General features: G+C 37.0%; 3 protein-coding genes across 3 annotated transcripts in view; 1 reads left to right on the top strand and 2 right to left on the bottom strand.

Moving 5' to 3' along the window:
• LOC148947295 (uncharacterized) overlaps window positions 1-2,448 on the top strand; it is a 7,404-nt gene extending 4,956 nt beyond the window's left edge. The window contains exon 2 of the mRNA XM_089096559.1: window positions 2,378-2,448. Within this exon, the coding sequence (XP_088952685.1) occupies window positions 2,378-2,448 (71 nt within the window). The remainder of the gene's footprint in view (window positions 1-2,377) is intronic.
• Window positions 2,449-5,327: 2,879 nt separating this feature from the next.
• On the bottom strand, window positions 5,328-14,913 carry LOC148947296 (uncharacterized). Its single transcript, XM_089097372.1, has 3 exons — window positions 14,103-14,913; window positions 11,781-11,949; window positions 5,328-6,347 (listed from the first exon to the last, which is right to left on the bottom strand). The coding sequence occupies exons 1-3, from the start codon at window positions 14,896-14,898 to the stop codon at window positions 6,023-6,025; spliced, it is 1,290 nt and encodes a 429-aa protein (XP_088953498.1). The 5' UTR covers window positions 14,899-14,913; the 3' UTR covers window positions 5,328-6,022.
• Window positions 14,914-15,205: 292 nt separating this feature from the next.
• Window positions 15,206-48,864, bottom strand: LOC148947297 (interferon-induced very large GTPase 1-like). Its single transcript, XM_089096560.1, has 2 exons — window positions 48,823-48,864; window positions 15,206-18,468 (listed from the first exon to the last, which is right to left on the bottom strand). The coding sequence occupies exon 2, from the start codon at window positions 18,413-18,415 to the stop codon at window positions 15,206-15,208; it is 3,210 nt and encodes a 1,069-aa protein (XP_088952686.1). The 5' UTR covers window positions 18,416-18,468; window positions 48,823-48,864.
• Window positions 48,865-72,089: the final 23,225 nt, after the last annotated feature.

Raw genomic sequence — 72,089 nt, forward strand, 5'->3', positions numbered from 1 at the left:
GAGTCATAGTTCAAACCTTACTTTGCTTCACTTATTGAAGAATTTGATCAAAGTTTTTTGCGCCATCGGGAGGCATGTTTCAAAATCGGAAGGCTTTTGCCAGCTAACAGCGAGTCATTAAAAATTAATGAATCTGTGAACGCTGTTGCTGTTTACGAGGGATTTCACGGGGGTAGACGTGCGCTCGAATGTGAGTTTGTCCTTTGGAAACAGAAGTGGCTCGGAATGTCTGAGAAACCATTAACTGTTGCTTCAACTCTTGCTTCTTGCAATGCAAAGTTTTTCCCATGCATTCAAAGACTTTTGACGATTTTTCAGACGTTACCAGTGACTACCGCTTCCACTGAGAGGAGCTTTAGCTGTCTTAAGTGATTAAAAACCTATCTTCGGAACTCAGCAGGCAAGGAGCGTCTGAACGGACTAGCTCACATGACCCTGAACCACGATATCCAGGTCGATGCTGACCAGGTTTTTGATCAATTTGCAGCCAAAAAAGACCGGCGGCCGTTACTGTGAGAGGATAGGTCGTCTTTCGTTTCTCGTTTCTCTAAGTGCAGTTGATTCTGTTTTTAAACTTTAATTGTGCTTCATCCTCTGTTAACAATGTTAATATCAATACATTTCTTGCTTTCATGGCTGCTATATAAGGTAGACTGAGGCCCCCATCCCTCCGAAACAAAATTCTGGGCAATTGTCTTTGATATAATATAAAATTTTATTTATTTGGTTTTCTAGAACAAAGGTTCTATAAGCGAATATAAGGAATAATACACTTCTTTTTTTTATATTTTCTAAATTCTGCTAATTCGTGGTAGTTCCAAAATATCTGCTCACCCAAACTTGAAACTCTCAGTGCTGCTAACTTTTTTTTTAATTCTGACTTTGGTGGCAAAATATTGTCATCCATTTTAAAACAAACAAAGTCTACAACTAGAAATGCTCATCACAAGTGTGTACTTTTTATTTCTTTTCCTAGCTAACAACCCCCCCATACCCCCCCCCCCCTGAAATATTGCACTATGATAGATAATTTTCTTGCTCACATGACTGCTATAAAAAGGTTGACTGACGCCCCCCCCCCCCGAAACAAAATCCTGGATACGCTACTGGGTTTTATGGGAGGGTCTTTTTATGAAGGAAGTTTTCATGGGGGAAGGGACATTGCTATGAAGGGGGCGAATGATTTCCCATCATTATTTAAAAAAAAACAGAAATTAAATATAAAAAAAACAAGTTTTTCAACTGAAAGTAAGGAGCAACATCAAAACTTACCGCATTAACTAAAAAACGATCAGAAATTAAATAAAAAAAACAATTTTTTAAACTGAAAGTAAGGAGCGACATTAAAACTTAAGACAGACAGAAATTATTCTGTATATGAAAGGGGCTGTCCCCTCGTCAACGCCTTGCTCTTTACGCTAAAGTTTGACTCTGTCTTACAACTTTATTTTTTAAAACAATAAAAAACTTTAGCGTAATGAGCAAGGCGTTGAGGAGGGGACAGCCCCTTTCATATACGGAATAATTTCTGTTCGTTTTAAGTTTTAATGTCGCTCCTTACTTTCAGTTTAAAAAACTTGTTTTTTTTTATTTAATACATAAAGAATCGGATCTTAATCCTGATTTCAAATATATAAGTTTCATCAAGTTTAGTCTTACCCATCAAAAGTTTTGGACCTGAAAAAATTTGCCTTATTTTCGATAAAAAGGGGAAACAAGGGGAAAAAATTTAATAAATATGTCTTTGAGGATGACTTAATTCCCCACAGTTCTCGGGGGACGGGCTGCAAGTTATTAAATTTGCCCATTGTTTACACATAGTATCGGTTATTGGGAAGTATACAGACTTTTTATGGAGTTAATTGCTCGGGTTGGGGAGGCGGGTGGAGGTAGGGGTAGGAGGAGGGACCCAGCGTGTGTGTTTCTTCTTTCTGAATTTTTGGTTCATAGGTCTTAGAGTAGAAAATATGTCCCAATAATTTACGAAGGACTGAATGCTAACTATGAAATTGGTCCATTGTTTATCCATCGAAGCGGTTCGTTGACAGTCTGAATATTCGGTCGGAAAGGCTTTGTTCTTGTGAGGGGGAGTGGGGAGAAAGAGGGGGTTACTTGAGAGAATTTTTCCATGGAGGATGTTTCCGTGGGGGAAGGGACATTTCTAAGAAGGGGGTGCCGAATTTTCCAGCATTATTTAAAAAACGATCAGAAATTAAATATTATATAGTATTATACAAAAATAAATTTTGTTTTATATACAAAAACAAAAATAAAATTTTGATTTTTTTTAGGATCAATATTTTGTGCTGGAGGCACATGTGCGCATATAAGGATTGAAGTCACAATATTTGGGGATTTACTCCATTTTCTTTTTTAGATCTAAAATTTTCTAATTTCGGTTTTGGATTTAATCTTCGTATATCTGTTGTGATAGTGGCTTTCGGATAGTTAGTGGGAAATTATGTGGGATTTATCTTCATAATTGGGGTCCAAGACGTATTTGTTGATGTAGTTCCTCTGTTATGACTTTGTATTTTCTTTGTTAAAGGTTGAATTTAGATATCTAACTAGATATCTTAGATATCTAACTAGATATCTAGATATCTAACTAAATATTTATAATATTTAGTTATATATAATATAATCTAACTAAATATGTATAGATATCTAATATAAATATTTAGATATCTAAATAGATATATCTAGTTAAATATCTAGAGTAAAATTGTTTTTTTTAGGGGGGGGATGAGAATTTATATTAATTAGCTTTAGTCATTTGTGATGGATTGAACTATAAGTGTCAAGATAAATTTTTTGTGTAAGGGTGTTATTCCTTACGCTAATATTAATTTTTTTTTTTTAACGTCTTAGGTGTAGTGTTAGAATTAAATTTGGGTCGTTGGGCTAATAATTTGGAATGTGGTGCTTCTATTCCATAAAGTGTGGTATTTATATACATGTTTTACTAATTCGAGTTTTCAAATTTGCTCAAAATAACAAAAGTAAAAACTTTATTTTTTTGGTTAAAAATTGAAATAATTCAGAATCGCCACTTCCTGAAGTACTGAACTGCTGTCTTTTTAAGTTCCCCTAATCTAAGTGGACTATAACTGTTATTTGTCTTTTAGTTAGTAAGTATTGTCCATCTAGCGTTATTTTTATTTATTTGTGCTTTTATTTTATGATATCGGATTTTATAAATAAATACAAAACATTCATATAGCTAATATTTCGATGTATTATAATAATTTATATTTTTTTAATCTTTCATCGTTTGTAATATCTATATTTGAATATAAATAAACACTATCTCAGAATTTGAGATGAAAGCTTAATGCTAACGCCAAGGTAACAGCCTTTATGACGACATGATAAGTTCAGATAGTAATTGTGTTTTCAATTAAAAACAAAAGTCGTGCGACGGGAAATCTAGTGGTTAAAGTAGGGTACAAAACTAAATTACAGTATAATTTCCTATTTATAAAATTTTATACATTCACACACAGGTAAAAGTATTATAATTTTTGATAGCTAACGCTGACATTTTTGTCAATTCGGGTTCACATGGGAACGCTTCTTCGTAATTTTGGAGCGTCATAAGTGTTAACACCATTGCTCATTAAAGTGGACTGCTTAATTTTTTCTTTTGTTGGTTTAATTGTTTGACCAAGTCACGTACTTTCGTTGTCCATGACATTGGTTAGTAAAATTTATGCCGTCTCAATAACCTTTTTCCTGAGAAGATCCTTCTCGAAGTCTTGTTTGTATTTTACTTTTAATTTTTTTGGTAGATTTTGTATATAAGCTTAAAAATTTTATTTTGTAAGATTCTATTCTTTTTTTTTGTTTTAGCTGTTTTGTCTCGTGTTTCAGTTAATGTTTAAGGGGTCAAAGTTTTGTATTGTATTGGGTTTGTAGATTTAATGTTTTTGTGTGTGAGGCTCGAGTTTATATTTGATGTTTTAAATACTGTGTGTGGGTTTATGGTTTCACATTAAGGTTCGTCTTTAATTTCTAGTATTTATGGTTTTTTTTTAACTTTTTTTCTTTTATTTTGGACGCCCCCCTCCCCCTCGACTAGATGGAAAGACAAAGCCGATGAATTCCTCACTCTAGCCCATATCCCAGTGAAAGAAACTACGAGCCTGGCAAGCGGTAGGTCAACCTGTAGGCGCTTGGTCTCATCATTCTCTATGTCAAACTCTCGGCAGGAGTCTCAACTCAAGTCTGTCTTCGGTAAAAGTGATCATTTGTTATATTCGTGTTTTATATAGTTAAAGTTTTTGTATTTATCTCTAAAGTTTTGCTGCACTGAAATGCAATGAACTCAGTTTTGTTTCAGAGTTCAGTGAGGTAACACCAAATTGAAATGGATATCATTCCTGTCTGGATTTATTTTGGTGAGATCATAATTAATTCCAAGTAAGTTGTTGACTTGAGTTAACTTTCAGAGGATTATAAAATGGAATCTACTTTGCTTTTAGTTTGACCTATATTTCGATATTTATTAATTCAGTATTTTTTCTTGAATTAGTATTGAGACTTTTTAAATTGTGTGGAGATTGCAATAGCCATGAAAAGCTCTGAAGAAACGCCTGAACTTGTATACTCTCCGGTTCTGAATTTTATTCAAAGCAATTTTCTAAGCGCAACTGAGGAGGATATTACCAAAAGACATGGTATGGAGTTTTTTGACGTGAATACAGTCAAAGAAGCTAAAAGTTTACTGTGGATAATAAGTGCACCTGAATCGGATTGCCCAGTGCGTCAGGGGAACAATGCACTTTCTAATCATTTTAGTGACATTGTTTCTCTGTAACAAACCTTCGAAACCAATTATGTAGATGGATAAGCCTGAATTTGTGCTATCAAGTGATTGCGAAATTTTTCTGTTATGTTGAAAAATTGAAACTGAAGGACTGCAGAAAGGTTTCATGGCGATAATTTGCACAGTGAACATAAGCCAAGTACTCATTTGGCGTTTTATAAAAGTAACAACAGACAAATCGCCAATTTAAAACCCATTTTTGATGGTCTGTTGATATGTTGCTTTTTTTATTTTGAATTGATGGTTTCCTTTTAGTTATGGCTCTAGACTGCAAAATTAAAACAGAGATTAAAAAACATTCTGTTGTAACATGACTAGCAAGTTTTAAAATTTTTAAAATTTTAAAATTTAAAAAGATCAAAAATTTTATTGGAGAAGATAATGGCCCGATAAAGTTAGTTTTGCTTAACAGGTCGTGGACCAGGGACAAAGCTCGATCCAGATAAAAATCTTGGGGGGAGGAGAATGTGACAAGGGTGCCAATAATCGACCAAATTGATAAGTTTATTTAAACCGGAGTTAAAAAGAGACAAAATATGGAATGAGGGCGCCAGAAATAATTTGGGGGGAAGGGACCGGCCCCCCCAGCCCTCCTGGATCTGCTAATGACCAGGGACAATACAAAGAACATGATGAAAACAATCTATTCAAGCTTTTGTCAAAGGAGTTTATCCATGTTTTGGGACACGCCTGACTAGGCATAAAAGAGTTTATAATTGTCTTTACAAAGAGAAGCAAACGAACAATTTGTGGTAAGGCTAGACCTTGATAATGCTCAACTTCAGTCCTTAAATACTATTGGAAAGTTTGCGCGCTTTCTACAACTAAATAATAATACTTAGCTAAAAGAAAATATAGAAATCATGACGAAAAGTAAAAAAAGTCAACATTCTAAAACTTGTTTAATCAATTACTGTTTACATTTTCCCAGCTTATACAGTAAATTACGCATACTATCAATTTTTTCTTACTTTTTCGAAAGGCACAAGAAAAAACAAAAACATGCAAGGTCAAGTTTACTTAACAGGGAATTTAAAAGTTTATACCTGACTTTTATCCCATGGTGTGGCTATACGATACTACACTGTTACTTACATAAACGGAACAGTTAATATTACTTCTAAAAATAGCCTTATAGATTCTATTCCATGGTTTTCACTATTTAACAGCGAATAGGCAGGACATAGATACAAATTAACAGGCTTTCTTGTTCCTTTTAATCCGATCTTTTTTATGGGAATGGCGTTTAAATTCCCTTTCCACCGCTTCCCATGTGATATCTTTCCACTCTGTTGGTATTTCTTTGAAATTGAAATCGCTTGCTTTGCTGACAAGTACCCACTTCCAAAATATGCCAGTCTCAGTAGCCGGATTAAGTGGTATGTTCCAATCAGGGTATATGGTTTTGTAATTTTTATACGGGACATACTCCCCTTGAGTGTCCTGGTTTTTGAATGAAGCCCCCTCTTCAGCATAAACAGGGCAAGAAGTAATCATTGAGTCATCGGATCCATCGTCACTAAAATAAAAAATGAAATAGTTTTAATGATAATATAAAGTCGTTACCAATAAAGACATCGGCGCAAATGCATCCTTTTGGAGATTGTCATTAAAGTCAGAAGTTGAATTTTTATTTTGTAGCCAAATATAGAGCCCACCCGATGAAATAATACCTTATTAGGTGAATATTTGGACCGTTTTCTTTCTTGATTCTAGTTGAAAACGCATTTTCTAGCTGGCAGCATTGTGTTTAAAATAAAATGATAGCTCCACATTTATGCACTGTTAAAAACGTGACATTTTTACTGTTTTTCGAAATTTGTCTAAAGTATCTACCTGAATTAAAAGTATTTGTTATGTTGATTCTCATGGTTAGTATTTACTTTCTTTTCTTACTATTATTATTATTAGTTGATGAGAGTTTGGTAATATTTTATTGTTTCTTTTTATCTCGTTGTATTTAGTTATTAATAGTTTGACAGTTAGTTATATATACCTACCCTGTCGCAAGTGCTTTTTGCACCTTTCTTGGGGCGGGCACTGGCAGTTTAGTTGAATATATTTTTTTGGTTGTAAATAAAAGTGAAATGAACTGAACTGACGGAAGATGAAAGACCTAAAATCTCTCTCCAGGCACGAAATAAGGGTGTGAATTGGCAGTCGAAATAACCCCTCTCATACAGCCCTAAAAACATTTGCATTCTTAGTGACCTCCCCTAAAAAAAAAAAAAAAAAAAAAAAAAAAAAAAAACTGCGAGTGACTGGCATCCTTACTCCTAATAAACCTATATAACAACAAGATAATCAAGCAAATTGAATTCTGGATGATATTAGTGAGTATCAAACCTATTCAGGCATACACCTCTTATCCACTGTAGAACTGTGAAAACTGATATTGAATTTAATCGGGATAGTTTTATAGGCTATTACAGATATTTTGCACTACGTACTTGAACTACTTTACGAACGTAAACTACAATACATGTATATCCTATTTAAATATTTAATATGTAGAGAGGACCCCGGTAAAAAAGATCCAGCCGGGCCTCGCACCTATTTAATACTCTCCTGAGGATGGTGCTAATGTTGGAGCCAATTTTTCCAAATCATGTGAAAATCACAGTGAAAACTGAAATTTCTTTTAAATAACTAGATTGACATTACCATCTAAGCCAGGAGCTTTCGATGGTTTTTCAAATCAAGTTCCAGATCCTCTGAAAATCAACGTGAAAACTAATATTTCTTTTTTTTAATAACTAGATTGACAAGTGAAAATCACAGCTAAAACTGAAAAAATTGTTTAGAGACACAGTTTTTATTCGTCTGAGGAAAGACTTTCCTTTCCTACACTTCCCCCTTGGAAAGAAGGACTTGTAGAAGTTTCCCCATACTAATTTTTATTCTTATAAAGAAAAAAGTTCGCCTTTTTATTTTTATTGATTCGCCTACAGTTTATTTTATCTGCTAATCGAGTCGTGAATTTACCGCACTAAAAACAGGTTTTTCCATAGGCATACCGTGATATGTATATCAGAATCGCGCATACGCGAAGGCAGAGTATGATTCTGGTCAGGGTTGCCACCCTGATCGGGAAGAATTTACTAAATCAGAGAGGAAAAATTTACTAGATGGCATCTGTTTTTACTAAATGCTCAAAAAAAATTTTTGCGCGTGCGGCTATGCCGCACGCGCACCATCAAGCATCTACATATATATATGTATATGTATATATATATATATATATATATATATATATATATATATATATATATATATATATATATATATATATAATAATAATAATAATAATAATAATAATAATAATAATAATATATATATATATATATATATATATATATATATATATATATATATATATATATATATATATATATATATATATATATATATATATATATATATATATATATATATATATATATATATATATATATATATATATATATATATATATATATATATATATATATATATATATATACAAAAAAGAGACAAAATTTGGAGATTCAGCCTAGCAGTGGCAAAAAATAAAAAAATATTGGATGGGCTCTGCCTTGAAAACATAAATAATAAGGGGGAAAAAGAGGTCAAAGACCCATGGGGAATAAAAGAAGATGGTTACAAAATAGAGATGGATGACCTACAACGGGTTGGGGAAAGTTGGGAAATATGGAACGTCGAGTCAGATTGGAAAGATTTGGGAAGGAATCTGATATTGATCGGATCAACTCAAAAGAGGGTTTGTTCCTTTGTGAGGGGGAGGAATCCCTTGGTGAAGATCCCCTGCGGGGAGTCGCGAAAGATAGCCCTTTTCCTCAATGCACAACTGGTGGACAAGTTGTGATCCCTTTACCGAGATTTTGCCTTTCTGATCTGGAGTCCTTGGGGATACTCTCTCCCAGTCACTTCATACTTCACCCAAACCTTTGTCCAGTAACACTGTTTATAGCTGTTATTCTTCATGGGAATGGACAATTATTTCCGGCAAATTGTATTCAGTGGGAGATGTACCCAAATTTCATTTTCAATTAGCATCAACGCATATTCTGCATTTGATTATCCCAGGGAGGGAACCCAGAAAAAAGGCGATTCTTGGTTCGCTCAGAATTCTACTTCATTCCCAGTACCCTTATCGTTGTCACAGGCCTGTGCATTTTCGGCCTTATATTATTTGAAATAATACCAAGGGGCAATTTACTTTTTGATTGAGATGTAGGGTTGTTTCCACAGATGGAAATTAAGAGGGTTATACAGCCAATTGTTCACGATGGCTGGCATTATCATATGTGCCAGAAACTGATTCTCTGCTTCTCTCAAATGTAAATTCGTGGAGAGCGAGAAAATTTTTTTGTTTTTGATTGTGCTACGCACAATGATTGTCTATGAATCTTGGAGAATTCAACTTTCAAACATTAATGCAGATGCTATACTATTTAAACCATGGTGGTCCTACAGTAGAGACGTGTCGAGGACGACCGTTCCAGTGCCAAGCGGTGGAAGTGGTAACACAGACACTGGTGGAAGAGAGAAGGCAAATGGATTTTGTGAAGTTAAAGTTAAGTGTTTATGATTGTAAGGGTGGACCAAGGTAGCGCGTGGGCGGTCATTTATCTTACGGGGGGAGGTGTTTGGGTTCCACCCCTGTTTCTTTTCCTTTAAGATAAATGACCTGTTTTCCTTTTTCTTAATTATATTTGCTTATAGTATAATTTCAAAAGACAGGTTTTAAATTTTCGTTACTAAGCGATAGTGGTTTTGCAATAGGTAAGCTTTGAACCAAGTTTTATTTTTGTACTTCCTGGTTTGGGAGTCATTGAAAGATAAATCTAAGAGTTAGAATTGGGTTTGAACGGGGATGTAGCTGATTGGCTGGGCCAAGCGGAGGTCCACCCATATGAACAGTTGTGTAAAGATTATTATTATTTGTTTTGAGTGGAGTCTATGTTTTCGGGAGTCTATGTTTGACCCCGTTTGGGAAGGAGTCTGCGTTTTGACCCCGTTTGGGGAAGGATATTTCTATTGTTATTTGTGACCCTTTTGGAAGAATACAAGTAAGATATTTTATACAAACTGTGTACTGTTTTCCGTAACCCAGGCAAGGTAGGAATAGAGCTACGAGGTACCGTCATTATTATATTGACAGGGAGGTTTGTTACCTCCAAGGAGAGAGTTAAGAGATTTTCTAGCCGTAACCCAAGGCGGATGTATTTGATATTAGAAAAAGGCCATTGGACCACTCGATCAAGTTATCATTCTCTGGGACAGGGTATAGTGTTAAGAGGTTAGTAACAAACCTAATATTTCTAGATCCGATGTGGTAGACACGGGAATGGCATAATAATTTGAGGCCGGGGCTATCCCCTTCAATAAGTGGTGACACCCGTATATTATCACGCCTGTGGCGTTGTGGCCTACCAGTACAACACTGGTGGCAAAACACCACAAACAGTGGTGCCAGCGGTAGCTAGCACTTAGAACATATATATATATATATATATATATATATATATATATATATATATATATATATATATATATATATATATATATATATATATATATATATATATATATATATATATATATATATATATATATATATATATATATATATATATATATATATATATATATATATATATATATATATATATATATATATATATATATATATATATATATATATATATATATATATATATATATATATATATATATATATATATATATATATATATATATATATATATATATATATATATATATATATATATATATGAGGTGGAAAAATAGAGAGGGTGAGGGTAGAGGTAATAGAATATATATATATATATATATATATATATATATATATATATATATATATAAAAAAAAAAAAAAAAAAAAAAAAAAAAAAAAAAAAAAGAGAGATATATATATATATATATATATATATATATATATATATATATATATATATATATATATATATATATATATATATAATGTTACATTTCTACTTACTTTTAATTTATCTCAGAAGGCTCCTTTTTTCTCAATAAAAATTTTTAAACTGAGGAGATTCTCCTAACCACCTTGAGTGGTTAGCTTTTGTTTTGATTCCAATAGATTCCTCATGATCCCAAATCCAAGTGTCATTATAGCTTAATTTTTAGTTGGTAAGATTTGATACACAGAAAGCTGATTCTGTTGACCTTTAGACGCCGGAAGTGAAGTGTCTGTTTATGAAAATAGGTGACTGCTTGTCTGTCTCTGAGACAGACAAGCAAAATTGTAAATTGTAAAACAGACAAGCAAAAATTGTAAATTGTAAAAGTTTTGTTTACTATAAATCCTGACTTGTTACTAGTTTTTACTAGATTTCGGGGAATTTACTAGATCCTCTAAATTTACTAGATTTTTTTTTTTTTACTAGATCTAGTAAAATCCTACTGACGGTTCCTTTCAGGAATTAATTTCAGAGAATTCCTTTGCAATAGTTTGCACGTCGTATCATATTAAGAGGGTGCATGGGCCCCCATAAGCTAAATTTTAGAGGGGGGCTTGCCTGGTCTAATCGATACTTCCAATGCCGTATAATAGAAATCTCAAAACAAAAATATAAAAATATAAGGCAGTATCATTCAGCCAGGGGGGCTGTAGCCCCCCTTTGCCCCCTCCCCCATATGAGCGGCCGTGAGGGGGGTAAAACAGACTGCTTTGAATGAATTTGGAATTAATACTTCTGCCCCATCAACATAATTAAGCAGGAGTAAAGTGTTCCTATTCTCGCTCTAACTAGTCACGAGAGAAAAAAGACCAAGTAACTTCGGCTTGATTTGGATAGCTTCAATGATATGTCCGGGTAAATCTCTAGGGCTAGTAAGACAAAAATTGATATTCAAATTAATCGGGTGCGTAGTCTACTCACACGCGATAGAAATAATCATACCCTTGTTTAAAAATAGCTTGTGGCCGATGAAAATCAGTGAAGTGCTCTTCATGTTGGCTGGAGCTTCTGCTGCAGGGTGCTCCACAAAATGGACAGACGTTGCCACAACCTATCAGGGATTTCATTAAGTATTCCACGGCACGGTCAATCCATTCTTTCTTTCCAACAACTAAAATAAGATTTTGTAAAAAAAAGAAGAAACCTAGAAAAAACCTAATAAACATGAAAAAGGGCAGCACAATCTTAAAAAATGGCAAAGAGTTAAAAAGGAAGAACTTAAAATGCCGTTGGAACTACTCCTGAAATAAGTCTCTTTAAATAATTGGCAGGTACGAAACTATCTTTGTAAATAGAAATCAAAAACCTAAAAGACGAAAGTTTGAAAACTGCGTTGAGAAATTTTTTTCGCATTTATTGTTAATTTCAAATATGTGACATTTTTCAAATTAAGAACTATACATCAAAAGTTATTATCAGACCAAGATTTGCATAATTCAAGATTATCTACTCTGCCTACTAGTCTTAGAGCCCAAACTGGCACGCAGAGGCGTATTCGGTTCTCAGCATATTAAATCAGTTAAAAATCAAACGAAACTAAAGACGACAACAAACAAAAAACAAACAGAAATTTCTCTTTGCATAAGAGTTGCTTTGACCCCCGCAACTTCCACCCTTTATGCAAAAAATGAAATAGGGCTCAAGCGAAAGTATTTTGAGTGTACAAAATAAACCCATTTGGTGATTACAAGTGGTTTATTTACCAAGGAGGAATGTCAAGGAGGATTCTGAATTAAATCAAAAGACACTAAGTACATAATTGTTGTCAAAATGGGATGTATACAATAACAGAGAAACAGCTAAGGGTGTTAAGTTAAACTTTTAGGCAAAGTCAAGGAAGGTGTTGAACTAAATCAAAACACACTAAGTGCATCCAAGCTATTAAAATGGATTATCTTTAATAAACCAGGATCGACTTAGTTATCAAATAGTTAGAGGTAACGAACTGTACGTAAGGAGCGACACAGCCCAATAGTAACCAAAACTCTAAAAAGGCTGGGTGTTGATACCAATAGGTAAATCAAAGAATCGGCTTACTATGCTGATTCCAAAACAGTCCTTACGGATGGTTTTAAGTTGGACGTGATAACATGCAGAATGATCATTTAGTGGAATGCAAAATATTAGTCACTGCTGCAAAAGATGGTAAGTCTATACCAAAGTTTGTTACTCTTTAGTCATGTCAAACCTCCACTATAGGTGATGTAGTATCCTCAACTTTCATATCTAAAGTTGAGGAAATGGCTAGGTTGGTTGATAATTTAGTGGAATGCATGAGCCAGAGCAGTAAAAATTAATTACAAGGAGTTATTTATATAAAAAATTACCCGTATTTTCTGGGGTAAATAATTCCACGCTCAGCAGCTCCTTCCAATAACGCTAATTTAGGAGGGGATATTCCGCTGTGTGAAAGGTTTACCCATTATACTACTGAGTTCACTGCTCTAGATGACACTTTGCAAAAGAACTATGAAGAGCAGCTTGAAAATTCTTTGACACAGAGATCGCCTACTTATTTTATAGTTTTCCTATCTGCCATTGAGGGTAGTGTTAAGCACCTAAAGTGAAAAGCTTATTGCGTGATAGATAAGGTTAGCACTATGCATTTGAAGAATGGAGGAATCCAGCTTAGACACCATTTTGCTCTTTTAATACAGATGATTTTCATACAGGGAGTTGTTTCATCATCTTTCTGCATTAGTGACTTGACACCTATTCCCAAGAAAGGAAAGTCGACTACTCGGTGTTCTTCGTTCCGCCCAATAACTGTGTTGACTACCTTCTGCAAGCTTTTCGAGCTGTTGTGTATTGACAAATTGAAGCATAAATGTTATGTGTTGCATCCAGTAAATTTGTATTACCCAATACTAAATCTAATTTCAACAAACGAAGCAGATTGCTCTAAAAAATGCACCTGTACTCATTAGAAAATTAATTTAGTCACCAATCTTCTGTCTTTTTGAATTAAATAGAATAAAAAACAAAAACAAGTTTCCTTTAAATTAAAACAACTAAATTAGATGTCAAAAACGCAATTATTTAAAGGACTATTGTTTTCCTTCCTATATTCTCAAATAGTATTGTGTCTTCTTTTTTGGTTAACTTTTAGACATAAATTTATTTGAAATACATATTACTTTTATGGGAGGGGGGGGGGGGTGCAAACCTCACTTTTGCTGGCTGTAGCTGTTATTTAAGAATCTTGATTAGAATTGTGTTTCATTTTGACATTGACCTTAGAATTAATTACCAGAAAAATTTTACCTGAAAATCGATCAGCCTGAACCCCTTCTAACTCTTCGACAAGAACTTGAGCAAATTCGTGCCCACTTTTCAATTTTGAAAATGGCTTCATTGTATCCATTCTTAGAATTATAACTTTCAATGAGAAATTAGAAATTTTGTCCAAGACTTCGGCAACCGAAATATCTGGTTTCGAATTCTTAAGGATATCTTCCATTACCAAATATATTGACTGATTCAGCATTACTGTCCTTTCGAAGATAGCATGACAAATTCTGTTTTGATTAGACCTCTGGCAAATACCACATGGACACGGACTGTTGAAGTATTCAGTCACTTTAGCACGAAACCAGTCAGCTAGAAGGTGTTTGTGATGATGAATGAGTTTTAAGTAAAGGGTAAAATCGCAAGTAGCACTTATGTCTCGCAGAAGAGCAATTTCGCAAGCTTTTCTAGTCTTAAATTCTGAATTTGCACTCTTGAACTGGGCAGCAAGAACACGATCGATACTGATTTCAATTGTTTCTGTAATTCCAGGAATATAGCAGTCCTCAATAAACCTGCCAGCCGCGGTTGAAGCTAAACTGCGACTGGCACAAAGGCCTAAAAAGAAATTCCTAAAATGATTCCTCCTTTGAGCTATCTTACGCACAGGGTCATTATTTTCCAAAAAAAATTCTTTTAATTTGTCTAATGACCTTACAAAAGCTCCAAATATATGCAGAGTAATCTTCGCACGGATTCTCATGTTGTTATTAAAACAGTGATACATAGGGTTGTCAAAAGAAGTATTCAAATCATGATGAAGCTGAACCATAACGCTATTCCAGTTTTCAAAATGTAGATCTTTTTTTCCAAGTGCTCTTTCTATGTCATTTTAAAACTGTTGATGAGATTGACAGCTTGTCGTCTGGTGGTTTCATAATGATCTACTGGAAGTGGTTGTCTAACGCCATAGAAAACTAACGCCCAATAAGACGATTTGTCATAAAAGGAAGAAATGTCAATCTGCTCACCCGCAAATTCTGCAAGAGAATCTTTATTTGTTAGTTCAGATTTCAAACACTTTCTATATCTTTTGCTATAGTTTTGCATGAGATATTCTCGCACTAACATCCTCAAAATTAGTTCCCTCCATCCTTTTGAACTGAATAGTATCCAATTTCGCTTAGTAGATGATTCCAAAGCTTATCAAACTCAAAATTTGCTTCAGTATTGTCTAAGCTTTTCCCTTGCAACTTAAACTGCTCAACAAGAGACGTAATTCTTTCTTGAAAAAGTATTTCCAAATCTAACTCCTTAGAAGCAGATTGGCGCTTACTCTTTTCCCTTTCAATAGAAACCTTCAGCGATTCTAATAATTTTGTTTTGATTTCTATTACACTATGAGAAATAAACGATTTCCCATCTTCGAAAAACAGCGTTTCAAAAATTGCGTTATCTTTGAGGAATTCTTCTAATTTCAGGATCATTCTATCCGGAATATCCTCAAACTTCTCTTCAAATCTTTTTTTGTAAACTTGTAATAAATGTTGTTCTGCGCTATTTGAAATTTCAATTTGGAAACCTTCCAGATTCTGCGTCAATTTTTCTCGAAACTCCCACTCGAGCTCAGAAAGAATGCCATCAAATTCGTCTCTTTTACAAGCTGTTGTTGAATCCTTGAGGCTCTGTAAAAAGCGTTCAGATAAGATGGCGCCCCAGGTTTGAAATACTTTCTCCCGAAATATTAATGGAGTTTGCCCGAGATTTTCGTTCAACAATAAAAGAATTGACTCCTTTACATTCATCACCCTTTTGGTATATTCTGGATTAATTGTCCCCATTAGTGGCGTACCATCATATAGACAAGGAAAATATACACAGCTCGTCTCTTCAGTATAACCCAAAATGTCTTTCAACAACTCCTTCAGTGTATTCTCGAAATTTGTTTTACTATTTGATAATATGTGATAACTCGACGGAGTATTTTGAAAAGTAAAAAGGTATTTTGTTTTGTGACACCTGATATTTTTCATTTGAAGAAAGGCACAAAGTATAATTTGAACAATATACTTAAAACCATCCACACTTTCATGTGCAATGTTAAGAATAACAACATCACTAATTACAACTACAAATTTAGCTAGATGTGAACCATTTTCGCTTTTTTCCCTCAATTCGTCACTTTCAGGATATTTTAAGCCTTCCGTGTCCAAAACAAGAATATGGTCTACCTTGAACTTTGTTGCAAATTCTTTGTGTAAAGTGATCAACTGCATCTCCACTCCTTTGGTCTGTCGGGTGGATGAAACTTTGAATTTACAACCAAACAGTGCATTGAGTAATGTTGATTTTCCACTATTTTGCTCGCCTAGAACGCTCACTACTCCGATCTTGTTTGATTTTCGCATCCGATTTTCTAAACCTTGCATTAAATCAGCAAAATATAAATCATTGATCCCTTGCGCGTCTCCATCAAATATTTCGACGGCTTGTCCAGAAAGAAGGATGTCCATCATCGTCGATTGTAAAGAATTTCTGATACCCACATTGGAAAATTTCAGCATCCCAGTTAACGTACATTTACCAGAAGGAGTATCATTTAGTACATATATTATGTATGAATACGCTTGTGTAAGCTCTCTCATAAGATGTTCAACACCAACGTGAATGCCAATTGCTGTATTTCTGGATTGCCTTTCTAGGTAGTGAGATAACCAAAATAAAAAGTACCTTCTTTCTTTATAATTCTGAACCAAATTATTAAAAAAGAGTATAAAAAAATTTGGTAGTATTAGGTTACCCTGTCTCATTCGGATTAATTTTTTGTTGTCTTCCAACAATTTATGGTAATTTTTAGCTGAAATTTCATCAGGTTTATCGATCATGCAAACCTGTTTCTTATGGACTTCATTGTATTCCTTCCACAGGCAACCGGAGAGAGGAAGACTGGTCAGCTCACTTTTTATTATTTCATCGGCTACCTTTTGTGCAGCCCTTTTAGCAGCTTGTAAGTGCTCATTAGAGTCTTCCAACAGAAATTCTTTCACATCTTTAGCTCCTTTTTCCCATTCTAAAAAGTTCTTCTTCGCCAAATTTTTATTTAAAATCAAGGCTCTTAGTTTTTGGACAACACGAAATTCTGTATATCTGACATATTCAAATCTGATTTCACTTGATAGCCTTGTAATCATTTCGTCTGCATTCACACTCTTATCTGAGATGAAAACAACTGTTGAGTGATGTTGAGCCAATAATAATGAGTTGCACTCAGATTCAGGAGTATTGTCACCAATAAATACAAACAAAATACTTGAATGTCTAGCCACGTATTGGGCTAGTTCCTCGTCTTTCTTTGCGTTCCCACGCATATTAACAATGGCTAGGGGTTCAAAATGCTCCCCATTTACAGGAAGCAGCCAGGAAAGCTCTAAGGAGCCGTCAGTAAATACTCTTGGAACGTCGTCATCCTCGCGACTTTGGAAAGGGTTAATCCCCTTTGGAAACAATTTATTTATTAGCTTCGATTTTGAGAATGTCAGATCCCCAATCCTAATAAACGAACAATAGACAAAATTCTCTGAATGAACATCTATTTCTTGGAAAAACTTGCCGTATGACAAGCCATCCTTCCAACGTTTTACGATGCTAACCAAAGACCAATTTAGTAAAACGTATTTCTTGGAAGGATCTTTAATACAAAATGGAACCGAATATTGTAAGTCTGCCATATCTGAGAATATTTCTTGTCTTAGAAAATCGTCAGCAATTAGGAGGAAACAATAAATCAAGTCCATAGAATTGTAGTTTAAATTTGATTTTTCATATCTGATTTCGTTCCTTGCATCTATGGATTTGTTCAGGAGCTTGTAAAAAAAATTAAAGACACTTTTAGCTGATCCCTTTACATCTGATATTTTGCATAAACTGAATAATTTTACTTTTTCAAGGGTTAGCTTCTGTCTCCAGTAAACTGACAATTGAAGCATTTCAAGGATATGTATGATTTCTTGCTCCGAAGGCCAAAGTCTGTGCGTACTTGTATAATTTATTTCACTTGCAGTTGAACTGATTAAAACCTCTTTGTCATTTGAGTGGAGTTTCAGTTTCAACCCACTTTCTTCCGTAGTACCTGTAGTTTTCTCGAGGATTTCATCTGTCTGGGCGGGCATGTTACTTACAAAGTCCATTTCACTTCTAGTTGAACTAAATAAGACATCTTTGTCATTTAAGAAGGGCTGCAATCGATTTTTTCCCGCAGCATCTGTTAGTTCCAACGTTTCATCTACCTGGGTGGGTATCTTATTCGCGTAGACTGCTCTGTCATCTGAATGGATCTCATTTTCTTGCATTGGGATAGGTCAGGTCACTCCGTCAAGATTTTTTAATTTGGAACCAAAAGGTCCTGCAAAAAAGAGTATGTGGTCAAAATGATAAAAGTGTAGAGAATGAAATTAATACAGTAAACAAGCAATCAAAGGGGAACTGTTACCCACTTCAACTCCATCTTTAACTAGTATATTTTTATTTTCACTTAACAAAAAGAAACATCAGTAAGGTGGTGCAAATCCAGATAACAGATTTTTAAGTAGCTAATAAACAATACTGTCGAAAATAATCTTTATTTTGAGTGTATACAAGCTATGGTAAAAGTAGACCATTGCAAATTGTAGTATTGTCTCTATTACTGCTACTACTACTGTAACTAACAACTCACTGCAGCACCGTACCACCTGAGCCCAACACAGCCAGCACACCCCTCCTCCATCATAATCTATTCAAATACTCCCTCTTTACACCCTCCCAGGAAGTTTCAATTTCTCTTAAATCAATCCTTACGACATCCTCTCACCCTATTCGGGGCGACCTGCTTTTTGTTTGGCCCTACACGGTAGGCCGAAAAGGATAATCTTTGGCAATCTATTTATAACAAAAATATAAAGCCTTTTTTGAAGATTAATTTTAAAAAACTTTTTCCACAAGATAAGTTTTCCAAAGAAAAGTAAAGAACTCCATTTAATTCAAAAATGAGGAAAAATAAAATCAAATAATCTACCAAGCATGAAACTACCACAAATCAGCATCGATAAATAAATGAAACCCAAAACGAGCAGAAACTAACATGAGTAAGGCTCAAAACCCCTATGCCTTCCCAAGGCCAGAATAAAATTTGCACTTTACTGAAAAAATATAAATGTTCTTACTTTTGGAACTTTAATAAATCAAATAATATTAACATTTTGATTACTAAATATCAGTATATGTATATTAAATTGACAATGCACATTCATTTGTATTTGTAAGTAACCCCCTACCCCTCCCCCCACTACCAGAAAAAATCCCCCCCAAAAAGGTCTGTATTCTTCCCATCAACCAATACTATATGTAAACATTGGCCAAAGTTCATAGCTTGTAGCCCTTCTCCCGGGGACTCTGGGGGATTAATCATCCTCAAAGACGTAGTTATTATATTTTTGCACCATTCTGAACAAACTGGCTATCTAAAAATTTTGATCAGGTGACTTTTGGAAAAAAATGAGCGAGGGAGGGGACCTAGTTGCCCTCCATTTTTTGTCACTTAAAAAGGGCACTAGAACTTTTAATTTTCATTCGAATGAGCCCTATCATGATATTCTAGGACCACTGGGTCGATACAATCACCCCTGAAAAAAAAAAAAAAAAAAAAAAAAAAAAAAAAAAAAAAACACGCATCCGTGATCTTTCTTCTGGCAAAAAAAATAAAAAATTCCACATTTTTGCAGGTAGGAGCTTGAAACATCTACTGTGGAATTCTTTGATACGCTGAATCTGATGGTGTGATTTTCATTAAGGTTTTATGACTTTTAGGAGTGTTTCCCCTTTTTCGAAAATAAGGCAAATTTTCTTAGGCACTTAATTTTTTATGGGTATGACTAAACTTGATGAAACATATATATTTAAAATCAACATAAAAGTTTCATTGTTGTGATGCATCTATTGGTATCAAAACTCCTTTTTTTAGAGTTTCGGTTACTATTGAGCCGGGTTGCTTCTTACTTACAGTTCGTTACCTCGAACTGTTTGATATTTGTTGTTATTTTGTATATAGTTTTTGTCAGGTATATGTTATTTAGTATTTGTTGTTATATAATATTAATAAAAAAAATGCTTTCCGAGAAAGAAGTATTTTCAAAGAAAAGAACTTACAGTTAAAGAATAAATGAAATCCAAAACGAAGAGAAATTAAATGAACAATCATAGCAAGTAAACACACAACAGGTGCAAATATAAATGAATAAATAAATCTTAGAATGAGTAAAACTTAAATTGAATAGGCAAATCAAGCTCAAAACGATTAAAAAGCTTACAAACAAGAGTTCGGCAACTGCCCCCTTACCTAAGTTTTAAATTCTAAAACCTACTGCGTCCTCTCTTGCCTTCCAATAAAAATGCTTGAGCTACGCTCCTGGGCTTTACTATAGGCAGCGCTATAGCGTTGTCTCTGATATACCAATTGCCTTTCGCAATTTGGAATTGAAAATCGTGTTGTTTGAAGAAAATTCGAATAAATAAACCCATTCATATTGGAGCCATTGTAATCAAACAGTTTGTGGTAACGAACTGTAAGTAAGGAGCGACCCGGCTCAATAGTAACCGAAACTCTAAAAAACGGAGATTTGATACCAATAGATTTGATACGAATAGATGCATCAGAAGAATCAGATTTTTATGCTGATTCTAAATATATAAATTTAATCAAGTTTAGTCTTACTCGTCAAAAGCTACGCGCCTGAGAAAATTTGCCTTATTGTCAAAAAAAGGGGGAAAAACCTGTGCCCACCATTTCCCGAAACACATCCAATCAAAATTTTGAGATTGTCATTTTGTTGAGCGTAGTTGATTTTCAGATAGAAATTATGTTTTTGAGGAGGACACTTCCCCACACCCTTCAGGGCAAGGGTTTTAAATTATACCCTGAGGGCATATAAGAACGATGTTGGCACAATGTATCATTTATTATTATTTTTTTCATTTAGAGCAGTGCACTTCGTATCGAAGAAGTTGTGGTTGAAACTTCGAAAGGGCTCATTCAATTGGACGTTGGAGGGGCTTGTGCCCTTTTTAATAGTCGAAAAAGGCAACTAACACCCTTTCCATGCCCACCATTTCCTGAAACACATCCAATCAAAATTTTGGGATAGCCATTTTGTTCAGCGTAGTTAATTTCAACATAGAAATTACGTTTTTGAGGAGGACACTCCCCCACAGCCCTCAGGGCAAGGGTTATAAGTTATGCCCTGGGGGCATATAAGGTTTTTATAGAAGGCTTTGTCGCAGAAACTTCAAAAAAGCCTCATTCGATAGAAAATTCAAAGGGCTAGTCCCCTTTTTAATAGTCGAAAATGATTGGAGGGCAACTAGACCCCCCCCCCCACGCACATTATTCCCCCAAACACATCCAATCAAAATTTTGAGATAGCCTTTTTGTTCAGCGTAGTTTATTTCAAGAGAGAAAATATGTTTTTGAGGAGGGAACTCCCCCACAACCCTCGGGGCAGGGGTTTTAAGTTATGCGCTGAGGGCATATAAGAATGATGTTGGCACAAATGTATCATTTATTATTTTTTTCCTTTAGAGCAGGGCACTTCGTATCGAAGAAGTTGTCGTAGAAACTGGAAATTGGAGTGGCTTGTGCCCTTTTTAATAGGCAAAAATGATCGGAAGGTAACTAACACCCCTTCCAAGTCCACCATTTCCCGAAACACATCCAATCAAAATTTTGAGATAGCCATTTTGTTCAACGTAGCTGATTTCCAGATTATAAGTTATGCCCTGGGGGCATATAAGTTTTTATTGAAATCTTTGTCGTAGAAACTTTCCCCAAACACATCCAATCAAAATTTATACATAGCCATTTTGTTCAGTGTTGTGGATTTCCAGAATAGAAATTGTGGATTTCCAGATAAAAAGGCTCATTCGATTGGAAATTCAAAGGCCTAGTGCCCTTTTTAATAGTCGAAAGTGCTTGGAGGGCTACTAACCCCCTTCTCGCGCCCACCTTTTCCCCAAACACATCTAATCAAAATTATGAGATAGTCATAGCCATTTCTTTCACGTACTTGAAAGTTCTGTAAACTAGGTCTTTGAGGATGACAACCCTCCCCCCACCACAGTATTCAGGGCAGGGATTGTAAGTTATGCCTGGGGGGCATATAAGGTTTTTATAAAAAGTTTTGTCGTAGAAACTTCAAGAAGGGCTGCTTCAATTGGAAATTGAAAGGGCTAGTGTCCTTTTTAATAGTCGAAAGTCATTGGAGGGCAACTAACATCCCTCCCACGCCCACCATTTTTCCAAATACTTTCAGTCAAAATTTTGAGATAGCCATTTTGCTCAACGCAGTTTAAAGGTCCAAAAATTATATCCTTGAGCTGGGTCTCCCCCAACAGTCTTTAGGGCAAGGGTTGTAAGTTATTCCCTGGGGATATATAAGGTTTTTATAGAAAGCGTTGTCGTAAAAACTTGAAAAAGGGCTCATTCGATTCAAAATTCAATTGGCTAGTGCCCTTATTAATAGTTGAAAGTAATTGGATGGTAACTAACACCCCTCTCACGCCCACCAATCCCCCAAACATTTTTGGGGGACTTCGTATCGAATTATTTTTTTCCATACCAGGGCACTTCCCATCGAAGGAGTTGTCATAGAAACTTCGGAAAAGACTCATTCAATTGAAAATTGGAATGGCTAGTGGCCTTTTTAATAGTCGAAAGTGATTGGAAGGCAACTAAGACCCCTTCCACGCCCATCATTTCACCAAACACATCCAATCAAAATTTTGAGATAGCCATTTTGTTCAGCGTAGTTGATTTCCAGATGGAAATTAGGTTTTTGAGGAGGAAACTCCCCCTACAGCCCTCAGGGCGAGGGTTGTAAGTTATGCCCTGGGGGCATATAAGGTTTTTATAGAAAATGTTGTCGTAGAAACTTCAAAATAGGCTCATTCGATTGGAAATTCAAAGGGCTAGTGCCCTTTTTGATAGTCGAAAGTGATTGGAGGGCAACTAACCCCCTTCTCACGCCCACATTTTCCCCAAACACATCCAATAAAGATTTTGGGATAGCCATTTTGTTCAAATGAAAGGTCTGAAAATCAGGCCTTTGAGGATGACACTCCCCCGAAGCCCTCGGGGTAAGGATTGTCCAACATCCAATCAAAACGTTTCTTTTTTAAAATTAAGGTTTTTTCTTATAGAAAGCGCTGTCGTAGAAAAATCGAAAAGGCTAGTACCCTTTTTAATAGTCGAAGGTTATTGGAGGGCAACTAACCCCCCTCTCATGCCCACCATTTCTCCAAACACATCCAATAAAAATTTTGAGATAGCTATTTTGTCTACGTAGTTGAAAGTTCAGGAAATTAGGTCTTTGAGGATGACAACCCCCCCACAGCCCTCAGGGCAAGGGTTGTATGTTATGCCCTGGGGGCATATAAGGTTTTTTATAGAAAGCGTTGTCGTAGAAACTTCAAAAACGGCTCATTCGATTGGTAATTGAAAGGGCTGCTGCCCTTTTTAATAGTCAAAAGTGATTGCAAGGCAACTAACACCTATTCCACGCCCACCATTTCCCCAAACACATCCAATCAAAATTTTGACCTAGCCATTCTGTTCAGCGTAGTTGATTTCCAGATAAAAGTTATGTTTTTATCAAGTGTAGAAACTTGAAAAAGGGCTCATTCATTTGGAAATTCAAAGGGCTAGTGCACTTTTTAATAGTCGGAAGTGATTAGAGGGCAACTAACCCCCCTCTCATGCTGATCTTTTCCCCAAACACATCCAACCAAAATTTTTAGATATCCATTTTGTTCAACTTAGTTCAAAATTTTAGATTTTAGGTCTCGATGATAACCTCCTCAGAGCCCTCAGGGAAAGGGTTGTAAGTTACGTCTTGGGGGCATATAAGGTTTTTATAGGTAGCGGTGTCTAGAAACTTCAAAAAGCGTTCATTTGATTGGAAATTAGAAGGGCTTATGCCCTTCTTAATAGTCGAAAGTGATTGGAGGATAACTAACACCCCTCTCAGGGCCACCATTCCCCCAAACACATCCAATCAAAAGGTTTTTTCATAAAAAACTAAGGTTTTTTCTTATAGAAAGCGCTGTCGTAGAAACTTCAAAAAGGGCTCATTTAGCAAGAAATTGAAAGAGCTAGTACCCCTTTTAAAAGTCGAAAGTGATAGGAGGGCAATTAACCCCCCTCTCACGCCCACCATTTCCCCAAACACATCCAATCAAAATTTTGAAATAGTCATTTTTTAAGGTAGTTGAAAGTTCTGGAAATTAGGTCTTTGAGGATGACAACATAAAGTTTTTTTTAGTTTTAAAAAATAAAGTTATGAGACAGAGTCAAACTTTAGCGTAAAGAGCGAGGCGTGGAGGAAGGGACAGCCCCTTTCATGTATATAATAATTTCTGTCCGTCTTAAGTTTTAATATTTCTCCTTACTTTCAAAAAACTTTTTTTTAAGTTAATTAATTAAAAAAAGTTAAACAAGGAGCTAGGAATACCTTCGACAACGCCCTAAATTTAGTAGAAAAGAGGAGGTGTTTATACGAGAAGTATTTGAGTGGTAGTTCATGTGAAAATAAGAGGACTGTAAGGAAATCAGAGAAATAATTAAAACGTGAATCAAGGATTTGTGAGGTGGATGATGTGAATAAAATTACTGAGGAATTAGACCTTCAGGATGGAGGGAAGTTGTAGAGGTTGCTACTTTCTGCTGAATGACTCGGTATAAGTAACTGTAAAGATTGTCAGTAGATTTTCCACCATAAAATATAGAAGGCGCAGTCTCTCCTGCTGCTTTAATCTCTTCTTTCGAAGCATCAATTCGAGAAAACGTTGAAGCATTTTCCCTAAATTGTTCGTTGTCTCTCAGACGTTTATGCAAAATTACTTTGCCAAGTCCATGGTGACGAGAAGTTGTGTCGAAGCCAAGAATTGCATGAGCAAAAGGAAGCAGTTTGCAGGTTTTAGTCCCAATCTTCTTAACAATGGCTTCAATGTCCCAAATTGCACCTGAAGTGGTAGGATTAGGCTGACTGTGCAGGTAGATCTTGTGGTGCTCAGGAATACAATGATAAATTAACAGAATCAACATATCGGTATCGTCAACGATAACTACAGTGTCCAACTTCTTCGAACAATCAACAGCTGTAGTAAAATAAGCAATTCAGCATAACCTTTAGCTTGGACGGTTTTCAGGACTTTGCTTGGTAAATAATCAGAAAGTACATTGACGAAACGAGCTTTATTCTTTTTGCACGAATAAAATTCTTCTTTTTTGGTGTTCAGTCTAATTTCTGGACTAAAAGTACTTCTCATCTAGTGACACGGTTTGCTTAAGATGAGTCACATATTTTGTTGAAGCAGCGATATAGTAGCCATTAAAGATAATAATGGCATCTGGATATTTGGCCGAAACGTAGTTCCAGTATCGGTCTAAGATCTCCCAATATGTTTCTTTCTTCGCCCTGGGGATCTTGTGAATCAAAGCACCCTGTCTATGACGTAGGTGCAATTCAGACTTTTTAAAGTATGTTTGAAAAGTTTGATAACTTTTGCTAGCTCTGGTTTATTTGGCATTCGGCACGTTCCAGAATCATCAAAAAGCGACGTAGGGTAGGAGCAAAGCTCATATTTAAATTTAGATTCGTCGTCCATATTTAGTATTTTGAATATAGTAAAAAGACGCTGAAACAGCAATGGAGGTCTAAACTGAGAATTTCTTCCCCATTTTTTGCTTTGCCGTTATAAGGAATGCCTGATCCTTCCGTCTGAAAGAATTATCCTTCAGAGATATCCCTACCATTCCGTCAAGAATCTTCTCCCCGACTTCCACTGCTGTGTCGGCGTTCACGTTTTCTGCATGTCGGAAACTTTGCAAATGAAGTTTCCATTGACCTATACGTTCAGCTCTGAGGAAATTTCGAAGAATGGCAACCATGTTCGTGTACTAGATCCAAAGTTTTCCTGTTTGAGTCTCGTGACTTGGCTCTGATTTAAGAGCCGACAGAGAAGATTTGAACTTCATGAGACTTGAAGACTGGGATATATGTTCAAGAGAAGCTTGTCCATCCATTACTCTCTTATATAGTTCTTTGATATCACAAAGCCCAACCATAGTCAATGCAAGTTCTGCATTCAATTTATGTTGTGTATCTGAATTCTCGTCTAAATGTTTCATTATTAGAATCGAGTGAAGTGCTGCGTCGATAATGGTATGTGCTCACAGTCCTCTAGAATTGGCCTTACCACTTAGAAGAGGAAGAACTGTATCGGAAGCGCACATCAATTCAAAGATATATTTAGTCTAGTTCCAACCATCAAAGATCCAATGTCACCAAAAAAACTCGTGAGGATTTGGAATCCTCCTAATCAAACTAGTCTAATTTTGTGACGCTACTTCTAGGTCCTTCTGCAGAAACAATCTTCATCGACTTCTACCACAACAGTTAGTCAAAGGTTACAACCAAAGTAAATTCGTACCATTCATCCTGATGGGCAATGAATGTCAGTGTAGAAAGGATTCAATCCTCATTGCATGAAAGAAGATCAATCATAGGAAGAAATAAAATTTTTTCTTTACCGGGATGGTCTCCAACCATAACTGATTGCATGGTTCAACTCTAACCTGGCCTAAGTTGATTGAGATGCCACGACGTAAGTCAAAGAGTATTTAAATTTGAAATATTATCTTCTTCGAATCCTGGACGAAGAAAATTATATTATATTGTCGAAACGACAGAATCATTTTACTTTCTATGAACGATTCAGATTCTTTCAGCTGCGTTTATCTCCTATGTGGCAAACTCCCACCTAGGGATTCTATTTAAGGTAACTTTTAGCAATGAGGTTACAGCAGCAATGATACCCAGGCCATGAAAGGTGTTTTTACAATCGAGAGTATATATTATTATTATTATTATTATTATTCATTTATTGCACGTTAAAAGGTAAAAAAGTACAATAGACGGAGTATACATATACGGAGTAATCACAGAAGTATAAAAAAGTGTAACACTGAAGTAACACTGAAGAAAAAAAAATTCATTACATATATTACATTAATACAAACAGACTATTGTAAACAAATTGGTTACCATGGATGATTAAACTTACTTTGAAAACGGGATAGAGATTTATTAATGCTAACATTAGGGTCAGCTAGCTTATACAAATGAATAATTTTACGGTTTCTTGTCCAAGGGGGGCAAATGTAAAAGATACTTAGCAAATCTGGAAAAAATGGATTGTAGTTGCTTTTTATCTGTTACTGTAAGGAATTTCCAGAAAGGAGCAATGTAAAGTAGATGCGGAAGGGCTGTGGCGTTGTAAATGGGTGCTAGAAGATAACAGTTGAGACATAGTTTGCTTTTTACGATTGCAGCGTAAGTAATGTTATTTTTACACTCAATGTGAGAAATCAGCAAACGACGTGTGTGACCTATAGATTTGCCAATTGGAAGGTCCTGGTATGTAATAAGGTCTGCGGGTTTAATAAGAGAACCATCCAGATTTAGAATAGAAGTAGAGGGATTTCGCCAATTGAAAAGGATAACTTCGGATTTCTCAGGATGAAAAGACAGCCCTATTTTTGAATATTCATCTTTGAAGATTTTGAAATTCTGCTCAATGCGCTGGATCTTACAGCTGAGATTCAAGATGTCATCAGCATAACAAATAAGAGACATATCGATTTTCCCAAGAATGCATGAAGGAAGACACTTTGCCTGAGCATCAAGGACACTATTATTGAACAGGTTTGGGGAGGTGATAGCTCCCTGTCTAGTTCCTTTCTTAACGAGGATGGGGTACTGAGGAATCACAAGCATATTCGAGCCATTCGAAGAGTTTGGCCTCACACGAGAATTGATGCAATTATATTGGGATTGATGAAGAGTCGATTGCAGGGGGAAACGGGATGGGAGTTTTAAGCGCACTCTTAGATTCCTATATAAAACCCTGAGAACAGGGACAACTGATGGGTTTACGCCTTGCCTTTCCATATGAAGAAGCATGGGCGAATGAATTAAGGGATCAAACGCACGTTTAATGTCATGTTCGGCGAAGATAATACTTTCTCCCAAAGATTCGGCGTCGGGGAGGGCAGTAAAAACTGCTGTAAGAGCATGAAAACTGTCAAGATTAGCTTGAAAACCGAACTGATATGGGGGAACGTAACATTTCTGTCTTAACTTATCAAGAAAAAAAAAGCTCGAAAAGTTTGTATATCGTAGTAGAGATGGTGACGGGACGGAAAGAGAAACATTGCAGATCAGATTTTCCTTTTTTGGGAATCAGAGTCAGATCACCAATGCAAAACGAGGAAGGAACAATACCTGTGACGAATATTACTTGCACGAGAAGGCTGAGGTAACGCACCAATAGATAACTTTCATTAATGATGTATAGAGTGCTCACTTTATCTATCCCACAAGACACTTTCTTTTTAGGTTGGGATGTGGCTTGTATGACAGCGTCACAAGTAACAACAAAATCAAGGTCAGGAGATTCATCAATAAAGTTGCAGAGCTCCTCACAAAATTGTGACTCTAAAACAAGATCAGACTCAGAAAATTCATTTGAAAAATGGGATATCCACTCGGACAAAGGAATGTCATTCGGGTCTGGCAAATTGGAGGAGATAGTACGAGATAATAGCTTCTACAATAGATCAGGTGAATTCCTGACCTTCGGAACAAAGTGTCTGCATTTTATATCGATGAAGGGCAAGTTCCTTAGCAAAACATTTTTGACACTTTTCTCAGTTCATTGACTATTCCTTGACATAGACAATCTCTCCATAATTTGTACCAAAATTTAGCACGGTCACAAGCTTCAGACAGAGCTAGATTTCCTGACCACCCGGGAACTTGGGTACCAACACGTATTTTTTTAAGAGGAAGTGCTCTTTTTTCAGCAGACAAAAGTGCACGGCAGATTTCTGCGGAGTCGATATTAAGAGTTAATCTAACCTCATTATGTCTTTATTGGAAGACTTTTGCAGAAGATGAAATGGAACCTGCATCTTGTTTAGGATGCTATCTGAACTTTCGATGAACTGAGATGTGTCAATTTTATTCCAGTCACGACAAGTATACCACAAGTATACAACATGGTCGAGGTTAGATGTGCAAGAGAAACAATGAATGTAAGTAAACTGGGCAGATTTAAGTTGAACTTTAAAATCATCACCAAATATGCCTAATAGTAAAGAAGCACGGATAGAAGCTGAAGACAAACTGCTATTTAAATCACAATTAAAATCACCTACGATCAAACAGGGGATTTTCAGTTTAAGGACATCATGAAGACAAGAGCTAAGTTTACTAACTGCTAATGCGAAATATCTCTCCGAATCTTCATCTTTGTAATATGTGGGTAAAAAAACATTTATTATTACGCACTCACCTAGTCGAACAGCTAAAAAACTATCACTAGGAAAGAAAGCACTAGAATTAAGATTCGATGCTTCATAAGTAGCAATACCACCAGAAGCACTTTACTGCCTTTAGAAGCACTACGTTTAGCTCGAACCGAAAAAGTTTTGAAGGTGCCACTAATGTGAAGTAAACCAAGGCTGTGGCTGGTCAGGAAATGTTCCTGCAAACACAGATTATCATGATTATTAAGTATATTTTCAAGAATAGGTCTCTTTTTTATAAGACCACCATTAATGTTCCAAGAGAGAAAACGAATATCCATTTATCTACTTAGCTGCCCGTTTATCGGTTTGAGCGTTGCAAGGGCATTTGACACTGAAACAGGTGAGATTAGACTCTTAACATGTAATGCAAAACACGTCCCGAGCACATGGATTATCCCTGGTGGAAGAGTTCTCCGTGGAACCACAGCAAGAGCAGAGTTCTGCGTTCTTACAATCTTCAGCAAAATGTCCTTGTTGGTGGCATCTGAAACACCGTATGAATATGAAATTCTGGGCAATAAACTCCTCATAACACACCTTCACAGAATTTTTCAGAAAGGAATGGAGATCATTCCGTTGTTCAAAATAAATCTTGTAGACACGTGACTTGCCACACTGCAAAGCTTTGACACACTTTGGAATAATTTTCTCTATATCTTTTTCATTCATTTCTGTCGGTACGCCTTTTATTACACCCATGAAGGCGGGAGATTTAACAGAGGCTAAAAGGTCAGGTTGGAACTTTTTCATCTGGTCAGCAACTGAGGAGGCAGCGGGTTTACTTTTTACGACAATTTTCTATTCTGATGCAGAACGTTTCACCTCTGAAATATCATTTGCAGCTTCCGGACATATTTTATCAATAAAATCTTTCCTTAATAGTGGAGATGAAAGATTGGACGGGCAATTTTTTAACGCAACAGCATAGGTAGGAGGATTGGATTGGTCCTTGGTGCAAGACAACTGAGCTGAAGAGGTCCAGGCAGAGGTTACCTGCACTGCGAGATGTTGCTTATTTAGCTCAGACAAATTGTCAATTTTAAGGGAAAGTTCATTCATACGACAGGTTAACATTGCAACGATCGCATTACCAATTGTTGGAATTTCACACGGTGAGCATATCCCAAATTTCGGGATCTTACGTTTTTCTTTCGATGCCGTAAATAACCACTTACAAATGTCAAGGACATTTTCATCGTCTTTTTGGCATCTAATTAAACGTGCTCCAATTTCTAGCACCTGGTGTAAAACCTCCTTTGCCTTTAGAATGGTTTCATGACTGAAAAAGCTTGTCGACTTAGCAATTATTGTCTCTACTTTGATCCCATCGATCATGGATCGAGAAATAAAATTCAATATTTAAAATAATATCCGAGTCGTCCATTATTTCATAATTGCACTTACGGTAATAATATTCAATAGAGAAAAATCCACTCCAAATCAACGTTAAAACTTAAAACTAACAGAAAACTTAAAACAAACAAAAATTATTGTGTATATGAGGGCTACCCCCTCCTCAAAACCTCACTCTTTATACTAAAGCTGGCCTTTAAGTTACAGTTCTTTAAAAACGGCTGCTGAAACATAAGGGCCGTTGAACTGAAATAAGATTTTTTTAAACAGTGTAGTCGGTAACAACCCACTCGGTAGCAGCTGAATGAAAAGCAGGCTAAATCTTAAAAAGAACCCTGGAACTTCCGATTTCTAATTGAATGAACTCCCTCCAAAGTTTATGCGACCCTCCTTCCCATAAAAACCTTACATCTTAACAACGGGCAACTTCCATGACTTAAAGTCGTCACCCTGGAGGCTGAAAGGGAGGGGGTGGGGTTGTCAAGTCCAAAGGCATGGTTATCTGACCTTTAAAACTATTTGGAACAAAATGACTATCTCAAAATCTTTATCAGACACATTTTGACTGCATCTCAATTATACTTTTCCTGCGTTTAGGGGAAAAACGGTGTGGGGTTGGCTTGTTCGTCCTCCAATCACTTTTGACGCCTAAAAAGATCATTAGAACTTTTAGTTTGAAATCAAATGAGCCCCCTCTGAAGTTCATTCAACCACCCCTTCCATACGTAGTTCTTCTGGAAAAATAAATAAATAAATAGTAATACTTGATTTGATACTATAGGCAACGCTATAAGCATTGCCTCTGACTCAAACATGTGAGTAGAACATTCAATTTCTCTTCTAATGAACATACGAAATTATCAAAGCGGAATATGGGGGGGGGGGGTATTCTGGGGAGAACAGGACTGGCAGAATCGATAGACGATTGACCAGATTAAATTATGTGACATGTTTTTTTGTTTTTTTTTTATTGGCGTTTTCTTCATTCTAACAATACTAAATGGGCTAGCTCACTTTAAGTATTTAGCACTTAACAGAGAACTCTTAGGTTTAATTTCAGAAAGTCATGCCACCCTTCATAGAAATATCTTTTAAATGCTTGGCTTTTTAAGATTCAATTAGAAGTTTCATTACCTAAAATGCTTTTTGGAATGGGAGAAGGGTAGAAGTCAATTTATGCCAAGGAATGTCAATTTGAAACAAAGAAAAACAACAAAATACAGAAAATGTGTGCATGTATCCAAGGATTATGTCCAGGGCCGGACTTAAAGCACTGACGCTGCTAGGCCCAAGCAATTTTGCCACTCCATTTTGGCGTGATTTTCGGGGAAATCCCCGAAAATTTGGAGATTGTGGAACCACTGAACAGAATGGTTCTAGGCATTTACCCCCACCCCCCTGGTGATTACCTAACCCCGGAAAATACCCCCCCCCCACCTGTGGAAAATAAGGATTTCCAAATTTGAGAATTTTATCTGAGTTTTATTTTTTTTTAATTTCCGTAGGGGGAGGAATTTTGGTACTTGTGTATTATGCACCACTCACTCAAGTTTATGCTATTTAAAATTCGATAACACACCGGTTTTTTCTTAGTTTCTTCGTTAGTTTAGAAATGAATTTGGGCTATATATTTGCACGTTAGGGGGGGGGGGTAAAGTACAGCGGGTCTGCATGCAACATGTGTTTGGTACAATTTACTACATATTAGATAGATGGATGGATAAGTGTATTTTAAAGCCAAATATACGGTTATGAACACAGTAAAATAACATAAATGAAAGGCACAAATAACATAAACTTTGATGAGCGATCATCATAAAACCCTTAAATAAAACACTACATTAACCTAATAATAGTACTTGATACTTGGAAAAACGGTCATTGAAAAAAAAATTAACACTTAGAAAAAATACTTAAATGAAACATTACATTTACTTTATGCTGGGATGTTAGCACTTGTCTATAATCCGGTAAGCGCGCAATAAAAGACAGCATTGAAATCTCAAACATGCTATTTATAAGCAAAGCGTCTCTCACTCGGGAAGTATATTTAAACTTTAGTTTTTTGGGGTTTAGGGGGACTAAAAGGTAGCCTACCTAGGTTAGGTTACGTATTTAATAAATGCTATGCTCCTCCCCCCCTAATGTGCAAATAAATAGTCCAAATTTGTTTCTGAACTATTATATTTTTATCCTATTTTGTTTTATTTCATTAGAATTAACGAAACTTCACTTTTTGCGCTCTTACCGGATTCTAGGCAAGTAAAGGGATTTTTGTTTTTATTTTTATTTTAGTTAACAAAATTTCCAGATACCTCGCTATTCTTCTGTTATTTTTAGCGGCCATATACCTATAAATAGTTGTTTTCTGACTTCAAACCGTCCAAATACTTTACCCTCCCCCCCCCCTCTTATGTGCAAATATATAGCCCAATGTATTTATTTCCCATATATCCTGTCACTTGCCTTGTCTCGCGCTCAGCTGAAAACAGTTAACGAAGAAACCGGTTTGTTCTCGGGTTTAACACAGCGTAAACTTGAGTAAGTGGCCCATAATACACAAGCACCAAAACTTCTTCCCCCTACGGAAATTAAAAAAATAACATTCAAATAAAATTCTCAAATTTGGAAAGCCTTATTTTCCACGAAGGGAGGGGGTATTTAAATGGAGGGTTTTCCGCGGGCGGGGTTATTATCCCGAGGGATATTTTCTGGGGGGGGGGGGGTATTTTCTCCGAGGGTGCCAAAAGTAATGAAAGAGAGAGGTGATACTGAACTTTCAGCAGCCATTCCATTCTTGGGAGACATCTGACAGTTTATAAGCAGCCACGGAATTCCTGTGTTGCTTTAAAATCACTTTTCTGTGAATAGTGTTAATAGGCAGCGCAGATATGGAGTACACCTGGCACTTTGGCAATAAATCACATCAGTCAAGTTTTTATCAAACAGTTCGTGGTAACGAACTGTAAGTAAGGAGCGACCCGGCTCAATGGTAACCGCAACTCTTAAAAACGGAATTTTGGTACCAGTAGATACATCAAAAGAATCAGATTTTAATTCTGATTTCAAATATATAATTTTTATCAAGTTTAATTTTACCCATCAAAAGTTACGCACCTGAGAAAATTTGGCTGATTTTCGTAAAAAAGGGGAAAGATCCCCTAAAAGTTATAGAACCTTAATGAAATTCCCACCATCATATTCCCACATCACAGTTCTCATTCAGCATTCGCCAGTGAAGGTCACATATATTTTGTAAAGGATTAAATCTTACGCAATCACCTGAATCAATTACCTGAGATTAGATTTTTTTTGACTGGATTGGATTTGGCATTTGAAGAAAGATTTAGAACACTTGCACTGTTGGAAACCGGGGGGCCGTACTTGTTTACGAAATAGCCCCCCCTTGTGAGTAAGTTTTTGTGTTACGTCTATTGATAGTTATGATGGGAGATCAGAACATTGCCCAGACTCTAGGGGAAATAAAAAAAGCAGTTTCAAATATTCCACAACTCACGAAAAGCATTCAAAATGCACAATCAATTTTGGCAGGGATAGAATCTAAGTTACAGGACTTTGCCATAAATCAAGTAAAGACATCCCAAGAAATCGCAGAAATTAAGAGTGAATTAAAGGAGTCACGTAAGAGAAATTTTAGATTGGAAAAGGAACTAAAACAAACCAATCTTATGTTCTATGGGATGCCGCATCCAAATAATCCGAACTCTAAACTAAGTGAGGACATTATAGTATGTATTAACAATTCTGTGCCCAACCTTTCACTATCAAATAATGAAATACGAGATGCTCTTCGACTGAGAGGACCCTCGAACCCCCGCCCTATCCTTGTTAAATTCACGACCAAAATGACTCGTGATGCTGTCCTACGTAATGCTAAACTGTTTAAAAGAAATGGAATTTCAATCACCCCAGACTATACACCAGAGGAACGGGAGGCCCGAAAAGCATTAAGACCCCTGATAACCCAAGCTATAAGTGAAAACAGAGCATTGAAATTGCGTGGTACAAAAATATACATAGACAACCAGATTTTTTCTTATGATTTTGATAAAAAAAAGGTCGTGGAGGCTGCAAAATCGGCAAATGGTCAGCAACCGACCGGAGTTGATAGTTCAAAAAGGGATTCTATTCCTCGTCGGGCCTACATACGATCCCCATCAAGTGATAGTGACTCTTGTTCGGACATAGAAAGTAGTAACGCTAACGATAGTGATGCAACTGTCTACGAAAGGCCAATGACTACCGCGGATCCCACCAAACCAAGCGGAAGCGGGATAAACGAAGGGTCAGTAAAAGGGAAAAGAACTTTAGATTCCATTATAAGCCCCAATGATGACCACAAACAAGTGAAAAGAAATGTAAGAACAAACAGTGGCTCAAAAATGGACAAAAAAACGAAAAACCAGTGTTCACAGATGCCTCACTAAGAGACACCATTCGTGTTAATTGAATAGGATACAAGCCATATACAAAAACTGTCCTTAGTCACATGGAATATACAAGGTTTAAGAAACAAGAGAGAGTTGTGTTTAAATAATTCATTTTTGACAGCAATGGTGACGTGTTTTGTAGAGACATGGTTGTTGCCAGAGGAAGATGTTATAGTGCGCGGATACGAAGTTTTTCGAGTGGACAGGGCTACATCGCGAAACTATAGAAACTATGGAGGAATAGTTGTACTATTAAAGAGTGACATGTTAAAAAATTTGCGTCGCCTGTCAAGTAAATCTGAAAACTTGATTTGGTTGCGCTGAAAGTTTCAGGAAAAATGGTTTATATTTGGTTTTGTATATGTGTCCCCAGAAAATAGCTCATACTGTATTGAGGATACATGGTATATATTAGAGGAAGAGTTGAGTTCAGTGAAATCTCATTACCCAAGTGATTTAGTTTTTCTAGCAGGTGATTTTAACGCATATACTTCCGTACAACAAGAATTAAATGTAGATTTTGTTTCAGATGATGATGACCCTTGTGAGATGATACCTTCAGTTTACCTTATCCCACGAAGTAGCCAGGATCGACAAAGAAAAATTAATTCATGGGGGAGGAAGCTGCTGGCACTGTGCGGAGGTCATGGGCTAGCGATTGGGAATGGCAGATTTGGGGAAGATGGTGATTTGGGTGAGTACACTTGCATTTCTGGACCTTGTTTTAGTTTAATAGATTATGTATTGGTGGACACGGGACTCGAGGCTGAATCTCTTAATGTAAAAGTAATCCATCAGTCTGGATCTGATCATTTCCCACTTAAATTAGAATATGAGATGAAAGAATATAGACGTAGACGGTCAACAATGAATCAAAATAGGATACTGGCTAAAGATAAAGGTGAAAGAAAAAACAAGCCGAAAATTCCGCCCCGGATTTATTGCGAATGGTCGAATGAACAATGGCTATCTGTACAAGAGGCTTTTCTTAGTGAACCAGTACAAGAGGAAATGAGCCAGTTAAGGTCTGATATGGAATTACCAAAATCAGAAACAGATGAAGTAGTCGAAAGGCTTATGGGAATTGTAAGTAATGTGCTCACACCTATGAAACCAAGAAAAGAGAAAGATTTCTATGACCAAGAGTGTAAAGAAAGTAGTTCAAACCTGAATAATCTACTGCTTACAGTAAAAAGATTCTTGGGAGAGGAAGAGGAAAAAAATATTGCGCTAACAGAATATAGGCAAGCAAGAAAAAAGCATAAAAAACTAATCAAAAAGAAAAAGAAAGAATACAGATTTCACCAACAGGCAGCTTTATGTAAGAGTTTTAAAGAAAGCAACAGCCAAGAGTTCTGGAATAAGTTAAAAAATATGTCATCCAATAAACAAAGAAACGATTCCCTGAAAATTCCACCACCGGAAACATGGCCATCTTTTTTTCAATCACTACAGAAAGATGCAGAAAAAACGAACAACACACTAGAGGAAAGGATAAATCAAGCAGATTGCGAACAAGGACCTTTCCCTCTTAGAGAAACAGATTACGCCCTCTTTGAACCCATTAACCCAGAAGAAATAAATGATTCACTGCAAAAAATGAGAGGGGCTCAGCACCTGGGCCAGACGGAATCCCAGTTAAGATATTTAAATCGATAAGGAATATCATCATCCCCGTGTTAACATCATTGTTTAACCTAGTAATATCTACGACACATTGGCCACTAGCTTGGAAGACCTCACTCGTATTTCCCCTATTTAAAAAAGGTAGCCCGGCCGTTAATGAAAACTATAGACCTATAATTAGTTTAAACCGGGGGGGTAAAATTTTGTAAAAATTTTTGGACAAACGACTTGGAAAATGGATGGAGGCGAATAGTACTCTAAATGAAGAACAAGGTGGATTCAGACCGGGATATTCGACAGTGGATCGAGTATTCATTTTAAATGCAATGATACAAAAATATTCTAAAGGAAATAGTAAATTATACGCTGCGCTTATAGACCTACAGAAAGCGTTTGATAACGTAGATAGAATTTTGCTGTTTGAAGCTTTGAGTGAAATTGGATTACCACATCAGTTTATGAATATAATAGCTTCGATGTATTCATGGACTAAAAGTTTTGTGAAAATTCCGCAACAGAGTGTCTCTTCCTCTTTTCCTGTAAGTAAGGGAGTTTTACAGGGAAGTAGTCTATCTCCAAAATTATTTTGTATATTTATTAATGATATTGTGCAATTTTTCCAACGCCAATGGGCACCAACACTTCGTCTTGGAAATTTGAATCTTTCAATGTTGCTTTTCGCAGATGATATAATTTTACTGGCTGATTCCGAGGAAAATCTACAGTCTCTACTGAATAACCTAGCAGAATATCTGCAGAAAAAGAAACTGAAGGCTAATGTATCGAAAATCCAAATATTGATATTTAACAAAAAGCAGAAAGAGCTACCCCCCTAGTTTGATTTCAAAGGTCAAATTTTAAAAATAAAAGAGAAAGCAACATATTGGGGCTTTAAAGTAACTCGAAATGGTAAATGGACACAACATATATCAGCAACTACGACAAAAGGGAAAAATGCACTTTTCGGTATTTACAGAAGCAACGTTACAACAGGAATAAGCGATCTCAGCCTTCATAAACATATATTTATCACAAAAGTCTTACCCATACTGCATTACAGAGCAGAAATTTGGGGCTACCAGACTGCCCAAGGATTAGAAACTCTACAACTACAATACTACAAGCATGCATATGGGCTACATAAAACAACTCACTCCCTAGTATTGAAAGGTGACCTAGGCATCTACAGTTTAAAAATACGAAGAAAGATACAGATGATCAAGTTTTGGCTCAAAATCCTGAATTTACCCAAGTAAAGACTTATTTCTGCTGCTTATAAGGATCTTCTCACCCAAAAAAGTAAAATCACTTGGACAGCACAGATCAGAAAAATACTACAGGAAACAGGCTTTTCAAACGCGTGGAATGGAGGACAGGGACCACTGGACCAAGAAAACTTCATAAAGGAATTCCAAGCGAGATTGCACGACCAGGAAATTCAACTTTGGTGGACAGCTTTAGATAAGTCGACTAGTCTTACTTTGTATAGAGATATAAAGCGGATTTATGGACAGGAGACATATTTGAAGCTGGGATTACCTAGTAAGTATATGAAAACGTGGATTCAGCTTCGAGCCAATTGTCTACCAATACAAGGAAAAGAAGTTTGGAAGGATAGAGAAGGTCCGGAAACGCAGCGTACTTGTCTAAAATGTGGTGAGACTGATTTTGGGCTGGGTCATTTCCTCCTGCGATGCCGGCGGCTTTCTCATATAAGGGGGGAGGTTTTGAAAGAGGGTAATGATTGGCTACGTCGGGGGATTTTGAGTTCGGATTCACCACAAACGGTAGTAGGTGTGGTGAATTTTGCATTGAAGGGTATGAGTGTTGATTAAGAGGATAGTGATTTTAGTATGTATTCATTTTATTTATCCTTTTTCTTTTCTTTTTGTTTTGTATATGGCTGTAAAAAAGCTTTAATAATACATTATTATTATTATTATTATTATTATTATTATTCAGCGTATTAGAGAACCCTACTGTAGAGGTTTCAAGCTCCTATCTACAAAAATGTGGAATTTTGCATTTTTTGCCAGAAGAAAGATCACGGGTGCGTGTTTATTTGTTGTTGTTTTTTTTGTTTTGTTTTTTTTCCCCGGGGGTAATCGTATTGACTCAGTGGTCCTAGAATATTTTTAGGATAAGATATTTATTTCAAAAAGATCGCTATCATAAGCCCACAAAGGGCCGAATTCCGACTTCGGAGTCGACAATATAAATGGTTGCACTAAAACTCGCAAAAATGAAACAACAACAACGAAATAGAAAAATCATAATGAACAATCATTTAACAGTCAATAATTAAAACTGTAAAAAGTCAATTAAAAAGTTAAAAAGATAAAAACTGGTCAAACTAAACTTACACAAATACGAATCAGAAAAAGAATTAGAACAGATATAAAAAAAAGAAAGGGAGGAATACGCGAAGAGAAACAAAAAAAGAGCTAGACATAAATGCGTATAAACTAAAGTAGACACTAGGAAAGTGTCAATAATCCAACTACAGTAAGTCAATAAAAGAGTTAAAAATAAAAACTGGTCAAGAAGGGGGGGGGGGACAAAAAAGAGGGAAAAAAAGAAACTATTGGGTCATTTTATTCATTTTTCAGATCATAAAGGGGACAAAAGTTCTTTGGTATATCGAAGTAACGCAGTGAATGGGGGAAAAAACAGGGATGGGATCAGAAACAGCTTGAGGCGGCCGTAATCTGTATGGGGAGTGATGGTTGGGGAAAATACTTGCCGTCCGAGGGTTTGTTATGGCATTTTTTGAAAACGGAGGCACAAATTATTTCTTCGTCTCTCGAGGGTCTCTAGGTTTGAAATATTAAAAAAATGCAAATATGGTATCATGCCCTCTTTAGAAATAATTCTTAGAACTCTCTTTTGGACATTTTCAATTTTTTGTGTTGCTTCATTAGAGAGGCCAGGGTGCCACACAGGACAAGCGTACTCTAATATGGGACGCACAAAAGAAATGTATACTTGCAGTAAATGTGATTGGGGGCAACTGAATTTATTTAAAAGTTTAAGGAGGGAAATCAAGGAGGATATATATTTGCTTGTCGTAGGATATTATTTATATGGGCATCCCATTTCAAATTAGAAGAAATTGTAACACCAAGGAGTTTAAGAGATGTGACAGAGGTTTCAGGAGGAATAGGAGCAAGAAAAAGGGGAGGGGATACTTAAGGAAACTTACTGAGACTATTGCGGATTTAGAAGGGTTAACTGTCATGTCAAGGGAAGAGCCCTCACAGGCAATATCTTGGAGTATGCCCATTGGGTTGCTAAAGATGTTTTTATGACATATCTCTAAAACTGTCAAGTCATCGACAAATTTCCATCTATTGTCATAAAGGGTTGAAAGGGTTTAAAGAATATCGTAGGAGGGCTCATTGGAAAGGAAATTAAAAGTTCTAGTGCCCTTTTTAAGTGACCAAAAAAATTGAGGGCAACTAGGCCCCCTCCCACGCTCATTTTTTTCTCAAAGTCACCCAATTAAAATTTTGAGATAGCTATTTTTTTCAACATAGTCGAAAATCTAATAAATATGTCTTTTACGATGACTTAATCCCCCACAGTTCCCAGGGAAAGGGCTGCGAGTTATGAACTTTGCCCATTGCTTACATATCGTATTGTTTTTTTGGGAAGTATACAGACATTTTCAGGGAGAATTTTTTTCTGGTGGGGGGGGGGGCTGGAGGAGGGGGTTACTCGGGAGAATCTTTCCATGGAGGATGTTTCTTTGGGGTAAGGGACATTTCTATGAAGGGGGTGCCGGATTTCCAAGCATTATTTAAAAAACGATCAGAAATTAAATAAAAAAAAAGTTTTTTCAACTGAAAGTAAGAAGCAACATTAGAACTTAAAATGAATAGAAATTATTACGTGTATGAGGGGTTTCTCCCCCAAATCAATGCCTCGCTCTTTACGCTACAGTTTTTTTTTTAGTGCTTTCAAAAGAGCTATCTATTCTAATTAAACGGCCTTTGTGATTCAGGGGTTTGTAGATTAAATTTTTTTTTTAATTTTAACGTAAAGAGCGTGGTATTAACTAAGGGGAGAACCCCATCATATACGTAATAACATATGCTTAATAAAAATAAAACAATAGAAAAAAACAAGCGATACGGCTCAATAGTAATCGAAACTTTTAAAAACAGAACTTTGATATCAATAAATGTATCAAAAGAATGGGCTTATAATGCTGATTCTAAATATATGAATTACTCATCAAAGGCTACGAGCCTGAGAGAATTTTCCTGATTTTTTAAAGAGCGGGAAAACATCCCCTAAGAGTGAAAGAATTTTAATGAAAATCACACCATCAGATTCAACGTATCAGAAAACCCTACTACATAGGTTTCAAGCTCATATCTGCAAAAATCTGCAACTTTGTATTTTTTGCCAGAAGAAAAAAATACGAATATGGAAGTTCGTTACGTAAGTTAATTTGTAAATTATGTTAGAACCAAATTTAGAGACAGCCATTTAGCAAAAGAAAAGTAAAATTTTTATGCAAATTTTGTTTACTTATTCAATGACGATGAGCCAAAATAAAAGCTGCATTAACTAAAAAACGATCAGAAATTAGATAAAAAAAAACAAGTTTTTTAAACTGAAAGTAATGAGCGAAATTAAAACTTAAAACGAACAGAAATTATTCCGTATATGAAAGGGGCTGTCCCCTCCTCAACGCCTCGCTCTTTACGCTAAAGTTTGACTCTGTCTCACAGCTTTATTTTTTTAAATAATAAAAAACTTTAGCGTAAAGAGCGAGGCGTTGAGGAGGGGACAGCCCCTTTCATATACGGAATGATTTATGTTCGTTTTAAGTTTTAATTTCGCTCATTACTTTCAGTTTAAAAAACTTGTTTTTTTATTTAATTAGTATTCAAAGCATCCAGTATTCAAAGGCGTCAACCATGAAATAATTCCAATTTCCAGACAGTGGTTTATTAGGAAAAATTTCCAGACAGTGGTTTATTAGGTTATTTCAGTCTTCAGAGTGGAAACACCTTTTTGGATTCACTCACTTTGGACAGAATTAATCAAGAGCTTTGAGCATGAATTAATTCAGTGACCCAAGCTAACTCATCTTTAATCAGCGATAATATATCAAAACCTATTCCGGTTCAAAAAATGGCAAAGAGAGTATGCCAGGAACGCAGATTAAGAGTTACTGTTAACTCTATTTAGTGCAGTAGCTGTGAGTTTTACTTCCATGAACATAGCTCCGGTATAGAACGTTCTAAGTGGTCAAAACATTGGGTTTGCCTATATTGTACTACAAACGAAAGATACTAATGAAAAGGTAGTACCCTCTGATGACTCTTTGCGTTGTTTCACCCAGACCCCGTCTACCCTTAAGACACTTCCACGTTACCCATTGGGAAGTGACCTAGTCAACATTTTGAAGGAAGTGAGGTCATCACCCTTTTCGTCTCTCAAATCAATTTCTTGCCAAACCAGTTCCATGCCCCAGGACAGTCCCCCCCTCAGCCACGTCCGATATGTGTCCTGACAAACCAATTTCGTTTAAAAAACAACTGATTTCAGTTGCCAAACCCCTGACCAGGCTACAGTATTCAAGACCTGTGCTTCCAGCCAGTCCAACTTGTTAAACAACGTCCCTACTGCACCTAAAACAAGAAACCTACTCCCTCTAATGCAGCGGTTATTATCACTGGGGAGTGAACTTGAAAATGTTGTTATAGAAATTTTCACCCTAACCACTTCAAAAAGTGTTAGAGTTGGTAACCCCCAGTCTTTCCCAATCCAGGAAAAGGAGAAATCCCCAAGTTCTGTTAAAATCAATATTAAAACAAGACTTACTGATGCTAATGTGGCTTCTGATAACACCATCAAAATTTAACGGATGACAAGGTCAACGACAAAATTACTGATACGAATCCAGTGATTTCCGGTTCAACTAAGATAAAAAGACAAGTTTGTGTGTTTAAAGGATTAAACTGTCTTGGTTTTAATCCCCTCTCAGGCACAAGTGTTCAAGGTCAATTTCATTCTGAAATTGACGCTAATTATGCATGTAAAACTAGGTGTGAGTTCAATACTAGTGATGAACTATCCAGGAAACAAGTTAATGCTAATAAAGGTATATGCAAATATGCCTGGAGAGGAATTTGCAAGAAGGAAGAGTCGTGTAAATAACATCATTTTTGCAAGAATTATTATTTGAAGAATGAATGTAATGGCCCTGTGTGCAAACTATTGCATTCCAGGGTTTGTAAAAGTTTTAGAAGTGGGCTTTGCTTTCGCAAATGTTGTCAGATCCATTTGAAATATGGATTTAAATCTTTTAAAAAGCTTTTAAATAGTACGGAAAAAAATTTAAACCCGAAGTCAGCGCCCCCTCCAATTCCTTCTCTCATCAGTTTGGATCTGTCAAAAAACGATTTACATCAAACCTTCCCACCATTACACATCAAAGGTTAGTGAGATACTACAAGCAGTTCAGCTCAACGAAAACAAATTCTCCCCCCTCCAACAGTGCCAAGAAAACTCTGTCAAAAAACGAGAGTCACCGGGCCTGTCATGTAACACACCAGTGTCCATTGAAGCACCACGACCAGCTCATTCCGCGGAATTTAAGACCCCCACCGTATTCTATCACCACAAAGAAGACCCTACTTCCATCCATTCGGGTTATGGAAGCATCGAATTACGTGACTCTAGTGTAAACCAGTGTGTTAGTTCTAGCTTATGTCCCCCCAAATCCCTACTTAATAATATCCCCATAATTTGTCCACTGTCCTCCTTTTCTCTCAAGCCCGGTCTAGCCTCGCCTTTTAATCCTGCTTCTCTAACGAATTCCAGCCTTCATCCCGAAAAAGATGCCTCTCCTCTCCCAGATCCACGTTCCTCCCACCCACCACCCCTGTCTCCCATAATTAACAAACAGAAAATTGCCCTCTTTAGTAACCGTTTTACTTTCCCAAAGTTGCTTGTTACGAACGCCAAAAGCCTAAATTTCGACAAATTGATGGAGCTAGAAGTCCTTGGTCAAGTACACAAAATTGATGTAATTGCCGTAATTGAGGTCCAAGCAAAAAACCCCGATTTACTGAAAATTAAAAACCACTCTCAATTCATAAAATTTTGTCCCCATGATCACCCCCTAGGTAAAAAGGGAGGTGAAATACTATTATTTGTAAATAGTTATCTCTTTCCTAAATTAATTCATACTCCCAACCTTTCAGATTACGATGAAATCATTTGGGTAAGTGTAAGACCCAAAGTTATACCACGCCCCTTTAATTTGATTAAATAAAAAAAACAAGTTTTTTAAACTGAAAGTAAGGAGCGACATTAAAACTTAAAACGAACAGAAATTATTCCGTATATGGAAGGGGCATTCCCCTCCTCAAAGCCTCGCTCTTTACGCTAAAGTTTGACTCTGACTCAAAAATTTATTTTTTAAAACAATAAAAAAATTTAGCGTAAAGAGCGAGGCGTTGAGGAGGGGAAAGCCCCTTCCATATACGGAATAATTTCTGTTCGTTTTAAGTTTTAATGTCGCACCTTACTTTCAGTTTAAAAAACTTGTTTTTTTTATTTAATCAAATTAAAGGGGCGTGGTATAACTTTGGGTCTTACACTTACCCAAATGATTTCATCGTAATCTGAAAGGTTGGGAGTATGAATTAATTTAGGAAAGAGATAATTATTTACAAATAATAGTATTCCACCTCCCTTTTTAACGCTGCACAAAGACAGCGAAACGCTGCACAAAGACAAAACGCTGCACAAAGACAGCGATTCTACCAACAACTGCATAGTAGTGCCGACTTTGTCCTATGCGAATTCCCGAAGGCCGGTATTTTCTTAGTAAGTGATGCTAATGATCTAAAGTTAAATCCCCTTTGTAGTTCCCTGAACTTAAAACAAATAGTAAAAATACCAACAACAAAAGGAAATTCAACCCTTGATTTGATTTGCACCAATATGCAGGCTTTCTAGGTCCCTCCTGTCCCCTTGCCCCCGTTAGGAGAAAGTTACCATTTTTGTTTATTAACGAAGCCTCTCAATAGCTTTAATCATGCTTTTTCTGTTACTGAGTTCTCTTTTGGATCTCGGATTACCACTGAAAACTGGCTGGCCCTCAAAGGAAAAAATGACATTAATTTTAAAGTCTCCGAATTCCAAAATCTGATTAAAACAAAATACAAAAATTCCTTCCCTGTGAAAAAAGTAAAAACATGTTCTAATGACAAACCATACATTACTAGCCAATTGAAAAAACTAATTAGAATTAAATTGAATCTACTAAAGAGTGGTAAAACATCCGAAGCGAACTCATTACGTAAACATATAGAAAAAGAAATACGTAAATCTGCTTCTTCATATTACAAATGCAAAGTCCAGGATTTATTTTCTACAAAGCCAAAACAATGGTATAATAGAATAAAGAAAATTTGTGGGAAAACACATAATAATATAGATTTCCATTTCCAAGAAGACCCTTCAGTTAGAACCAATGATCTGAGCAGGTTTCTTTCTTCCATAGTTCAGAGCCTCCCTTCCCTTTCTTTTGACACTCCTTATGATTTGTGCTCATTCAATTTTCCCGTTATTTCGCCTTCGGGTGTGGAGGCAAAAATAAAGAACATTAAAAAGTGTAGTACATGTCCATTAGACATTCCGATTGTACTAATTAAAGCCTTTGTCCTTACTTTTTCATTAAATTACATCTACTGGTAAATTTCCAAATTGTTGGAAATTAGGTTTTATTGCTTCCGTAAAAAAGAAAGGTAATAATCAAGATTTTGATGGTGTCCGTCCCATTACTCTTACTCCAGTTTTTTCGAAGTTATATGAAAGCTTTTTAGCTGAGTGGTTGAAAGTAAAAATAATCCATTAGAAAAGCTATCCAATTACTTTCAAGTTGACCCTTATTTAATTAGAAAGTCAACTGTTCTTACTATTAATTTACTTAAAACTCCTCCTTCTTTCTCCTGCCCAATCCCCCCTGAAATGTCCGTTACCACTACGAAATTACTGGGCGTTACCATCTCAAGCGACTTAAAATGGTATTGTCATATTAATGACAACTTAAAACGTGCAAATGCCGCATTTTCCCTCCTTAAACTCCTTAAAAAATTTAAATGCCCTAAATCGCACTGTTTGAGGATTTTCCTGTCATTTGTACGCCCAATCCTTGAGTACGCCTGTCCTGTTTGGCATCCTGGCATTTCCATGGAATTGTCGGACAGAATAGAGGCAGTACAAAAAAGGTACCTAAGAATTATCTTCAATGAGGGTAAAGTACCTTATATTTCCCTTCTTAGGAGAGCTAATCTTGTCACTCTTAAGGAAAGGAGAGCAAAAATTACCTTGCGTTTTGCTAACAATGCCCTTCATAATCCTCAAACAGCTCCCCTTTTCCCCGGTCAATATTCACCCCTTCGACCCCGTCTCCCGCGTTCAGTGTCAACAAAAATCCCCCGTCTCGCCCCAATAAGAGTTTGCACTGAAAATAGAAGAACTTTTATCCCTCACATAGTTGACATTTTCAACCACTTAATCGCCGCTGCCCCCCCCCCCCCCCTCACTCACTCTTTACCTTATAGTTATTAATTTTAATTCCCATTTTGCAAATTTGGTGGTTTTATTTTTATGTTTGTTAGTCACCAACTAACTTATTTTTTTGTTTTAATTCTACTTTATCCCCTTGTTAATTTTACGATTTTTTTTTTTGGGGGGGGGGAGCATTTTTGCTGACTTGACATTGGCCTTCTAATTTTATGAGTTTACTTTGTACTTTGTTTTTAACGTTTTTACGTATTTGACATTGACCCTTATATAATTTTCTGTTGTTGTTTGATTGTTTGTTTTTGTTGTTCTTTTTTCGCTGTATTTGACGCTAAAGTGCGAATTCGGCCCTTTTCGGCTTGTGATAGCCATTTTTCAGCAATAAATCTTATCTTATCTAATGCACCCCCTGGCACTGTACGCTCCTAGGCCTAGACTTAGTAGGCTTATTAGTAAATCCTGGCCTGGGTATTTCCAAGCATTAGGGGGGAGGAGCCTGGTGTTCAAATTTCAAGAGTAGTCATTATTATGTTTAAAAAAATATAGGATGGGGAATAAATTGTATTTCTTATTTATGTACTGATGCATTACGCGGACAACGCTATATATTGCATCGAGGAAACGAGAGACAAAACCCGCCAAACAGGTTATTTGCATAGCGTGAAAACCACGCTATGCATTCCATTACTCTATAGCGGTGTCTTGAATTAACCCGTTAAGAACGGGTTTTTCCGTCACTGGTTTCCTTGTAAAGGCCCATATAATGGGAAAGTACCTTATTTTCTCATAACAAAAGAGCAATGCCATTCAATTACCTATTGACAACTCTTCCAGACATAATGGGTACAACTTCGGCAATTTTACACCACGCATCCTATCCCCAGGGTGCCTGGATATAGCCCTAGCAGTCACTTACGCACAAATTTCCTCCGGAGGCTTGATGAAAACGACAAATTAATGGATAATTTAAATAAGAAGTGCCCAGAAGTATGAAAATCTAGAGGGGGCCCCTCTGTATACGTCCTGGAGCCCTAGACCGGTCAGGGGTGGATCCAGGATTTTTTTTAGGGGGGGCGCAAGATAGGTTGATCCGATAAACTTGCGATAAGAACTAGGTTAGGAGGGCGCACGCCCCCCTCACCCCCCCTGAATCGGCCACTTAGATCGGTATAAGTGTACAATCACTCTTCCTCAGGAGGAAACACTAGAAAATTCTGAAAACAACCTGAAATTCGTAAAATACTTATATCATTCCTAAAAGCGCTTCACTTTTCTTTACCCCCCCCCCCCGAATGAGGGTCAAATATACATTATATATCCTCAATGCATTTCTGCTTCCTTGATTTGTCAACGTTGCTTGTTTACCGTTATATCTATTTGAAGAAAAAAGACGTAGGGGAAAAATCTGAAAAATATATAATTTTGGCTATATATTCAACCATTACAGGGGTGGCGTAAAATCAAGTGAAGCATTTTTGGAAATTATATAGGTAAGTATTTTACAATTTTTAAATGTTGTTTTGTAATGTTTTCATTCTGAGAAGAGTTGATTGTATACTTAAGTGTGGCCTAGTCGGTACTTTCGTATTATCAGGGCCTCTCGGCTACATCAGAAAGAAAATTACCACTACCCCCCTAATGTGCAAATATATACCCTGAATTGGTATATATAGGGGTAGGGGCTAAAATTCATTTCCGACAAAAATGATTATTATATTCGTAAAGAGCATAAAAAAAGGCATCGAGTGGTATATTCACTTTAGTCATAACTCAATAAAATGATTTGGTAAATATTTACCCCTAGGTTAGGTTAGGTATTTAATGTATGCAATGCTTTATCCCCCACCCCCTAGTGCGCAAATATATAGCCCAAATTTGTTTATAAACTATTATATATTCTTCCTATTTTATTTCATTAGCGTTAACCAAACTTGACTTTTTAGAGGCCCGGATAATGCGAAAGTGCCGCCTAGTCTATATACAAAACTTTGTTGATTTCTATTTCAAATTTATTATTGATTCCAACCGTTGATGAGAAGTCAGGGTAAAATCATGGATGAAGGGCTTTTTCTTGTCTTAGGAAGTGATTAGGCTAGGCGTAGAATCGATGAACTACCAAAAGCGGCTAATTTTTGCACGTCGCGCAGAGGAAGGGCCCTGGAACAAAAATGTCACGAACGGCCAAAGGAAACCGTCCAGTTAAGAAAAAGAATCTGGCACCAAGATTTCCAATGCTTGCACAAATTTAAATAAATTATCTATCTCTGTGCTGTTTAATTTTAACACAATTTCAATAGCAAAATTCACTCACTCTTGCTTTCTCATATAACTGACGTTTTCAGAGACCAGGAAGCAACTAAAACTAAATTTGAAGTACACTGATATCGGTAACTGATATGAGCGGAATAGGTTTACTAAGTCACCCTCACACGTGACACCTAGTATTGGGCGATAATTTGATTAACTGATATATCGATATTTCGTTATTTTCACTTTCGATATATCAAAATTGATATTTTGGGTCAGGCTTTTGCTTAGATGAGCTCTTGTTTTTACCAAATTTCAATAGCAAAAATTGTAACTAAAGAGTATTTTGTATAATTTTTTTTCGAACTTCGGATAATAAAAAATAAAACAATAAACATGATTCGATTGCATAAATGCATATCACGAAAAATCAAGATATGTAATTACTCAAACTCAGGACAAAAACAAAATACACTACTTGCTATTTTTTGGCTATTAAAAAAAGCAGCATACTGGGGCGTACTTTCAGCATTTTTATTAGGGGGGCAAGAGGGGGTCCACCTCTGGATAGTCAGGGGACAGTAGCGACAGTTCTAGCCTCTTCAATTTGCATATAATTACAGTAAGTATTGAGTATTATTATATAAATATTACAGTAAGTAACTTACTGCCAACTACGACCTCTACTGTAATTTAATAGAGATAAAATTTAAAAACTATAAAACGGTTATAAATGTTAAATTATTTATTTCATATTTTTGGATATTAAAGAAAGCAACATATTGGTATTTTCCCTCAGGGTCCGTTCCATTTTCTTGTGATTAACTAACCGAATTTTGAAAACACTCTCAGAAGGGATATTGGCGGCAGGCAGGGACACTAATTTTGTGGCAGCATCGTATAGATATTGTTATTGTGCATAGATATGTATTACGAGACTTGGTAGATCAGTTTTTTGGGGAATATAGACTCTCTATTGAAAATCTGTGACTCTCTATTCGAACTTCGTCGTGTGAACCTTACAAACTGTTTTAATTCTAATGCGGCTGAATCACAGGGATTGTCACGGTACTTGTATATACTGAAACAAATTCAGCATGCAGCAAGGCAAAGTCCATCTCTCTTGCTATTTTACTCTGAAAATAGAGAAGATTCCCTTGGGAAATATACATTTTCTTCAAATCTAGTTCAAGGTATGTGTCAATCGTAACGGGTGTGACGTGTGACCTGACCAAGGCTTACAAACTTAGAGGGCATTTCATCCAGCAAAGCTTTCAGACAGGGTTGCCATCCTTATGATTTACCACTATTTCTAGGGATTTTTTTTATGTTGCCTTATAAAACAAATCTCTAAATTTTTCTACCGGGATTTTTCTACCGGTTGGCAACGTTGCTTTCAGAGTTCCTCAGCAACATTTGAGAGTCAACCAGACTAAACGCAATTTGAGTTTGAGTGATACAGATATCTCTTATAGATACAGATATCCAAGTTATACTGTAGATAAGATACAGATGTGCATGCCATGTATTAGTATGTATGAGTCTAGGGTTATCATAGTATGTATGATTCCGGGGTTGCCACCACAACCAAATAAAAGTCCCAACTTGTCACCAAGAAAATCACCAAAAAATAACCAGCATGTTACCAAAAAAATCATCAAAAAATCGGTGGTCAAAATGATTGGCTCTAGACCAAAAAGACACATTGGACACCCTGAGGTCAGACATTAGGCCTTCAATTACTTCAAAAAGGAAGAGAATGTATACCAAAAAACGGAATTTCAACCAAAAACTGAAATTGTGGTGAAAAAAATCCTGTTTTTGGACATAAAAAGAGCTTTTTTATTTATCTAACTACTATTTTACCTTTCTTTGTCTTTAACTTCCAAAACCATTCGTTTCTGCTTTTTCCTTGGTTTCCATTGAAAAGAATAACCACAATACTCTTTTTTCGGGTGGCCAGCATTAACGCCCCCCCCCCTCCTGACGATTATCTCCAAGGAAAATACCCCCCCCCCCCCACGGAAAAGATCCCCCCGTGGAAAATAAGGCTTTCCAAATTTGATAATTTCATTTGAGTTTTATTTTTTTTAATTTCCGTAGGGGGAAGTAATTTTGGTAATTGTGTATTATGCACCACTCACTCAAGTTTACGGTGTGTAAAAATCGAGAACACACCGGTTTTTTCGTTGGTTCTTTCGTTACTTTGGAAATAAATTTGGGCTATAGATTTGTACATTAGGGGGGGGGGGGTAAAGTATAGCGAGTCTGCCTGCAAAAAATGTTTGGTTCAATTATTCTGCATATTATGATAGATAAATAAATAAGTGTATTTTAAAGCCAAATATACGGCCATGAACACCGTAAAATAACATAAATGAAAGGCACAAAAAACACAAACTTTGATCAGCGATCATCATAAAATACTTAAATGAAACAGTTCATTAACCTAATAATAGTACTTAATACTTGGAAAAATGGCTATTGAAAAAAAAACATTTAACACTTGGAATAACCACTTAAATGAAACATTGCAGCTTCCACGGGCGGGGGGGTATTTACCGGGGGGTGTTTCCCGCGGGGAGGTATTTTCTGCGGGGGGTATTACTCGGTGGTGAGTGGGATTTTCGGGAGGGGTATTTTCCGCGGGGGGGGGGAGGTATTTTCCGCTGGGGGTTTTTCTACGGGGGTATTTTTTTGGGGGAGGCGTAATCGCCAGGGGGGATAATCGCCTAGAACCCTTTTTTCTCCTCAAATCCAATTTCATTCGATTTTGAGGGTTTTTAATCCCTGTGCCGCAGTATGCACCCTTAATGGTAAACTTCAGCTTTGAAAAAGACCACTCAAATGATGTCAATTTCTTATGTATTTATTTACCTCTGGAAAATTGTCATCAGTTAAGCCTAAGCTGAAATATCAGACAAACGGTAATAAATCTTATTCGTCTGGTTCCTTTGACAAGACCCCTGCTCTGGTCAATCATCTAAGGTTTGGAGGTATCAAACAGTTCGTGGTAAGTAAGGAGGTATTCAAACAATTCGAACTGTAAATAAGGAGTGATGTGGCTCAAGTGTAACCGAAACTCTAAATAACAGAGTTTTGATAACAATAGATACATCAAAAGAATCAAATTTTGATGCTTATTCAAAATACACAAAATTCAACAAATTTAATATTACCCATCAAAAGTTACGAGCCTGAATTTTATTTATTTTTTAAAAAGGGGGAAACACCCCCAAACATCAAGTGATCTTAATGAAAACGGCGCATTAGATTCTGTTTACCAGAAAACCCTACTGCAGAGGTTTCAAGCGCCTATATACAATAATGTGGAACTTTGCATTTTTGCCGGAAGAAAGACAGTAGTATGGCCATAGGTACGGCGGACTTTACACAAGACTTTGCATGCTTACTTGGGTACTAAAGATTGGACAATCCAATTTGGGTCATTGACCTACTTACAGACAGGTATCCGACATCCTATCGGGACTTGATTAACATATATTCAACTTTCACAAGTCAATTGATTCAAGTACAGAAAAGCGATGACCACTTAAGTAAACCCCTTTATTGCATTTCAATTTGGACTAATATAATTAGTGATATAGTATTGAACTTTAGTTAATAGCATCTATAACATAGGCGAAGTTTTAACGCTTGTATCATCATTTTCATGGGAATGAGTGCTTATATCAACACTTCTTTTAGTATATTTTAAGGATGACATGGATGACTTAGGGTCATCCATGTCCCAACCTCCAAGGACCCCAATCCCCCCCTCACCCAACTTTTTTCCCCCTCTCTTTTTCTTGTACTTATTTTTCGTAATTAAGTTTTCTTTTTTTACTTAGAAGTTTTTTCAATTTTTTTCATGTCTTAAAATGACAAAAAATATACTTAAAACAAAATTATGGCTTGTAATATTTTCGAAAAACCAAATGAAGATAATATGGATATGTTAGTCGTGATTTTGACTATTAGAAAAATTATGTCTCTAGTGGCACTTTTTTTCTTTTTTTGACTTAGAATTTTTTGGACTTCAGAATTTTTGAGAATTATAATTTTTTTGGACTTAGAAGTTTTTGGACACAGAAGTTTTTGGACACAGAAGTTTTTGGACATAAAATTAATTCTGAACTTACAATTTTTCTTGAACTGCTGAACTTGTTTTTTTATTTATTATATTTTTATGCGGCTGCCCCAGTGGTATTCTATGGCTGTTCATCGACACTACCTATTTTATTGTATCTTTTGATCAGTATTTATTATACACTGAAAGGATAAACACGTAAATCATATTTGAAAAAAAAGTGAAGATAAAATATTCGATGAAAGTGTGTGCACAAAATAAAGTTATCGTCATGTTGAATGCTGACAAAGTAAAATATTTGATCTATGAAATAAGCCATAATGAGGATTTTATTGTAAATGTATGCGTGCTTTGTCATGACAGTGAGAGATTAAATTACTTTGGAGTACCGAAAATATTAAACATTCATGATGGTGGAGATGTGAGAGTATCATTTCCAGAGATGATAGTGCTCAAAGAATTCAAACATAAAATTAATAGTTGACGATGAGGGTCAACTTCTTGCTCTTGGTTCTGGTAACACGTTACCTGTTGATAGATCCTATTGCCGTCTTTCTAGTATTAGTATTCAAATAAAAGCAAAGGGAAAAACAAAGGCTTACTGTTGCACTAATGTCATGATGCATATCTTGTCTAAGTGCCAAAACTGCAAACTATGTAAAAATAATTTGGTAACAGGCAGTGTAAAAGAAGAATAAAAAGAGCAATGTCAGACAATATAGCAACAGGGTATAAGGATGAGTTGATGACAAAAACAAAGCGCGTGTGAACATTATTACAACCGTTGATCATTTACCAACAGATATACTCAATGAATCCCAATAATACCAATGATGAAATGTGTGATGCTATTGTAGCTGAAACCATGTTAAAACTCGTGTATGACCCCCAAAATGGAATAAGTGTCATGTCAAGAAAAAACATGTAGTATATTATTCAACGGATTCAAAGTATTCATTTTATTTTTATTTTGATATTCTACAAGTCCTTATTTCAATAAAAACAATTTATGCATTACTTTGTTTTGATTCCAGTATTTTTAGGGTAGGCTAACAAGTCGAACGTTTTAGAATGTTTATTGAAAAGTCGGATATTTAAGCAAATGAATTTTCAGAGACATAGATCCTACTAGCGGGCTCGTAGGGAGTATATTAGAATATGAGTTATGTAACAGGGCTTTCACCCAAGTCTGAAAGAGATGAACTTAATTTTTCCCTCAAAATCTATACAGACAAGCAAACACCCGCTCAGAAAAACAGGCACAAATAGAGAGAGAGACAGAGAGAGAGAGAGAGAGAGAGAGAGAGAGAGAGAGAGAGAGAGAGAGAGAGAGAGAGAGAGAAAGAGAGAGAGAGAGGGAGGGAGGGAGGGAGAGAGAGAGAGAGAGAGAGAGAGAGAGAGAGAGAGAGAGAGAGAGAGAAAGAGAAATAGAGAGAGACAAGCAAACACCCAGTCAGAAACATAGGCACAGAGAGAGATAGAGAGAGACTAGACAGGAAAACAAACGCTCAGACATATGGATAACAGAGAGGAAGAGAGACAAAAAACACCTTCAAACACACAGCCAGACATACAAACACAAATGGACATACACAGGGACAAGCAAACATCTGCTTAGACTACCGCCACTCCGACACATAGGCATACAGAGAGAGAGACAAAAATACGTACAAACACGCAGAGTCAGATACACAAACACACACAGACAGACATAGAGACATGCAAGCAACCGCTCAAACACACAGGCACAGAGAGAGAGAGAGAAGGAGAGAGAGAGAGCGCCACATACAAACACACCGAGTCACAAAATAACACACTGAAATATTTTACTAAGCTCTCATGTAAATGTTTAGAGAAGCAATAACTACAAAGAGCGCTAAACATCTTTAAGAAAGTAATAAACGAATTTTATGAAACAGCATAAATTTAGTTGTATATCAACCTTTCCTCATATACAAGGAAAAGTATTGAACACTTGAGGGAGGATACAATAGGATATAATACTTCCAAGTTGAAGACAGTAGAGCAAAATTCGGAAAGGACGCTATCCTCTCAAAGCGCTCAACGGACACGCACAGACACACTCCTTAAATACTGCGAGATAGGATTAATCTTGTACGTCGTCTCTATGGAGCTACAACACTGATATTATTCTTGCAAGTTACTTTACTATGTATTTTCTATGTATGTGTCAATAATAATTCATTTTTTTTCTATACTGTCTACTATTGGTGTTCGAAGCATTGGTTCGCATCTCTATAGCCTTAGTGAACTCCCAAAAGGTCACGACTCAACTCAAAATACTTGCACGTATAACAAACGTCTCAAACGAAACAAGCACCCGTGTAAGAAAAGTAAAATGCAAGCAATGGACTTGGGTGCCAAAACCTATTTCCACTAACTTACTTTTAGTTAGCTCTGAACCCTTATGAATATCCATATGTAAAAAAAGCACTTGCTAAACTATATGCAGTGAAACGTAACAGGCACCTGTGTCTGAAGCACAAACTGTAAACTATGGATCAGTGTGTCATAAGTTATCTCCACCATCCTACTTTTAGTTAGCTCTTAGCCTTTATGAATTTCCATATGTAAGCTATAGCAGAAGCTAAACTATATGCAGTGATACGCAACAGCCACATGTGCATGAAGCGTAAATTTTAAACAATGGACCAGCGGGCCAAAACCTATTTCCACAACCTATATTTAGTTAGCTCTTATCTTTTATGAATTTCAATATGTAAACAATAGACTAACTTCTTGGAGAAGGTCCTGAGAGAAAAAAACTTGAGAAAAGTTATGATGTATGTCTAAAAGAAAATCGAGGAACAAAATCTTGAAAAACGTCTTGAAACGTCTTGAGGGATTGGTGACTCCTTATGGCTCTAGGTATACCCCTCTATGTGTGTCACAGGATCTGAAACTACCTCACTACTAAAACTTAAAACAAAAAAAACATAGCTTCTCCACCTATCTAATATATATGTCGATAAAACTAGTGCAAATGAACCAACTGGTGATATTTCCACCATTTCAAAATTATTTTGTATACAAGTTCGAAGTCAAGCAATCTTGATAGCATTTAAAGACTTGCTTTAGAAAATATATCATAACTTGAAATTCTCCATTGTATAGATAGAAATTACCGTATTTCCAAAGTTCATATTATGATTTATTTGTTCTGCATTTCGAGTAACTCTGAGTGAGACTAAGAGGATTCCTGACAAATCCTTTCATTATTTTTGTATACTGTTTAATAACTTTAGATTTATTTAAGAAATAAAATAAGTTTTACTTCTATGCCTTAGTTTTAACCTCGTGGAACCTAATGTCTAACCCGTTGTACAACACATTATGAATTTATCTTGTCCGATCCGTCACCTACGCGAGCTCTAAGATGACATATTCTGAAAGAGTGCAACTCGAATGCTATCTGTGATTTTTTTTTTGTAGTAGGTACTAAAAATGGCTGACCTACCAGATACTAGTCAAGATTCAAGATTCAAGATTCAATCGGGTTTAATTAAAACAAATAGAAATAAATAAAAATAAATAAACAGCTCTATGCAAAAAAACGCACGTTGAGTCCCTTAAAAAAATAACGATTCCTCCTAATCACGCTTTACGACTCTCGCTTAACTCCTCAACACAACCACATCCCTCAACCATATAAATCACTATCTAAGAGATTCCCCTTCCTCCCCAAAAGCACAGCTACCTTAACCTTACAAAAATAAAATAAAAAAAAACCGAGATAATAATGATAATAATAAAAAAAATCTCAATTATTAATAAACTCTGTTTATTGAACATTGAATAAGATATTTTTTCAGATTATTTTTAAAAGACCCAAGGGAGTTCCTACATCTCAGCTCTTGTGGAAGCATGTTCCACACTTTCGCGCACGCCACATCCGGTGCAAAATCCGACCGTACTGTAGGTGTTCGTCTCACCAGCAGGTTTGAGGCAGATCTCGTGTTCCTAGGATGCTGTTCCAATACCAACTGGAATAGACGGTGGAATGCTGATGGAAGTAATCCGGAGAAAAATTTGAAAACGATAACTGAGCACGATAAATGATAAAGTGATTCACGGGAAAGAAAATCGTCCATATTTACGATTATTTTCAGGGCATGTTTGTCGATTGAATCAAGCCTTTTCACGTGGGATGTGAATGTTGACTGCCAAATTGACGCACAATACTGTAGATGAGGCTTGATAAGTCCATTATAAAGTAGACGAAGGGTTTTCTGAGGGAATGTGTGTTTCAGTTTCCTGATAATCCCAAGATTACGGGAGAGCTTCAGCTCCACAGCGTGGATGTGATGTACAAAGATAAGTTTTCGTCAAGGAGTACACCTAGGTACCTGGCATAGCCAGTTTTTGGTCGTCTGATCGTTCCTCGAGAGGTCGTTATTCCTGATACCTCTGGGCGAAGAGGTCCAATCCTTGAGAAGAAGAGAACGCAAGATTTGTCAACATTTATTACAAATCGATTGGCATCCATCCAAATGTAAGTTTCTTCTAAGATGACCTCAAGTTTACTCTGGAGAGCTGAAATGTCGGTGTCACAGGAGGCCATTGTAGTGTCATCCGCGAACGCCACAAGTTCATCCGATTCATCATCGTTGCTCGAAATTTCTAGGTCGCAACATAATTTGCAGCACCGTGAAGTCCTGGAGTTAGGGTTCAGAACGCGACTTAGGTTATTCACATGAACCAGGAATAACAGTGGGCCTAAAATTGAGCCTTGCGGCACACCGAAGTTGACAATGGTGTCATTCAGCGGATCATTTTCTATATAAACATGTCGGCTACTAAGGTAAGACCGGAACCATCGTAGAGCCTCTCCTCTAACTCCAATGTGCTCTATTTTACCTAATAGAATCCCATGATCCATACTGTCGGACGCTTTTTTATGTCAAGCAAAATAGCAGCTGGCACAAGTCCCAGGTCAAGTGCTTTATTAATGAATAGGATTAGTGATGCCAGGGCATCTTCCATCGAGTGTTCTGGTCTGAATCCAAATTGCCGTTGGTTAAGAAGTCTCTTAACTTCCAGAGAGGAGTAGAGTTGGTACTTCAAAGGTTTTTCTAACACTTTGGCAAATACCGGAAGGATAGATATGGGTTGAAAGTTGGACGGGTCGTCCTGAGGGCCACCTTTGTGGAGGGGAACTATTCTTGCCTTCTTGAGGAGTGATGGAAATACGCCCGTCTCTAAGGAGAGGTTTACCAAATGTCTTAAAGGTTGTAGTACGGACGGTAATACTGCTTTCAACACTTTAGTATGGACGCGGTCGAATTCAGAGGCAGATGCTCCCCTCAAGCCTTTGGCAATCATCGAAACGTCCGCCAAAGTTACAGGAATGAGTGCCATCGACTTGACACACGCTGGGCCCAAAAATTTCCTGTAGAATTTTCTGGGGGGTAGCACTGTGTTAGCCGTCTTTTCTCTAATTTTGGCGAAGAAGATACAAAGAGCTTTTGCAGCTTGTGCTGGTTCAGTCAAGGTTTCTCCATCAGCCGTAATTTTGGATGGTAGTTCAGGCTGTTGGTTATTCGGTCGTAACACTGAATTGACTGTCTTCCATACTTTCCTTCCATCCTTCCCACTTCCGGCTAGCCTTTGATTAAAGTAATCCCTTTTAGCTTTTCTGAGAACTGACCGTAGGCATTTCTTATAAATTTCATAACTCTGCAGGCTAGCTGCATTTGGTAGATTACGGTATTCAGCCCAGAGATTATTCTTTTTCTTGATGCACCTGAGTAAACTTTCTGTAGCCCATGGGCAAATTGGTGCGTTTTTTCTTCCGCGTTTCTTTATTTTTTCTTTAAAACAACATGCCTCATATAGTGTTGTAAATGTACTGTGAAAAATTTCAAATCCTTCATTCAGATCTTCTTTCTCCATAACGCTATCCCATGTCGTTTTTTCCAATTTATCGTTAAGTAACCGTAAGTTTTCTTAACTCAGATATACAACTGGAATATAATATCTAGTTTTTGAAAATTACCGTGTTGCCGTTGATGCTTCGAAAACGGTACAAAAGGGGAAGTGGTCCGACATGTCACTGATGATTACTGAAGCCGAGAGTGGAGGTAGAGTAGAAAAAATATTGTCTATTAGGGAATGAGTACTCTCAGTTACTCTCGTTGGGATAGTTGTCGACGGGTAAAAATTAGATCCAGACATAAGAGTGAGAAGTTCATTAGTGGTATTAGTTAGGGGATAGGCTAGGTTGATGTTGAAATCACCCATGATGACCACATCATAATTCTGTTATTCAAACATTTGGAGTGTTTCCAATAAATATTCCAAAAACGAAGAAACAGAACCGGATGGTGATCGGTAAATTTCTCCAACGATTACCTTCCGTTGTGAAGGAAGGGACATATCAAGAACAAGTGACTCAAAAATACCTTCTTTATTTCGAGTAAGTTTGCCATTAACACAGACTGGGTATTCGCTCTTTATATAGAGTGCCAATCCTCCTCGTGCTGACTCTTTTCTATGTAAAAAATTCGATGTATACCCGGGGATATCTACCAGGATGTCAGTCTGCCTCGACAGGAATGTTTCACATAGTCCAAGGACGTCAGGTCATATTTGTCGGCACATGGTCATTACATTTGTCAGTGACGAAAATAATCCTTGGAAGTTGAGCTGAACTATACTGAGCTGAGATTCAGAGCATCCCTGGGGCATACTCATTAACTGAATATATTTACTTCGAGGAAATTCATTTTCACTAAAAAAAGAACAATTATTTTCATTACTAATTACTCTATCAAAAATTTCTTCCAAATTTAAGAACGACTTTTCTAACTGTTCTGACTTTTTTTGAGCTGCTGGTAAGATAGTGGGCCTCGTGGACGAAGACAAGGAACTCGAAACTTACCCAAAACTCTCTGGGGAATGTGGTCGCATCTTGGAGCAAAGTGGAGAGCCGTGAGAAATGCACACACCCGAATGAACTTCATTGAAACTGCAACAAAAACTGATTTAAACAAACATAAATTACCACAAGAAATACAGAAAATGGAAAATGAAACATTTCTGGAAAACAAATTACTCATTTCGGCAAGCGGCAAAAAAAAACTAATTCATCAATGACAATCTTTTCCGTTTCCGCTGCTGTAGCCCCAATAACAAAAAAAAAAAAAAATCTTAGCTAATGGTATCATATTTTTACTTCATATCTTCGACAACAGCTGGCGGAGCTATCAGACAAAAACAAACAAATAACACTAATAATATTTCAAGCAACAAATTCGGTATCGTCAGGTTCGGCGGGTACTGCCAACTTTAGCGGATCAAAGCAGTCGTCTTCAGATTTATTCCATTGTGAATTTCGCGACTTTTTTACGTCTAACCATAGTCTTATTCCTCACTGGACAACACGATTTTCTGCAACCTTTTCTGCTGCCGATTTAGAACTTTTTAGTTTGTACCCGAGCGCTAGTAGTTCTTTTCTTCGTTTACCGAGCTCAGCTGGCAAGTCTGTCGACACACTGAAACCCGTTTTTTTTCAGCTTTCCACATTCTTTCATAATAGCTAGGCGTTCAGTGTCTGAAAGGCTAATAAAGATAGGCTCGGTAGCTTTCTGCTCTTGAGAATTACTTCGAAGGCTCGGCCCAGTTCCAGATTGGGAGGGAGCCGTCTTCTTAGAAATACGGTGCAATGTACCCATACTCAGCTGATCATCATCTGCAATTCCAACCTTAGACTGAAAAAATGTCACTATAGTTTCTCGAAGATTTTCTGTTCCTTGCGGAGCTTGAACACCGTGAATAAGAATCTTGTTTCTTCGAGCGCACATCTCTGATCGCAGGGCAGTAGTCTTGACATGAACCAGCTCAGTCCTTAGCAGTTTATTCTCTGCTCTCAGTACTTTATTTTCAATTTGAAGCTTTGAAATCAAACTTTGAAGCTCGTCCATACGGCGGTCGAAATGGTCTTTCGTCACTGACATATTGCTACCAATTAATACCGCACTGCCTAAATAAAACTAGAAAGGCATTGAGTGAGACTTACACGCAAGGGTCCCTTTGATGTAATAAATCCAGTTATCACTCGGGGCCCACTTTCGTCAAAATGCAAATTCTGCTAAAACCAGCTTGCAGTATCCTTTCAGTATAACACTGTGAAATTTTGGTATAGTATTCTTTTAGTATAACACTGCGATTTTTTATTTAATACGAATTCATTCACTCGGCAAGGAGAACCTCTCTGCGTGAATGCTCGCAGGTAACTGAAAAGTTTAAGTTACATTTTTTAGTAATGGAAAAAGTTTAAGAAGCAGAAAAAATGTCAAAGGTAAGGAAATAAAAAATGAATTTAAAGAATAGGCATTGAAATGCGAAATAAATCAGGCAATCTATAATAAGTTTCGTTTACATTTCTGTGTTTTTAAAAAACCCGAACTGATCAATTCACCAGCCATCTAGGTAAAGATTTGCATCCATATCCACTGGATTGGACATAAGGGGCCAGGTTTTTAGTAGTACCGCTAACACTAGGAGATAACCTAAACTATATGGCTGTGTTGCCAGATGGTCCCTGTGGAAAAACACCCAAGTAGTTTCGAAACAAGCTAAATACGCCCAGCTTGGCATGGAAAATATAGTAAGGAGAAGGAACACTGGCGATGATTTCCCATAAGACCCATCTTATATTATAAATCAGCACCATTTATATCGTAGCGATGTTGAATGCCTTATGCGTATCGTAAAGTTCATAAAGCAGAAGTACTGTAGTAGAAGACACTCAATAGATGACAAGCGCAATTTTCATCTTGATATCTGTTGGATTGTTCCTTCTCCTTACTATGTTTTTCCATGCCACTCCAGTTGCCTGTAAAGCACCTTTTGTAAGCTCTCTGAAAGAGTGCACCAGGATTAAGAGTCATAGTCAACTGAATACCTCTGTCTTCATAGAAAGACTCGGGATCTAGATTCTGGATCTTGACATGTCTTCACTGCTTCAGAATTTGACGGATCGTCCGCAAAATTTGAAAGTGAAGTCACCTGGTTCCGAAATATATACCGAAGATGCTGCTCTATGTTGTTTTTTTTTATCCAGAATAATCCTGGGTGGGGTAAATCATGAATTGAATCTCTAATAACTATATTTTTATTTTGTCTCAAAATAAAAATAATATTTAGAAGCAATAATATGCAATAAATTGGCTTTCTTTAATTTAGTATTTAAAACAATCTCATATCCTTTCGTTTAGCTAATTTTTTGCTGTTTTTGATCGCAATGGCTTCTAAAAATAAAAAATTCCTCTTTTCAGTCACTTTGGACCAGGCGATCGGTTTGCTAGAAGACTGCGACCTAGGTGATTTGGACCTGGAGAATAGCGACAATGACGGGGACGAATAAAGGCCTTTCAATGATGACCCCCATATTCGTATTGACGACGGTCAATCCTCGTCCGAAGAGGAAAAAGAGCCTAGTCCACTCGACACTTTCGAGCTGAATAATTTTGATTATGAGTTCGTTGTTTGACGACGAAGAGGATAATATTCCACTTTCAGGGTTCAGGACTAATGCTCGCCCAGATCCAAAAAGTAGATTCGGAAAAGTACGTCACCATTTCATAAATGGAAGTCCCCAGGACAGTTTACTGGTGCAAATTTTGATCTTGAATCGATTGACCAAGATCAGGGATGTTGGAACCCTTGGTCCCACTTTTGTCAGATAAATGTCCCTCCCAGCTTCATTTCTTTGGGCCCCTTAATTATTTTCCTTCCTTAAGTAATAAATATTAATTTTCCTATTATTTTTTTTGACGCCATTTTGGGTCCTCTTAACTGCGTACGTGTTTAATAGACCACGAGGGAAAAAGTGCGCAGTTATGGAGATTGGCCAGTATATTAGTAGTCCTGGGATTGGCTGGAAAGATTCATTTACCACCCCTAGTAACCCCCACCACGTGTTGTGGTTAGCGGGCTGGGAGAATCTGTCCTTTTTTCAGATCAATTCATTTTATACGTGTGACTTTGAATATAGTAATAATTTTTTCTATGTACCTATTTTACTTTTCAGCTTAGGCCGAGACTAAAGGGTTAATTAGACAATCTTATCGGTAAACTTTGGATTTAAATGTGGACATAGACCACCCTATCACGTTAGTATAAAGGAACCGTTGGAGTAACCGCGGAAATCCCACTAATTTGGGGCCAAAGAAGGACCGTTCCCCTCCAGTAAGTGGCATAGCAACTCTTTGCGCCATTTTTGCCTTTAAAAGTGGTGACCCCGCACAAAGAACCTCCAATAAGTGCTGGCAGCGAGCTAAGTTCCAATCAGTAAATCTGATAATTAAAATAATTCCGCGCTTTCGAAGAGACAGGGTAATTTAGCCTACAAAAGTAGCCTATTGTAGTTACAGAGACTGACTTACTGACTTAAGGCTCCTGCCGAGGGTTCAGCGTAGAGAACGATGAGACTAGGCGCCTCAAGGTTGACCTATCGCTTGCAAGGATCGCAGCTTCTTCCACCGGGATGTGGGCTTGGGTGAGGAATTCATTGGCTTTGTCTTTCCACCTAGTGGGTGGGCGTCTTCTGGGTCGTTTCCAGCCGTGTAGGGTGGGGTCGAAGTCAAATACGACCCGTGCTGGGGCGTCGCGTGGCATGCGAATGAGGTGGCCGTACCACCGAACAGTGCGCTGGGCGAGCTGCGTACAATAATTTTCCGCTTTCCATGCTTGTGCTGGAGCTGATCCATCAGTATTCCATCTGAAATTTCTTTATATGAGAGAAGGCATCTCTTGGCTCTAGCGTTCAGCGCGAGGCCTACACCATTTGTCTTGCTTTTTGGGTCACCAGACCAGATCAAGTGATATCCTTTACCAATATCCTCGGACTCTCTTCCGACAAGGCGGGTTTCCGTAAGGCCAGCCACAGCTATATTGAAGCGTTTTAGCTCATAGGCACGTTCCAGGTGGCGAGTCGTATTCCACCCTCGTCAATAAGGTTCATTCGATGGTCTAAAATCGGTCCAGGGACGTCCTGGGGTTGTGGAAGGTAAAGGGGGGGTAGGTAATCCGAGGCAGTATCATCGTTTTTTGTTGCGGTAAAATTTTCGGGTGGAGGGTTGCAGGCCCAACCGACCCTAGGCCTGGGATCTGATTGGAGCTAGGACTTGCCTAGAGGCTAAATATAAAAATCGTACGAAGAAAAATTTTATCTGAAATGTGCCTATTCGGATAATAATAGATAATAAAATGTAATAATCAATAAATCCCGCGAATAATTAACTTGAGAGATAAGGGAAGCAGAGACCCCCATCGAAAATCAAAAATTTAATAGAAAATAATTTTTCACAAAAGGATAAAAAGAAACATTGAAAACAGGATTTTCATTTGAACAAAAGACGTTAAATAAACCTTAAAACAATGGCAGACCAACGAAGAATGCAGAAAAGATCTACCGCGGTAAAACAAAAATCGGATTCAGACACACAATTATATGCGACTCCCGCTGGAAATACCCTAAGAAAAACACCATCAGATAGAACCATATATCACTCAACAGGTGAAATAGACATTTCTGGGATGTGTGAAGAGGATATTTTTAAACCAAAATCAGTAATAGAGCGATCCCCGGTACGAACCAGAGAAGAAGAGAAAAGTCTAAAACAAGTGCAGAAACAATTACTCGCACATAGAGAAATCCAAACAAAAGAAACAGTGGCGATAATACATGAGGAAAAATTATTACATGAAAGAACGGGTATAACAAAACAAACTCACCCTTCAAAGAAGGTACAAAAAGTAGGGGAGTTGGGGGGAGAAGAGAATATTATACAACGAGTAGACTCAGAAAATGAGTTAAGAGAATATAATAACAGTGAGATTCAAAGTAGGCCAAGTAGCAGAAGTAGTGGAAGTTCAATTTCCAGCAGGAGCTCGCGAAAAAGCACTAAAATAGATATGACACAACGACTATTAAATTACATAGAGAATGAAAGATTAGCCAGAGTACGAAAAGAGGAAGAAGATAGAGAACACAGAGAAAAAGATAGAATAGCTAAAGAAAAAAGGAAGAGGCTGATAGGATAGCCAGAGAAAAAAGGAAGAGGCTGATAGGATAGCCAGAGAAAAAAAAGAAGAGACAGACAGAGAGGAAAGGAAATACATAATGGAAATGATTGCAGGGAGAAATTACCAAGAGCCTCAGAAATCGTTTACAATAGAAATAATGTAGGCAATAAACCTTGAACCTGTTAGAAAAAATGAAGATTCAAATTTATACATACACAATTTTGAAAAAACGGTAGAATTAAGCGGATTACCGAGAGAACATTGGGTGACGAGAATACAATTCCTCCTTAACTACAAATCACAACTTGCATATAAAGCATTACCAATGGATTACTCAAAAGATTTTGAAAGGCTAAAACAAGCCATTTTTGAAAAATTTCAACTCTTCCCCGAGCACTTTCAAAGAAGGCTTAGAAGCGAAAGAAAACGAGACAATGAAACTTATAAAGAACACGGGTACAAATTGAAAGATATGTGTTTAAAAAGGCTAGAGATAGAGAACTATACAATATTAGAAGACCCGGAAGAAATAAAAGATAAGATAACGGGAATAGTTAATAAAACAGCAATGGAACAATTCTTAGAAAATACCTATCGAAATATGAGGATGTACTTAAAAGAGAAAAACCCAAAAACAATTGAAGGAATGGCCGAATGAGCAGACAGGCACACTGAAATTAAAAGTGAGGCATTCCCACAAAAACCAAGGTTAGGAGGAAATGGTAGAAAAGAATACCCGCACACAAAGAATAAAAAGAATGCTAATCAAAAATGGCAAATACAAGGAGAAGTAACATACTACCGCTGTAACTTGGGTGGCCACTATAGCACCATTTACCCAAATAAAGACGGTAGAAAATACGGCCAAAAACAGGAACAGTATGACGTTACCTGTTATAACTATAATAAACGAGGACATTACGCCTCGGATTGCCGAAGCGCGAAAAAAATTACGACAATAATTACAGAACAAGGGAAGAAGGGGCAAATGGAAGACAAGACCATTCGAGAAACGATCGATCCCGAGATAATTGGAAAAAGTCTCAAACGTATAAGAGAACCGCATGGGTTAAAAGCCCAGAGAATATGAAAACTTGCGCACTTGCAGAATCACACAAAGTGTGTGACGAACTTAAGATTAAAGCAGTATAAATCTATTGTGAGTACTGATGTGACACAACATAGTTACAGTATTACCTTATATAGAAAACCGATGTAGATTCTAAAAATAATGTGGCATCGATAAGCTGATACGTTGCTTAACATAAGTGGCCAACAGCTCAGGTTATAATAGAGTTAGCCAATAATGAGGGAACTACGGTAAAAAAATAATTAAAAGTAGGGGTTGTAACTACTCTTCCAGTTGACGTTTTGTTAGGGGGAGACTTCATAAATATCAGAAACATCCTTGAACTTTAAGCAGCATTTATGATAAAAAGCGTAAATGCGGTGACACGGAGTCAAGAAAAAAATAAAAGGGAGGCTGTGCCCCCCACTAATGAAAAAGATGATCAGAAAATACAAAACCCATTTCAGTTTAACGACGAGATATTCATAAAAAATACAAAACCGAGAAAACTTAAAAGCAAAAGAAGAGCGAATAAAAAGGAATATAACCAAAAACAAGAGAAATTATCGACCGTAGAAAAATAACAAAAAAAGACCGAAGAGGAACTAACTGAAGCACTCGGAATAACTTCAAAAAAATTCGCAAAACTACAAACAAACGATAAAGAATGCAGAAAAATAAAACTAGCACTAACGAATCAAAAAATCCGCAATCTAAACAGTTTTCCAATAATGAAAATCTACTTTACAAAATAATGGATACTGTGGAAAATGTTAAAAAACTACAACTTTTGGTACCACATGAATTAAGGAAAGCGGTAATAAAGTTGGCTCACTCAAGCCCAACGGGGGGACACATGGGATCCCAAAGAACAAGAGATAGAGTCATGCAGAGTTTTTGGTGGAAAGATTTAAAAATAGATATTATCAACTTTTGTAAAAGATGCAAAGATTGTCAATTAGTTGCATACAAAAAACCAAATGAAAAAGTTCCAATGAAAAAAATGTCCATTTTCGGCAAACCATTTGAGAGAATTTCAATGGACATTTTAGGCCCACTTCCAAAGTCGAGCGCGGGAAACAGATTCATTTTAGTTATTAATGATCTGGCTACGAGATACCCAGAAGCTATCCCGATACGAACAGTAAAATCACCAAAAATCCCAGAAGAATTAGCGAAATATGTCTCGCGTCACGGAATCCCGAAGGAAATTTTAACAGATAATGGAACCAATTTTATATCTACATACATCCGAAAATTATACGAAATTCTTTGTATTAAAAAAGTATTAACTACTCCAGTTCATCCTAAAACAAATGGAGGGACAGAAAGATTTAACGGAACCCTAATTAGAATGTTGAGACGTTTTGTAAGAGACGATGTAAACCAATGGGACAAAATGCCTCCTTATGTCCTTTTTGCATACAGAGAAACTCCACACCAAGCTACAGGGTTCTCGCTATTTGAATTACTATATGGAACAAACCCAAGGGGGGTGTTAGACATTTTAAAGGAATCCTAGGAGAATGAGGAGAAAAATGAAGAAACAGTGATAACCCACTTCCTATCACTACGAGAAAAACTGCATAAATACCATGAAATTGTAAAACAAGCAAAGGGGAAATATACAGACAACACGAAAACCCGGTACGATAAATCCGTCCGAATTGAGGAATTCAAGGAAGGGGAGGAAGTCCTAATTTTATTGCCGGACGGAAATAATAAACTGGAAGTGAGATTGAAGGAACCGTTTAAGGTAAAAAAGAAAATGAATGATGTAAATTATATGATAGAATTAGATAGAGCGAGAAAAAAGGAAGAAGTTTACCATGTGAATTTACTGAGGAAATTTGACCAGGAAAATGAATACCTCAAGGATCCGCATAAGTGCTGTCTCATGATTTCGACCTCAGAACATGACGAGGAAAGTGCCCCTTTAGGTACAAAAGACCCGGCAGAAACACATATAAACGCCATTGAAAGGGTTTCAGCAGAAACATATCTGAGCCAGGCTCAGAAATCCCAATTAAATAAGTTACTCACGGAATTTAAAGACGTATTAACAGACCAAATCGGCAAAACAGAAAATGTAGTACATAGGATACTATTAAAGGACAAGAAACCAATAAAACAATACCCATACCGAATACCGGAACCAAAAAGAAAAGAAATGAAAAAAGAAATTGACTGAAGGCTCGAGTTAGGGGTGATAGAACCATCAAATTCGGAATTTGCAGCACCAGTCGTATTAGTCCCGAAGAAAGATGGCTTCATTAGATTTTGCATAGACTACAGAAAACTGAGTAATATTTCCGAATCAGACGCATACCCAATACCAAGAAGGGATGAAGTTCTAGTCAGTTGGCTCCGCAAATTTTATATCAATTTTAGACTTGAGAAGGGGGTATCGGCAAGTAAAAATGGACCCAGATGATTCAGCCAAAACTGCCTTTATTACTCCATTTGAGTTGTATCAATTTAGGTATATGCCATTTGGACTAAAAGGGGCACCAGAAACATTCCAAAGGATAGTAGATTATATTTTAAATTCCTTACCCTATACAAGAGCCTACTTGGATGATATTATAGCATTTTCGAACTCGTTCAATGAACATCTAATCCACATGGAACAAGTATTAACTGGGAAGAGGAGAGCAGGATTAACATGGAATGTAGAAAAATGTAAATTAGTGCAGACACAGACAGAATACCTGGGACGCAAGATAGAAAATGCTATAATATCCCCATTAAGGGAAAAAACAGAAAAAATTAGAAACGCAGTAGTTCCGACCACAGAGAAAAAAGTTCGGTCATTTTTGGGGTTGGCAGGATACTATGAAAAATTCAGATTAAAGTTTGCAACGAGTGCTACGCCATGGACAAAATTAACAAGACCGAGGGCCGTATAAAACAATAAGTGGGCAAACATTGAACAATCTTCTTTGGAGAGAATGACAGATTCTCTTTGTAGCTAAAGGATACGGAGAAATCCTGATTTTCCTTACCATTTTTTATACAAACTGACGGTTCAGATTACGGAGTAGGGGTTGTTTTATCCCAAAATTTTGAAGATGGGGAACATCCAATAACATTTATATCCAGAAAATTCTCGAAAGCAGAATTAAATTATAGCACAATAGAAAAAGAATGCCTTGCAATAATTTATGCGGTCAAAAAACTGGACCATTATTTATATGGACGTAAATTTAAAATTATAACGGATCACAACCCATTGAAGTGGCTGAATATAATGAAGCCAGATAACCGACGATTAGCATGGTGGGCCCTGTGCTTACAAGAATATGATTTCGAAATAAAATCAAGACCGGGGGCAGATAACGGAAATGCTGACGGCATGTCCCGATTGTGAAAAAAACAAAAATAATAATAATAATATAAGTTAAATTAGGCGGGCTGTGCCTACCTAATACCATGTATATATATGAAAAAGATAGTAATTGCATTTTTTTTCTCCATTAAATAGATGTCGATATTTTGGGGTAAGCGTCTCCCGACGGAGAAGGAGGTCAAGGAAGCGTTCATGACACAGGACATTGGATGCCTCAAAAATTGGACGAGGCCGGAAATGATACCGATGGTAGACCAGAAACAAAAGCAACCCGTAATAATGCCAGACCGAGTAGTAATGGGGGGACCCATTGTAGGGTACACAGTATTGAAAGCCGACATTGTCGCGTGGAAAATCACACCTCCCGAGGGAAGGCTTGTTGTACTGGCGAAACACCTGCACCGAAGCGGAAACCATGTAGCGGTGAAGGAAATGTTTCACCGCATAAAGGAATATGTACATGTTCAAAGCCTTAATCAAATCTTAAAGGAATCGGTGGAGGGGTGTGGCTGTTCGGCATGGAAAGACGAATCCCTTCGAAAACGCCATCTGCCGTCCCATCACAAAGGGAAAAGAGAGGTAGGGACCCACGCCAGAGCAGATACAAGCAGATCCCAAAACCCTCCGCCGCATCCACAAGAAATAAAGACACGTCAGACTGGATGTGGGGCTCTGCCTGACCGTCCATCGTTATTAGGGATCGACCGACCCATCTTCAGCTACCAGATACCAAGAAGGCCGCAGGCTGAGCCCGAGCGCCCTTATATTCACCCGCGGCTTCCCCCTCAAAATCGTAACACCCGTCCGCCCACCACACAAATTTGCCCAAACACCACTCCATATTTACACCCCGCCCAAAATCGTCACAATCAACCGAACTCTAGATCCATTCGCACCCCAATAAAACCCCACCACAATCCCCGTACCTCTCGCAATCCCAACTCATCACCAGCCTCATCTGGAGTGGCCTTGCAAAGGCAACCTTCGAAAGAAACAGCTATTAAGGCAACCGAACCAAAGATCCATTACCCCGCTATGGATATTCGGTATCCTGCTACTGCAACTACAAGCAGAGCAGAGATCATTTATCCCGCCACGGATATTCGATATCCGGCCGAGGAAATAAAACCCCTGCTACCTATGTCAACCCCCCTAATCCCCCCAGAAAAATTAACTGATAGGGCTCTCCTTGACATGTTCGTTAACCGTCAGGAGACTCCCGAGGAAGACATCCTACAATTATTTCCAACGGAGGAGGAAGAGAGGATGCTGAAAGAAGAGGAAAACTTCATAATACCCCATACTACTCGGCAAGGCAGAAACCCTCGCACGGCAGGAGCTCTCTGGAAGAAATGAACCTGGAAGACCTGGAAGACCAGAGGAAGATGAAAAGGAAATTTAGTGTTTATTTTAATTTGATATTGTGTTTGAATTTCCAGCTAATCCAACGGGGATTTGGGCCATTTATCTTAGGGGGGAGGTGTTGGAACCCTTGGTCCCAGTTTTTTCAGATAAATGTCCCTCCCAGGTTCATTTCTTTCGGCCCCTTAATTATTTTCCTTCCTTAAGTAATAAATATTAATTTTCCTTTTATTTTTTTTTTACGCCATTTTGGGTCCTCTTAACTGTGTACGTGTTTAATATACCACGAGGGAAAAAAGTGCGCAGTTAGGGAGATTGGCCAGTATATAAGTAGTCCTGGAATTGGCTGGAAAGATTCATTTACCACCCCTAATAACCCCCACCACGTGCTGCGGTTAGCGGGCTGGGAGAATTTGTCCTTTTTTCAGTTCAGTTCATTTTATACGTGTGACTTTGAATATAGTAATAATTTTTCTATGTACCTATTTTACTTTTCAGCTTAGGCCGAGACTAAAGGATTAATTAGACAATCTTATCGGTAAACTTTGGATTTAAATGTGGACATAGACCACCCGATCACGTTAGTATAAAGGAACCGTTGGAGTAACCGCGGAAATCCCACTAGTTTGGGGCCAGAGAGGGACCGTCCCCCTCCAGTAAGTGGCATGGCAACTCTTTGCGCCATTTTTGCCTTTAAAAGTGGTGACCCCGCACAAAGAACCTCCAATAAGGGACCATCAGCCTGAAGCGAATGGAAGCCTCACAAATATTTTCTGACATACTTCTTAGACCATTTCTTTGAACAGATGGTTTTCTCAATGAATTAATGCTACCACAAAACGTACGACAAACCACTTGCTGTGACGAAATCGAAACTGAAGACATTTTTCGGTGTTACTATTCTGGTGATTAATCTGAAATACCTGAGGATCGGAATGTTCAGGAGAAAAAGATTCAAGGTCCCAGTCATTGCTGAGACCATAAATTGAGAAAGGTGCTTCAAGCTCTGGAGCAACTGGAAGTTTGTAGTCGAAGATGAATACTGCCAAGGCACCAGAGTTACTGACCAACTATGGAAAGTCAGACCACTTTTGGAAGAGGTTTGTAGAATGTGTACATCCCTTGAAGGAGGAGAGTTCCTTTGCATCAACCATGAAATGATCCCAATTTCCAGACAGTGGTCAATGAAGTTGTACGTCCCAAACAAACCCAATCCTTTGGATTGGAAGAACTTCGTGCTAGCTGGCTCATCTGTTTTGGTGTATTCCTTCATCCTTTACCAGAGGAAGATTATGTTCTCGAAAGGCCTTCAAGTGAAGAGATTAGGAAGTTATGCCGTGCTGCATCTACTTATAGGCATCAAAGAATGGACAATCCTCTTTTTCGACAGGATTTTTACTTCGATGAAAC

This window comes from Artemia sp. Qi Xiang Cuo, chromosome 11 (genome assembly GCF_049724085.1).
Source record: "Artemia sp. Qi Xiang Cuo chromosome 11, ASM4972408v1, whole genome shotgun sequence".
NCBI classification, from domain to species: Eukaryota; Metazoa; Arthropoda; class Branchiopoda; order Anostraca; family Artemiidae; genus Artemia; species Artemia sp. Qi Xiang Cuo.

What these genes read in the sequence shown, in the direction of transcription:
- LOC148947296 (XM_089097372.1), bottom strand. Translation starts at nt 14,898, where the DNA reads ATGGTTCAGCTTCATCATGATTTGAATACTTCTTTTGACAACCCTATG. An exon ending in TCAGGCTGATCGATTTTCAG is followed by an intron (nt 11,950 to 14,102) that starts GTAAAATTTTTC and finishes ATCTTATTTTAG; the next exon opens with TTGTTGGAAAGAAAGAATGG. An exon ending in CAAGCTATTTTTAAACAAGG is followed by an intron (nt 6,348 to 11,780) that starts GTATGATTATTT and finishes TTTTTATTTTAG; the next exon opens with TGACGATGGATCCGATGACT.
- LOC148947297 (XM_089096560.1), bottom strand. Translation starts at nt 18,415, where the DNA reads ATGCAAGAAAATGAGATCCATTCAGATGACAGAGCAGTCTACGCGAAT.